The following is a 72,089-nucleotide window of genomic DNA, read 5'->3' as shown; positions in this document are numbered from 1 at the left end:
CAAATCATTAATTTAACAAAAAAACATTGAAACGAGATCGAATTTATTCAAGAACAATTTAGTTGACTTTTATTTCAAAAACCTTTGACTTCGAAATTCGACTTTGATATTGCGAATTAAGAATTGAAACTTTGCAGATAGGATCATGACCTGAATTAGATCACTTCTGTATTTCTACTTTTCTTCAATTTGCTTCGAATCAGATCAAAGATTTAATGGGTTTGAAAGAAGAAAAAAGAAAGAAAAAAATAATAATAAATCGGTTGTGTATATTTTATGGTTCTGTTTTAAATGTCGATTTATAACCCATTTAGTGATAATTATAAGTGCTTAATACAGCTTTGGTAGGAGACAGAGGATCACGAGCAAAAATAAGAAAAGGGAAACAAGATAGTGACTTAAAACATAATACATAATTATTTGTATTAATATTTATATGTATTGGTATTTATATATATGTTATATTAAATCCTATAACATAAATTAATGATATAAATTTATTAAGAGTTAATTACACTGATGGTCTCTGTGGTCTTAGTTAAATTACGTCGCTAGTCCCTAACTCTTAAAAATTATATGCTTCGTCCTTGTGGTTTTAAATCTAAACGGCGGTGGTCCCTGTGGTCTTGGTTAAATTACGTCGCTAGTCCCTAACTTTTGAAAATTATATGCTTCGTCCCTGTGGTATTAAGTCCAAACGGCGGTGGTCCCTGTGGTCTTGGTTAAATTACGTCGCTAGTCTCCAATTCTTAAAAATTATATGCTTCGTCTTTATGGTTTTAAGTCCAAACGGCAAATTAACTCAATTATTAATTATCATTATGATTACAAAATGTTCGTATTCAACACTAAATGTATTTGTGTATTGCGAGCATTAGTCGTCTTATAGTTTAAAATAGGTAATTAAAAAACTCTTTAGTTGACTCTAAGTTTAAAGAATTGCATGCGCACCCAATTTGCATTCATCGTATTGACCTCCTGTTTTGTTTTCAACTTCGCCTTTCCCTACGTCGAACATATCTCATGAACAACAAAGACATTTGATGGAAGTTTAAAAAAAGACCACCGCCGTTTGGACTTAAAACCACAGGGACACGGCATATAATTTTTAAGAGTTAGTGACTAGTGACGTAATTTAACCAAGACCACAGGGACCACCGTCGTTTGGACTTAAAACCACAAGGACGAACCATATAATTTTTGAGAGTTAGGGACCAGCGACGTAATTTGATCAAGATCACAGGGACCATAAGTGTAATTAACTCATTTATTAATAACATCATTAATATTATTAATTTTAATAAGAATACTAATAATAATTATAGAATTAATAATAATAATAATAATAATAATAATAATAATAATAATAATATTAATATTAATATTAATTATCAACATTATACTAATAAGCATAAAAGTAATGATAATAATAATATTATTAATGATAACCATAGTAAACTGTATTATTTTTATTATCATAAAAATATTGATAACTATGATGATTTTTAAAAGTAATAGTAAAAATGATAATAATATTATTAATGATACTAACAATAATACTAGTTACAATAATATTAGTAATAATAACAATATATATATATATATATATATATATACACATATATACATATATTATATATATATAAATACATATATATATACATATATATATATATATATATATATATATATATATATATATATATATATCCATTTTCATAATAATATTTAATAATACTGTTATAGATGTTAACATTGAAAGTAATAATAATATTACTACAACAACTATAATTTAATCTTATGATTAAATTTATTATATTAGGTATTAATTTTACGTATTGTTAATTTTATGATGTATATAATAACATACATTGTATATTCAATATTCAAACACTACAATATGTAGAAATCACATTTTAATAACAACTTAATTATTCTATATATTATGTATTAAGGTAATAATAATAATACTGATATTAATATTGAAAGTAATAATAATATTACTATAACAAATATGTTTTTAACTTATAATTACATTTATTATCTTAATATTATTTATTATTAATTATGTAATATGATATATTACATAATAACATATATTAAATATTTAATATTTACACATATATCTCTATATATATACACACATTTATTTACAAACAATTGTTCGTGAATCGTCGGAAATAGTTGGAGGTTACTTGAGTCCATGTAAACAGTTCAAAAATTTTGAGATTCAACAATACAGACTTTGCTCGTTGTGTCGAAATCAAACTAGAATTAAGTTTAAATTTGGTCAGAAATTCCCGGGTCGTCACATTTTATACGTTCATGGACTAATCGTTTTACATTATTTAGAATAACAACGAGAAACGGGATCAAGGCGAGTGACGATGAGTTTAACACTAGAGTTGCGGCCGCCGTGGCGGAGCAAATGGGTGCGTTTCGAGAAGAAATGGATAGGAAGTATTCCGAATTTTGGAGTAGTGGTGAAATGGAGCGTTGTCTTAAGAGCTTCATGAGGACTAACCTCCGATGTATGATGGGAAACCGGATCCTTTAATAAGCACAACATGGATCTCGGATGATGAATGGTGTTTTCGCACTATTGAATGCCCTCCCGAGAAGAGGACAAGACTCGCTACTAGCTTGTTGCGGGGTAGGGCGAAGGATTGGTTGGATGGTAAAATTGATATTGTTGGTGGTGAATCATTTATGGGGTTATTGTGGGACGATTTTAAGAAGGAATTCTTCGAGGAGTTCCGGACGCAAGCCGATTTGGCGAAATTGCGTGATGAGTTGCGAAATTTGCGACAAGGATCTACGGACTTGAATACTCTCAAGACGACCTTTATGGCGAAGGCTCGTTTTTGCCCGGAGTATACTGGAAATGATCAGGCGTTGATGGGGGATTTCTATCGAACTCTGAATGACGACTTGCAGAATAAAATTAGCCGGGGTCAAGCGAAGTCGTTTGCGGAGTTATTCGTGGTGACTAGGAGTTTTGAATCATATTCGCGATCAAAGATTGGTGAACCTTCAAGTAAGAGAAGGGTTGTTTCGTATGGTGCTCCAAGTAAGAGAATTAAGGGTTCAGGTGTGAGCACGGGTGATATACGGATGAGTATATTGGATTCTAGTGCGTCTAGATGTTACAATTTTGGCGTGAGGGGTCACAAGTCTTGGAAATGTTCGATGCCAAAGGGCGATGGCACGGTGTGCTTCAATTGCCAAGAAAAAGGACATCGTAAGTTGGAGTGTCCCGAGTTAGCGGGGACGAGTATGACGAGAAGACGTTAAGGTACTTTTTGTTTTAATAAATATGTCCTTTGATTATTTATTATGTGCTGATGAATTCGGGTTTGGTAAAATGCATTGTGTTGTGCATATTTTGTTATGGGTGACGTTCCTAATAGAATTACCCTATGGTGAAATTTTGGATTGACGGACGAAGGACGTAAGACTTGGTGCAACCAAGCATTCCTTAGTATTTGGGAAATGTTTCTACCAAGCCATGAGAATGGGCTTTGGTGTTCGGTTGTTAAGTGCATGTCCGCTTTTGTGTTGAGGATGGTGAACCATGAGGTTTATCGGGTGGATGGGACCCGAGAGATTGAATGTTTGATCTCGACGTATGTTGGTAATGGAGTCTATGTGACGCGATGTTAGGTGCCTCTTCCATACCTACTATCGTGGTATTCAACTCTGATGGTATTGCGGTTACATTGAACTTAGGGTACCGGCAAGAAACCCTTAGGTGCTTGAGTGGATAGTGGTTTCGCGAGATACTTTTATCTCGATGATGTGGTTATGGAACGGAGTTCTAAGTGGGGGAGTTTGAACTCTCGCACGAAGATGTTCTAGTGTATTGATATTGGACGATGCTCGTATGGATTCGGAGCTAGAGTTGAGACCTACGTTGGTCGATTGTGGTAAAAGTAGGATGTGGAATAAATTGTACATATGGTTTTGGATTTGAATTATCACCGAGGTGGTAATGAGGTGAATCTCGTTGAGAGATAACGGACGTGTTTGACGAGCAAGATGAGATCCCTCGATTAAGGGATGTGCGTGTTGGATTCTCTTCTAGAGAGTTATTGTTTTGTGCCTATGTGCGATATAGGTGGTTCTTGCCCGATTGTGTTGTCGTTGTGTACGCGTATGTATGATGCGCTTGCAGAGATTCCAGGTGAGTGGAATGTTTCTAAGTATGAGTATATACTTACTGTTTGGGGTGGATGGTTAGTGTATTCCGTTAGGATTCACTATGGTGTAGCAGTGCGCGATGTTACACTACTCGTTGTGATCGAGCCAAAAGAGCGTGTGTTGATGGTCAGTTTATTCCGTTAGGATTCACTATGGTGTAGCAGTGCGTGATGTTACACTACTCATCGATTGAGGCCAAAAGAGCGTGCGTGATTGGTGGGTTATGGCCATCGACTCGGTCCGCTAACTTCACCATGGGAGTAGTGTTATATCGGTATGGTATAACGTTATCGGGAAATGCGAGTACCGATGGGAATGGGAGTACCATTCCCGAGATTTCATTTCGTAGGTGAATCACGTGTGGATGCGGATTCACGATGACACGTGTAGTTCGGTCATCTTATTGAGGAAGTGAGTCTCGTGTAGTCTGGATTCACAATGACACGTGTGGATGTGGTCATTCTATTGGGATAGTGACTCTCGTGTAGTTCGGATTCACTAGGGCGCATGTAGTTCGGCCAATCCCGATTGTTGTTACGGTAAAGGTAGTGAGTCGCGAGTGGTGCGGATTCACTAAGGCACGTGTAGTTTCGATCAGCCTTCATGTTGTTGGATTTGAGAACTATTGGTTGTTTTATACGCCGGTGGTAGGGTCATGAGGACCATGTTGCGTGATTAGTGATGCGATAGCCGTGTTTCGCTCACATGATTGTTGAGGGTGTGACAATAGCAGTTTTTGTACACCTTGAGATTTGCGTTGCCATAGTCATTTGGGGCGCTAGCGGATTTAGTCGTTTTCTTACGATTTTATGATAGTTGCGTATTGTTCGTGTTGCGCACTACAAGGGATGTTAAGTGGTAAGTGTTATCCGTAAGGATTCGCTTTGATTCGGTCTTCATCGGTTTGGTAGTTGACCTTGTTTTGGTATGTGGTTGTTACTAGCGATGTACTTGGTATGGGTACGCTAGGAGTTGATATCTCGGTACGAGATTGGTTGAGTTTTCCCGATGTAAGGAATTGAGCAAGTTTTAGTGCTCGGATTTACGAATTCGATAAATCGCGGGTGACGATTTAGTTGTTAAAGGTGACTCTTTAAGAAGAATTGCCTAGAGTAGTTGGAAGAATACGTGGCGATTCCGCGTATTCTAAGTGATCGTTATAGACTTCGGATGTTGTGTGTATTGCACGCTTCGGAATGCGTGCAAGTGTGTATTTAGTCAATGGAATAATCTTCGAGTTAATGTGTAATGTGGTGGAAGTCGGATTGTAACGTTTGTTTGAGGACCATAGAGTGCGGGTCCGATCGGTTAAGTGACTGGGATCACGAGGACGTGATCGAATCTAAGTGGGGGAGAGTTGTAACACCCTGAATTTTTAATGCATCAGAAAATGTTCCTGAAAGTGTCAGTAAATGTGTACACCAGAAAGCGCCACTAAAAGTCATCGTAACACTTATGCATTTTTAGAATTTACATCAGAATCAGAATCTATCAATTTCATTCCCCGAACTTCTAAAAGCTGGTATTATCGCGTTTCAAGCAAGTATATCGCGTTTCGGGTGGTCGCGATCCGCAACAAACATGATCAAAACGCGACAGCTAATTTATTCGAGATCTGATCACTATATAGCGTTCTTGTAGGTCATGTCGCATCCTGGTGTTGTGACGACCCGGAAATTTCTGACCAAATTTAAACTTAATCGTATAATGATTCCGACACGATAATCAAAGTCTATTAAACCGAGTCTCAATATGTTAGAACTATTTTTCATGAATGCATTTGACCTTTGACTATTCCCGACGATTCACGAACAATGTGTATAAATAAATATGTATATATATATATAAACATAAGTGTATATATATATATATATATATATATATATATTAATATTTATTAAAGTAATGATATTAATATAACAAATATATTTTAATTTGTATTATATATTATTAATTATGTAGTATATATACACTTAATATTTAATATTCAAACATGGAATTTATATATATACTCATTTTGATAACCACTTAATAATTCTATATATTATTTACATTTTTATTTCAAATATTTTAATTTAAAATATTATATATATATATATATATATATATATATATATATATATATATATATACATATTTATTTATACACATTGTTCGTGAATCGTCGGGAATAGTCAAAGGTCAAATGCATTCATGAAAAATAGTTCTAACATATTGAGACTCGGTTTAATAGACTTTGATTATCGTGTCGGAATCATTATACGATTAAGTTTAAATTTGGTCAGAAATTTCCGGGTCGTCACAACACCAGGATACGACATGACCTACAAGAACGCTATATAGTGATCAGATCTCGAATAAATTAGCTGTCGCGTTTTGATCATGTTTGTTGCGGATCGCGACCACCCGAAACGCGATATATATATATATATATATATATATATATATATATATATATATATATATATATATATATATATATATATATATATATATATATATATATATATATATATATATATATATATATATATATATATATATATATATATACATATTTATATATTATTAATATATATACATTTGAATTGTTATATTATTATTATTAATCTTATTGTTATCATTATCATTAGTAATATTATTATTACTATTATATCATTATAAATTTGTATTATTATTATGTATAATATTAAGAGTATTATTATTATAGATAACATTTATATCAGTATTAATAATATTATTTGATACATTTGAATTGTTATATTATTATTATTAATCTTATTGTTATCATTATCATTAGTAATATTATTATTACTATTATATCATTATAAATTTGTATTATTATTATGTATAATATTAAGAGTATTATTATTATAGATGTATTTATTAATAATATTAATTATATTCTATAAAAAAATATATATATAAATATAATAAATATACATATATAGAGAGGGATATATACAGATATATATAAAATATAAATACGCTGTTATATACAGATATATATTCTAGGAAATCAGTATTAATTTTTCTTTTTAATATTATTAATATAATTATAATTATTAATATTAATTATGAATATTTATATATAAAAAAATCGTAAAACTCGAATTGAAATCAGAATTTGTTTCATGTTCCTTTCAACTTTTAAATAATTTTGGATTCTTGTTAAAAATCAACCACAATCAATAGAGTTAAAAGGTATTATTTCTGTTAGCCATCGGTATCAATTTTATTTTTTTATTAGTTTCTGTCCTTGAGAAATAAAAGCTGTCGATCTTCTATCTTTATTTATCAAACGAATTGTTAAATGATATGAGGAAAATCATTCAGCTCCATTATCATCTTTATCAAATAGCAATTACAAGAAACCCAATTTGTTGATTTTAAAACAGAAAAACAAATAAGATAGTTCGTTGTACTCTGTTCTTGAGGATTATTCCAACAGCTCGAATTCAAATTCCATTTTTAAAAGTAAGAATGCAGTTTTGTTAGAATTATATTACTCAAACTTTCTTCAAAACATCAGGTTCCAATCTTTCTTATCAAGTAAGAATTTTCGAGTCAAAGTTCCCATTCTAAAAAGTCAACCCGTCAGTTCATCGAGAAATTTGAATCGATTTTGATATTTCAAGTTAAATTAACAATCTAGAAAGTTTCTAGTAGAGATTTAGAACCGATTTCGTGTAGGAGTCGTGATCTATAATAGTTTAAATTTCAAAATTTAGGTTGGAGTTCTTGAACTCATGGAACGAACACGCTGCTGCTATATTTGTTTTTTTCTTATTTCTGTTTTAATTTAATTCAAACATTTTTTATAGGTCGTGTTTGTTTTCTTGTAGTTTTCATAAAACAAACAATTAATTTGAGGTTAGAAAAGTTTTTAAATCGAAATTGATTGTGAAGAAGATGAAGGTTTTACAGTACGGGTTAAATAGATTTAGGAGGGGAGATATAACAGAAAAATGGGGCAGCTTGGATGGTTTGATGAGTGTGTCGGGTTTCGAGAGGTCTCGAGTTAAATCCTTGTTTGGTGCATATTTTTTTTAAAGGAAGTTCTAAGGTAGTATTTCCTTTGTAATTTCATAATTTCCTTATTATTATTATTATTATTATTCCTAATTATTATTATTGTTATTATTATTATTATCATTATTATTATTATTAGTATTAGTATTATTATCATTAATATTAGTATTATAATTATTATTGTTACTAATATTACTAATATAAGTAGTAATTAACAGTTATTACTATTATTAGGTATTAGTAATATTATGATTATTATGATTATCATTTTACTATTATGTAACATCATTAAGTACTACAAATGTTGTTATTAGTATTATTAATCTCAATATAAGTATTATTATGACTAAGGTTATTATTATTATTGTTATTATGAAAACAATACAAACTATATTTACTATGATTAATATTAGTATCGTAGTAGAATTATTATTATTATTATTAAAATTATTATTTTCATTATTTGTAAACTTTTCATTTCATTAAAAACTAATGTTATTATCATTACTATCATTGTTGTTAATGTAAATGTTATTATAAATATTACAATTATTATTACTAAAATGATTATCAATATCAATGCGGTTATTATTATTATTATTGTTAAGTTAATTATTAGTACAACTATAAAATGAAAATATATATTATTATCATTAAAATGAGTATTACTATTTATATTATCATGTTTATTATTATTATGTAATTATTAAAATCATTATCATAACTATCATTAATAGAAAAATTAATATTTTCTTATTTAATATCATTATTATTATCACTAATAAGAATTATTAACATTATTACCGTTATTAGAAATACTAAATATTATAATCATTTTACCATACTTAATATTATTTTATTATTATTACAATTACTAGTTTCAACAAACAAATGATATTTATAAAAATATATTTAACATACATAACTTAACTATATTAATACTTTTATATATAAATGAATACGTTTAATTAAATAATGAAAAACATATAAGTTAATAATATAAAAATTATATCATTAATAATAATATATATTTACTCGATTACAAGAATATGTTTTAATATATATACACAAATGATATAGGTTCGTGAATCCAAGGCCAACCCTGCATTGTTCAATGTCGTCATATGTATTTTTACTACAAAATACAATATGTGAGTTTCATTTGCTCCCTTTTTAAATGCTTTTGTAATATATATTTTTGGGACTGAGAATAATGCGATGCTTTTATAAATGCTTTACGAAATAGACACAAGTGATCGAAACTACATTCTATGGTTGAATTATCAAATCGAATATGCCCCTTTTAGCTTGGTAGCCTAAGAATTGGTGTTTATGATAATTGCCACCAATTGACGCGAATCCTAAAGATAGATATATGGGCACTAACAAGCCCCAGTCAGAGAATTTGAACTGCTTTAGTACTTCGATTTGTCATGCCCGATGTGAGTCCCGGAATGATGGGGATATTCTATATGCATCCTGTTAAGGTCGGTTACCAGGTGTTCACCATATGAATGAAATTTAATTCGCGAGTTACGCGTGTCAATATATGAAATCTTGTGGTCTATTAAAATGATGGAAATGAATGATTATGATAAACTAATGAACTCACCAACCTTTTGGTTGACACTTTAAAGCATGTTTATTCTCAGGTATGAAAGAAATCTTCCGCTGTGCATTTGCTCAAATTAGAGATATTACTTGGAGTCATTCATGACATATTTTAAAAGACGTTGCATTCGAGTCATCGAGTTCATCAATATTATTACTAAGTCAATTATAGTTGAATATATTATGAAATGGTATGCATGCCGTCAACTTTTGATGTAATGAAAGTTTGTCTTTTAAAAACGAATGCAATGTTTGTAAAATGTATCATATAGAGGTCAAGTACCTCGTGACGTAACCAAATGTAATGTATTCGTCCAGATGAATTAGGACGGGTCGTCTCATGTGGTATCAGAGCGGTGGTCTTAGCGAACCAGGTCTGTATTAGTGTGTCTAACTGATAATCGTTAGGATGCATTAGTAAGTCTGACTTCGACCGTGTCTGCATGTCAAAAGTTTTGCATATCATTTTTGTCAGAAATTACCTGCTTATCATTCTTAGTCTAGAGTCTAGACACATATTATTACATTGATTGCATGAATAGTGTATAGACAAAATTCATATCTTAGCGTATCTGCTAATTCATATCTTAGCGTATCTGTTACTGTAAACTTTGCCTGGCATATTCCGTAAATTCCTCCGTAATCTACGAAATCTTTTGCTATATATATATATATATATATATATATATATATATATATAGATATCCTATGTAATTAGAATACCACCCGATAGCCGAAAAATCATTTCATATCGAAAAATCATTTATTCAATCGTACGAAATGGAATTCGTCATTAGTTCAAGTCCCTCGAATTCCAAAATGGAATCCCACTCAAGCTCCGAAAGCAGTGTGACCGGAATGGATCAACCAATCAGCCATCATCTATTCTGGATGAATTGGGGATAAGTTCGTAGCCTTCTCAATCATTGGAGACAAGAAGAAGGTGATCCCTTCCACCCACCTTACTGCCCTCTCAACGAGGAACCTAAAGCACTTACCGGCGAATCTATCCGAAACACCATTTTCAGTCTCATTTCCAGGGTAGCTCGACACGATTATATTCTATCCACAATTCTAAACCTTATTCATCCACTTGTTCTGACCGACAATCATCCCGGAATAATGGAAGAAGTCAACGAGCTTCGCGCTTGAATAATTAATTTGGAGAAGATGGTGCAAAACTTACCAGCTTCATCAACATCACCAGGACCAACAGCACCACCAACATCCACACCAGTACCACCAACAACCTGAGTTTCAACATCACACGCCTCAACATCACAATCTATACCTCGAACTTAATCATTGCTCTACGAATCGTTCTACATCATTTATCTTCGTTCTACATGACGATTATGTAATCTCTAATGTTTTAGAGATTATATATTCTTGTTCTAACGGTAAATCAGATGAGATTAATATCATATTAACTCATAAATCCATGATTACATCTGAAGAAAATATATATGTATATATGTTTTCATAAGGATTGTAATTAGAAATTCCTTTGTACAAACCGTTAATGGTAAAAATATTTTAACGGGTAGGTAATACCCGAGAAATATTTAGATTTCACATTAATAAGTTACACTGTACATTCTCCCAATCTGATTCAACAGTCATTTACTATCCTACTTACATCCACCAACATACGTATCCATTCACCGTAGAATAACCATTTTTATTCAATTTCATATTTGGATTTTGACCTATCAGAATCCAACAAGTGGCATAATGAAGAAAACAATTGACAAAAATAAAATTTATTAGAAACAAACAAATTAACTATGATAGATCTTGTTAAGAATTCACGCTAACAAAATCCTAGCTAACTGCTCCTAGCTAACTGTTAATCCCTTATTACATTTATTTATCGCAATTTATTTATCGCAATTTAATTATCGCAATTTTAATTCTCGCAATTTTATTTATCGTCATTTAATTTCTGTTATTTATTTTACGCACTTTAAATATAGGGACACGTATACAAGGTTTTGACATATCATATCGACGCATCTATATATATTATTTGGAATAACCATAGACACTCTATATGCAGTAATGTTCGAGTTAGCTATACAGGGTTGAGGTTGATTCTACAATAATATATATACTTTGAGTTGTGATCGATTCTGAGACATGTATATAACGGGTCACGACTTGTATTAATTAATTCGAATATTATATATTAAACTATATATGAATTGTTGAACTACTGATTGTGGACTCCTAACTATGGACTAATGACATTGGATAATTAAAATGAATTAAAATATTGATTATAACATATGAAACTAAACCTTTCTTCAAGTTTGCCACTTGATTTCATCTTAAACCTTATTTGTATCTTGACGTTTATAATCTGCGTTCAAACCTTTCATGAATCTTGAAAACACCTCAATCGAGAGGATGAATTAACCGCATTTCATCTACGAAAGAAAAGATTGATGCATATAGTGATGCACCTGAAAAACACTCGGAAAATGAGTAAACGTTTAACACGTAGCTGTGCTACTTCCTTTAGTGTTATTATTACCCAAAATAACTTGGTAATCCCTTTCAAAGTAGCAAAATTTTGTCACAGCTCCAGCAAGTCAACCTCGACTTTTCGTTCGAAACAACCTTATTATAACTTTGATATATATATACGTGCTCTTTTATTGTTACCGGGAAACCTTTTATATTCCACCATATTACCAGCTGACGTACCAGCAACCTCGTTGCCCTTTGGCTTAAATCTCTCTGAACAAATCACAAAGAATAAACCTGTCTTCAAAGAATCAAAATGATTCAGTATCTGTTGAAGTCATTAACGAAATCATTGCTCCTGACTCTACACTTTTACGGACAAATCTTCATCATCATCCATCGATATTAGAAATTCTAAGATATCATCGAATCTTTCATTATAAATATCCTCGATATTTCTGAAAATATTTTTATAACTATTCTTATCTGAAATCATTTATCTCTTCGCGATATCAGTGTTACATCAGAAAGGAAGCTGTTTTAGTTTCTAAATTCTGACAATTTCGAATTTAAAATATGAATGTTTTTGAAGTAGTGTTGGGAACTGAAGCATGAGTTAGTATAATATAATGACACTTTGTAACATCCCGCCTTTTTCCATTCACTTTTCCGTTTAACTATTTAAGTTCCGTTATATGTTTATAACACATCTCGTTAATACGCGTTTGAATTATCTCGTTTAGGTAATTCCCGTACCCGTTTCCTAAGTTGAGGGACTAAAGTTGCCAAATGGAGAAAGAGATGACTAGGTCAACTAGTCAACTCTTTCCTCTCCATTCATTTTATCACCTCCCAAATAATACTTCACCTTTTTCTCTCAAAACCCTCAAACCTTCAATCATCATCCAAATTCGTTCAAGAAGGATTCGATCAAAACAAATTGCATATTTGAACTCCTCGTGATCTCCTCTTCGTTTCCATACCGATTTCATCAATTTTGGGTAACTTTCTAAAATCACTAATTCTTGTGTTCTTGAGATTTTTAAGTTATAAGGTTGTTAATTAGTGTCTATGGCTCGAGTCTAGTTTGTTTATGTGATTTATATGCTCGATCTCGTTGTTTTAGTGTAACTAGCATGAACTTGAATTTTGTGGTGTTGTTCTTGAATTTAGGATGATCATATGTTGTTAGATGTTAAAAGTTGATGTTTTAATTGTGTTACTAGCATCACTAGCTTCAATTTGATGTGTAGGTTGCCTTAGAAAACTTCATGAACTTGATTATTGATTTTGGTGAATTTGGGTTAGGGTTTGATGAACTTGAAATGGACTTTTGATGCATTGAATGCCATGGATTATTATTGGTAAGTAGTTAGTTGGATTGTATGCTTGATTACCTTCAAAACGGCATATCATATGTATAAATTGGATTCCCGAAACTTAAATTGCAATTGATGAATTTGAAACTTGAAAATAAACCTTTATTGGTCACTTGACGGGATTGTGGTTATTGTATATGATGTTTTTGCTTGATGAAGAGTGGTTAGTTGTGTTCCTTGTCGAAAGAGCTTTCCGGTGATATAAAATACATGTTCTAATTGTTTGCGGATCATAAAATGTGATTGTTTGTGTTTTGGTTCGTGCAATTGAGAAATTCAGCAAACAGGGCCTGGAAGGCATTTGGGACGCCGTCCTGACTTTTGGGACGCCGTCCCACTCTTCAATTTGGGACGCCGTCTTGACGTTTGGGATGCCGTCCCACACTTCATTGTGGGACGCCGTCTAGCCACTTGGGACGCCGTCCCATTTGGCTAAAACTGGCTGTTCGTTTTAGTCATTTGACGTGAAAATGTTTGCTATGCTACGGACCTCCGATTAACATGAAACTTGGCCAACATGCTCATATATGATTATATAACTTAGAAAAATTGTCGGACATCCAACCCGACCCCGTTGACTTTTCTGTTGACTTTGACCCGACCAAGTTGACTTTTAATCAAACTCAACCAAATAATTGTGCAATCGTTCTAACATGTTTTTATACTTGTACCTTGCATGAAACATGACAACTTGACTCACATGCTACATTATTGAGTCGTAACGAGCCATAGGACTAATTGAACATCTTTGACCTATCGTGTTTACCGTTATTGATACGACCTATTTGTTTAGGTCAAGACTAGCATTGTTCTTTGCACACGTTTACTTGTCGAAGTACTTTACTACTCGTGCACTCAAGGTGAGATCATAGTCCCACTTTTACTCTTTTTGAACTTATATTTGGGCTGAGAAAACATAAACGATTCTTTTGAACTAAGTGAACACAAGTACAGGAAAACAAACATTCTACATACGAGTTTAGAACAAAATCCTCAATTCGATTATCATTAGTTACACTTGCCGGGTGTAAGCGAGAACTTATGTTGTATGGATCCATATGGGTTTGACAAACCCTCATTCAAACGGTTCGCTACCGTTTACGAATGAAATATATTTTCGAGAAACAGTGTATGTTCTAGCACTAAATGATGGGGTTCAATGGAAGGAAATGTTAAGCATTGATAATTGGGTGCTCGTGAAACAAACTTTTGGAATGTATTACTATTATTTCATTGATGCAAATCTTGTGGTTCACTTGTACTTACTTACTTAAACCTATGATTTCACCAACGTTTTCGTTGACAGATTTCTATGTTTTTCTCAGGTCCTTGAACGATACATGATACATGCTTCCGCTCATTATTTGATACTTGCATTGGATGTCGAGTATACGTGCATTTCATGGAGCGTCTTTTGACTTTACTTTAAACCGTGTCGCCTAGATTTCATTCGTATTATAACGTTGTAACTTAACTATTGGTTGAACAATTCTTGTAAACTTTGAAACAATCTTTATTTTGAAATGAAGGCGACATATCTTTTGGTCAAACGTTGTTTTAAAGACTTATGACCACGTAACGGGACCTAAGTAGACGACGCCGTCAATGACGATTTGGTCGGGTCGCTACAGATGGTATCAGAGCGTTGGTTGTAGGGATTTAGAGTTCATTGGTGTCAACCTCGAGTCATAGGGTACATTGGTGAGTCTAGACTACAACCGGCATATAGACTTGAAGTAGGAATTACTTGACTACTTGTGCATTTATACTCGAACGCTTCTACTCATATCTACTCTTAGCTCATCTTAACCTCACGTTGTTTAATTTGATTGACGCGCCACCTTGACTATATGAAATGATGTCGAATGCACATATGAATCAGGGTAATATAATTTCCGGGATTATATTACGGTGACTCATATGAACGTTCCGACATTATGACATAAAGAATTTAAGGCGAGTCGAGGAAAAACTTCTCTTTATCTTTATTCTATATCACGGTTAGTATTATTGAGAATACTAATCAATGATATTCTTGTGTCTTGAAGGAACAATGGCCCCTCGTCGTGTACGCCGCAATGAAACTCCCGAACAATCTCTCGAACGGATGATAGCTACCGCCGTAGATGCGGCCATGGCCGGTCACTCATCCAACAACAATAATAATAACAACCACAACAACAACAACAACAACAACAACAATGGAGCCGGAAACTCAAACGAGGGATGCTCCTATAAAGCTTTCATGGGGTGCAAACCTCACACTTTTGATGGAACCGGGGGACCGGTCGTGCTCACCCGATGGTTTGAGCAAACGGAAGCCGTCTTTAGCATAAGCGGTTGTCGGGACCAAGATAAGGTCAAATACTCCACTCACACTTTCTCCGGAATTGCTCTAACATGGTGGAATACCTATGTTCAATCGGTGGGTACCGATGAAGCTCATGCCCTCTCTTGGGCCGATCTAAAGGAAAAGATGATTGTTGAATATTTTCCGCGCGAAGAAACCCGAAAACTTGAGGAAGAACTAAGAGCTTTGAAAGCGGTCGGAAACGATCTTAAAGCTTATAATCAACGCTTCGCCGAACTATCCTTGATGTGTCCTAATCTTGTTAACCCCGAATCTCAAAGGATTGAGCTCTACATGCTCGGTCTTCCAAAAAGCATCAAACAAGGGGTGATGTCATCCAAACCCACTACTCATCAAGCCGCTATGAACATGGCTCGCCAACTAATTGAAACGGTTGACGAAATCGTAGTTCCGGCACCTAAGGCCGAGGATAAATCGGGCGGCAACAAAAGAAAGTGGGAACCCTCCCAATCAAGCAACAACAACTTTGCCAAGAAATCTTTCACTTCCGACGGCAAGAAGGGTTATGCCGGGAATCTACCTCTTTGCAACAAATGCAACAAACATCACTTTGGTGAATGTGGCAAGTTAATTTGCCACCGGTGCCAAGGAGTTGGTCATAAGGCCAACGATTGTAAAAGTGCCACTCCCGTTGCTCGAAAGTGGCCCAATGCACCAAAGACGGGCACTTGTTACGAATGTGGTCAAACGGGTCATTATAGAAATGCATGCCCGAAAAGGAAAGATAACACCAATACGCGCGGCCGAGCTTTCAACATCAACACCGAGGAAGCCCGGGATGACACTGAACTAGTCACGGGTACGTTTCTTCTCAACAATTCTTATGTCTCCTGTTTATTCGATTTGGGTGCCGATAAATGCTTTGTATCCAAGACTTTGACTCATTCTTTTAGCACTCCACCTCTTCCATTAGATACCACTTATACCATTGAAGTGGCTAACGGGAAACTATTAAGTGCCGACACATATTACCGGGGGTGTACGATAAACATTTTGGGTAAGGAATTTGAAATTGATTTGATACCCATGGAACTAGGAAGCTTTGATGTAATAATCGGTATGAATTGGTTAGTCAAAACGAAATCTCACATTCTTTGTGATCTTAACGCAATCCGAATTCCTATCGAGAATGGTGAACCTTTGATCGTCTATGGCGATAAGAGTTGCACCGGACTCAACCTCGTTTCGTGTGTTAAAGTTAGAAAACTACTCCGTAAGGGTTGTTTTGCGATCCTTGCTCACGTTAAGAAAGTCGAGTCCGATGAGAAGCACATCGATGATGTGCCAATTGTTAGTGACTATTCCGATGTATTTCCCGACGAATTGCCGGGTCTTCCGCCTCATCGACCGGTTGAATTCCAAATCGATCTTATTCCGGGAGCCGCACCCGTAGCACGTGCACCGTATAGACTTGCTCCATCCGAAATGCAAGAATTGCAAAGTCAAATCCAAGAACTACTTGATCGTGGTTTTATCCAACCTAGCCATTCACCTTGGGGCGCTCCGATTTTGTTTGTTAAAAAGAAAGACGGATCCCTACGAATGTGCATTGATTATCGTGAACTAAATAAATTGACGGTTAAGAACCGATATCCTCTTCCTCGCATCGATGACCTCTTTGATCAACTACAAGGGTCTTGTGTATATTCGAAAATCGATCTCCGCTCGGGTTATCATCAATTGAGGGTTAAAGGGGAAGATGTCTCCAAAACCGCTTTCCGAACTCGTTATGGTAGTTATGAATTCCTTGTCATGCCATTTGGTCTCACTAACGCACCGGCGGTGTTCATGGATCTTATGAACCGCGTGTGCAAACCGTATCTCGATAAATTCGTTATTGTGTTCATCGATGACATATTGATCTATTCTAAAAATGAAGAAGAGCACGAACAACATCTCCGACTTGTGCTTGAACTTTTAAGACAAGAACAACTCTATGCCAAATTCTCCAAGTGTGAATTTTGGTTAAAGGAAGTTCAATTTCTTGGTCATGTTGTAAGTGACCAAGGTATTAAAGTCGATCCAACGAAAATCGAAGCCATTAGCAAATGGGAGACTCCTACTACTCCTACTCACATTCGTCAATTTTTGGGTCTCGCCGGGTACTATCGTAGATTCATCGAAAATTTCTCTTTGGTTGCACGTCCTCTAACCGCATTGACTCACAAGGGAAAGAAATTCATTTGGGCGACCGAACATGAATCCGCATTCCAAATCTTGAAAACGAAGCTAACCACCGCTCCTATCTTGTCACTTCCCGAAGGCAATGATGACTTTGTTGTATATTGCGATGCCTCAAAACATGGTTTTGGGTGTGTATTGATGCAACGAACGAAAGTCATTGCTTATGCTTCTCGACAACTCAAAATTCATGAACGAAATTACACGACGCATGATCTCGAACTCGGAGCCGTTGTCTTTGCACTTAAAATGTGGAGACACTATCTTTATGGAACCAAGAGTACTATCTTTACCGACCACAAAAGTCTTCAACACATTTTCGATCAAAAGCAACTAAACATGAGACAACGAAGGTGGATTGAAACCTTAAACGATTACGATTGCGAGCTTCGTTACCATCCCGGGAAGGCAAATGTAGTAGCCGATGCCTTAAGTCGAAAAGAAAGAGCGGTGCCTCTCCGTGTCCGAGCTTTAAACATCACCATTCACACCAACCTTAATAGCCAAATTCGGGTAGCCCAAGATGAGGCTCTCAAGGATGAAAACATCTCTCTCGAACACTTGAACGTCCTCACCTCTCGATTCGAAGTTAAAGAAACCGGACTCCGATATTTCGCCGGAAGAATTTGGGTGCCTAATTATGGGGATCTACGAAGCCTTATTTTAGATGAAGCCCATAAGTCACGATACTCGATTCACCCCGGTGCCAATAAGATGTACCACGACCTTAAACAACTATATTGGTGGCCGAACATCAAAAGGGACGTAGCTACTTATGTTTCCAAGTGTTTGACATGTTCCAAAGTCAAAGCCGAACACCAAAGACCGTCCGGACTACTTCGACAACCCGAGATCCCGCAATGGAAGTGGGAAGGGATAACGATGGATTTTATCACCAAGCTACCAAAAACGACGGGCGGTTATGATACCATTTGGGTTATTGTTGACCGTCTCACCAAATCCGCACACTTCCTTGCCATGAAAGAAACGGACAAAATGGAGAAACTTGCACAACTTTACATTAAGGAGATCGTAGCCCGACACGGTGTACCTTTATCGATTATCTCCGACCGAGATGGCCGTTTCGTTTCTAGATTTTGGCGTACATTGCAAGAAGCGTTGGGAACGCGTTTAGACATGAGCACCGCATATCATCCTCAAACCGATGGACAAAGCGAACGCACAATTCAAACCTTAGAGGACATGTTACGAGCTTGCGTGGTTGATTTCGGAAAAGCTTGGGACAAGCACTTACCTCTCGCCGAGTTCTCTTACAACAATAGTTATCACGCGAGTATTAAAGCCGCACCTTTTGAAGCGCTATATGGCCGCAAATGTCGTTCACCTCTTTGTTGGGCCGAGGTAGGCGACGTGCAAATCACCGGACCCGAACTCATTCACGAAACCACCGAGAAAATCGTTCAAATCCGAGATAGGCTTAGGACGGCCCGGAGTCGTCAAAAGTGCTATACCGACAAAAGACGCAACGACCTTGAATTTCAAGTCGGTGACCGCGTCATGTTAAAAGTCGCACCTTGGAAGGGTGTAATCCGTTTTGGGAAACGCGGGAAGCTAAATCCGCGGTATATTGGTCCTTTCGAAATCTTGGAGCGTATTGGAACCGTTGCTTATCGTTTAGATCTTCCGCCTCAATTGAACTCCGTTCATCCTACTTTCCATGTATCCAACTTGAAAAAGTGTCTTGCCGAACCCGATATCGTCATTCCTCTCGAGGAGCTTACCATTGATGACAAACTTCATTTCGTGGAGGAACCGGTTGAAATTGTGGACACCTCCGTCAAGACTTTGAAACAAAGCCAAATCCCGATTGTTAAAGTCCGTTGGAACGCCAAAAGGGGACCCGAGTTTACTTGGGAAAGACAAGACCAAATGCAAAGGAAGTATCCTCATCTATTCGTGAATTCGGAAACGCAAGATCTCGAGGAAGAAACAACGACTACTGCGCCTACTTAAATTTCGGGACGAAATTTCTTTTAAGGTGTAGGTAATGTAACATCCCGCCTTTTTCCATTCACTTTTCCGTTTAACTATTTAAGTTCCGTTATATGTTTATAACACATCTCGTTAATACGCGTTTGAATTATCTCGTTTAGGTAATTCCCGTACCCGTTTCCTAAGTTGAGGGACTAAAGTTGCCAAATGGAGAAAGAGATGACTAGGTCAACTAGTCAACTCTTTCCTCTCCATTCATTTTATCACCTCCCAAATAATACTTCACCTTTTTCTCTCAAAACCCTCAAACCTTCAATCATCATCCAAATTCGTTCAAGAAGGATTCGATCAAAACAAATTGCATATTTGAACTCCTCGTGATCTCCTCTTCGTTTCCATACCGATTTCATCAATTTTGGGTAACTTTCTAAAATCACTAATTCTTGTGTTCTTGAGATTTTTAAGTTATAAGGTTGTTAATTAGTGTCTATGGCTCGAGTCTAGTTTGTTTATGTGATTTATATGCTCGATCTCGTTGTTTTAGTGTAACTAGCATGAACTTGAATTTTGTGGTGTTGTTCTTGAATTTAGGATGATCATATGTTGTTAGATGTTAAAAGTTGATGTTTTAATTGTGTTACTAGCATCACTAGCTTCAATTTGATGTGTAGGTTGCCTTAGAAAACTTCATGAACTTGATTATTGATTTTGGTGAATTTGGGTTAGGGTTTGATGAACTTGAAATGGACTTTTGATGCATTGAATGCCATGGATTATTATTGGTAAGTAGTTAGTTGGATTGTATGCTTGATTACCTTCAAAACGGCATATCATATGTATAAATTGGATTCCCGAAACTTAAATTGCAATTGATGAATTTGAAACTTGAAAATAAACCTTTATTGGTCACTTGACGGGATTGTGGTTATTGTATATGATGTTTTTGCTTGATGAAGAGTGGTTAGTTGTGTTCCTTGTCGAAAGAGCTTTCCGGTGATATAAAATACATGTTCTAATTGTTTGCGGATCATAAAATGTGATTGTTTGTGTTTTGGTTCGTGCAATTGAGAAATTCAGCAAACAGGGCCTGGAAGGCATTTGGGACGCCGTCCTGACTTTTGGGACGCCGTCCCACTCTTCAATTTGGGACACCGTCTTGACGTTTGGGACGCCGTCCCACACTTCATTGTGGGACGCCGTCTAGCCACTTGGGACGCCGTCCCATTTGGCTAAAACTGGCTGTTCGTTTTAGTCATTTGACGTGAAAATGTTTGCTATGCTACGGACCTCCGATTAACATGAAACTTGGCCAACATGCTCATATATGATTATATAACTTAGAAAAATTTTCGGACATCCAACCCGACCCCGTTGACTTTTCTGTTGACTTTGACCCGACCAAGTTGACTTTTAATCAAACTCAACCAAATAATTGTGCAATCGTTCTAACATGTTTTTATACTTGTACCTTGCATGAAACATGACAACTTGACTCACATGCTACATTATTGAGTCGTAACGAGCCATAGGACTAATTGAACATCTTTGACCTATCGTGTTTACCGTTATTGATACGACCTATTTGTTTAGGTCAAGACTAGCATTGTTCTTTGCACACGTTTACTTGTCGAAGTACTTTACTACTCGTGCACTCAAGGTGAGATCATAGTCCCACTTTTACTCTTTTTGAACTTATATTTGGGCTGAGAAAACATAAACGATTCTTTTGAACTAAGTGAACACAAGTACAGGAAAACAAACATTCTACATACGAGTTTAGAACAAAATCCTCAATTCGATTATCATTAGTTACACTTGCCGGGTGTAAGCGAGAACTTATGTTGTATGGATCCATATGGGTTTGACAAACCCTCATTCAAACGGTTCGCTACCGTTTACGAATGAAATATATTTTCGAGAAACAGTGTATGTTCTAGCACTAAATGATGGGGTTCAATGGAAGGAAATGTTAAGCATTGATAATTGGGTGCTCGTGAAACAAACTTTTGGAATGTATTACTATTATTTCATTGATGCAAATCTTGTGGTTCACTTGTACTTACTTACTTAAACCTATGATTTCACCAACGTTTTCGTTGACAGATTTCTATGTTTTTCTCAGGTCCTTGAACGATACATGATACATGCTTCCGCTCATTATTTGATACTTGCATTGGATGTCGAGTATACGTGCATTTCATGGAGCGTCTTTTGACTTTACTTTAAACCGTGTCGCCTAGATTTCATTCGTATTATAACGTTGTAACTTAACTATTGGTTGAACAATTCTTGTAAACTTTGAAACAATCTTTATTTTGAAATGAAGGCGACATATCTTTTGGTCAAACGTTGTTTTAAAGACTTATGACCACGTAACGGGACCTAAGTAGACGACGCCGTCAATGACGATTTGGTCGGGTCGCTACACACTTGATCAACGTGATTATATTATAGTAAGTCATGCTGAGTTTCTAATGAAACATGATGATTTACAGACTATAACGTCATCATGTGTCATGTTACATAACTCTTTCATTCTATTTAACTTCTGAACATATCAAGAAAATATATTCTTGATAGTTCTATTCTCAGTGATTCTGGTAATTTGACAAATCAAGATCGTGCTATTACCGTTTCCTTCTTAGAACATTAACTATATTCATTCTAAAATTCATATCTATGAATTCTGGACCATTACTCGTTTTACTAGAGGCCGAGAAGAGAATAAAAAAGCAAAGAGCTCTAAAATATAAGAGAAAATATAAAGCCCAATAACAACGCGGAGGTTACAAACCGTGGATATTAATACGAATAGCAATATAAAGACACGGTAGAATTAAGAATAGTATCACCCCAATGTAATAGTAAAAGTAAACAGATTTTTCTGATGGAAGACTTAAAAGAAGGATGACAGAAATGATAATTAGGAAAATATCAAGGATTAGAACTGGATTAAGCATTTTCACAATCTTTTGGATGTATGAACTAAGAAAGAAAGTATATGAATGGTGAAAATAATGGAACATAAAAAGTTTAATTTATAATGAAAATATCAGACAGAGTAATCGAGGCAGATCACCGTATTTAATTATAGAGATCTTAATTTTCTTATTCGCCGAAAAATCAAATCTTTTAGATTTCGAAGATTTTCTTTAAATCCCTTAAATGCTGGAAAATCAACAGTGACTACGTCACCGGTTAAGACGAACTTTCATTTACTCATCTCAATCTTTTGTGATAGCTTCACTCAATCGCAACAAGTAACCGAATTGTTTTAACTATATTATTCACTGATGATAAAACCCTAATTCCCAACTCATATGAGTCATAAAAACATACTATTTGTCAGTTATGACAATCCCACTCAAATTTCGGGACAAATTTTTTTTTTAATGGGTAGGTACTGTGAGGACCCGGAAATTTCTGATCAAATTTAAACTTAATCTTATAATGATTCCGACACGATAAGCAAAGTCTATTAAACCGACTCTCAATATGTTAGAACTATTTTTCATGAATGCATTTGACCTTTGACTATTCCCGATGATTCAAGAACAATGTATATAAATAAATATGTGTGTATATATATATATATATATATATATATATATATATATATATATAAACATAAGTGTATATATATATATATATATATATATATATATATATATATATATATATATATATATATATATATATATATATATATATATATATGTATATAATATTTTAAATAAAAATATTTGAAATAAAAATGTAAATAATATATAGAATTATTAAGTGGTTATCAAAATGAGTATATATATAAATTCCATGTTTAAATATTAAATATTAAGTGTATATATACTACATAATTAATAATATATAATACAAATTAAAATATAGTTGTTATATTAATATCATTACTTTAATAAATATTAATATTAACATTTATATCAGTATTAATAATATTATTTGATACATTTGAATTGTTATATTATTATTATTAATTTTATTGTTATAATTATCATTAGTAATATTATTATTACTATTATATCATTATAAATTTGTATTATTATTATTATGTATAATATTAAGAGTATTATTATTATAGATATATTTATTAATAATATTAATTATATTCTATAAAAAAATATAAATATAATAAATATACATATATAGAGAGGGATATATATAGATATATATAATATATAAATACGTTGTTATATACAGATATATATATTCTAGGAAATCGGTATTAATTTTTCTTTTTAATATTATTAATATAATTATAATTATTAATATTAATTATGAATATTTATTTAAAAAAATCGTAAAACTCGAATTGAAATCAGAATTTGTTTCATGTTCCTTTCAACTTTAAAATAATTTTGGATTCTTGTTAAAAATCAATCACAATCAATACAGTTAAAAGGTATTATTTCTGTTAGCCATCGGTATCAATTTTATTTTTTTATTAGTTAATGTCCTTGAGAAATAAAAGTTGTCGATCTTCTATCTAAATGAATTGTTAAATGATATGAGGAAAATCATTCAGCTCCATTATCATCTTTCTTAAATAGCAATTACAAGAAACCCAATTTTTTGATTTTAAAACAGAAAAACAAATAAGATAGTTCGATGTACTCTGTTCTTGAGGATTATTCCAACAGCTCGAATTCAAATTCCATTTTTAAAAGTAAGAATGCAGTTTTGTTAGAATTATATTACTCGAACTTTCTTCAAAACATCAGGTTCCAATCTTTCTTATCAAGTAAGAATTTTCGAGTCAAAGTTCCTATTCTAAAAAGTCAAACCGTCAGTTCATCGAGAAATTTGAATCAATTTTGATATTTCAAGTTAAATTAACAATCTAGAAAGTTTCTAGTAGCGATTTAGAACCGATTTCATGTAGGAGTCGTGATCTATAACAGTTTAAATTTCAAAATTTAGGTTGGAGTTCTTGAACTCATGGAACGAACACGCTGTTGCTATATTTGTTTTTTTCTTATTTCTGTTTTAATTTAATTCAAACATTTTTTATAGGTCGTGTCTATTTTCTTGTAGTTTTCATAAAACAAACAATTAATTTGAGGTTAGAAAAGTTTTTAAATCGAAATTGATTGTGAAGAAGATGAAGGTTTTACAGTACGGGTTAAATAGATTTAGGAGGGGAGATATAATAGAAAAATGGGGCAGCTTGGATGGTTTGATGAGTGTGTCGGGTTTCGAGAGGTCTCGGGTTAAATCCTTGTTTGGTGCATATTTTTTTAAAGGAAGTTCTAAGGTAGTATTTCCTTTGTAATTTCATAATTTCCTTATTATTATTATTATTATTATTATTATTATTATTATTATTATTATTATTATTATTATTATTATTATTATTATTATTATTATTATTATTATTATTATTATTAGTATTATTGTCATTAATATTAGTATTATAATTATTATTGTTACTAATATTACTAATATAAGTAATAATTAACAGTTATTACTATTATTAGGTATTAGTAATATTATGACTATTATGATTATCATTTTACTATTATGTAACATCATTAAGTACTACAAATGTTATTATTAGTATTATTAATCTCAATATAAGTATTATTATGACTAAGGTTATTATTATTATTGTTATTATGAAAACAATACAAACTATATTTACTATGATTAATATTAGTATCGTAGTAGACTCATTATTATTATTATTAAAATTATTATTTTCATTATTTGTAAACTTTTCATTTCATTAAAAACTAATGTTATTATCATTACTATCATTGTTGTTAATGTAAATGTTATTATAAATATTACAATTATTATTACTAAAATGATTATCAATATCAATGCGGTTATTATTATTATTATGGTTAAGTTAATTATTAGTAAAACTATAAAATGCAAATATATATTATTATCATTAAAATGAGTATTACTATTTATATTATCATGTTTATTATTATTATGTAATTATTAAAATCATTATCATAACTATCATTAATAGAAAAATTAATATTTTCTTATTTAATATCATTATTATTATCACTAATAAGAATTATTAACATTATTACCGTTATTAGAAATACTAAATATTATAATCATTTTACCATACTTAATATTATTTTATTATTATTACAATTACTAGTTTCAATAAACAAATGATATTTATAAAAATATATTTAACATACATAACTTAACTATATTAATACTTTTATATATAAATGAATACGTTTAATTAAATAATGAAAAACATATAAGTTAATAATATAAAAATTATATCATTAATAATAATATATATTTACTCGATTACAAGAATATTTTTTAATATATACACACAAATGATATAGGTTCGTGAATCCAAGGCCAACCCTGCATTGTTCAATGTCGTCATATGTATTTTTACTACAAAATACAATATGTGAGTTTCATTTGCTCCCTTTTTAAATGCTTTTGCAATATATATTTTTGGGACTGAGAATACATGCGCTGCTTTTATAAATGCTTTACAAAATAGATACAAGCGATCGAAACTACATTCTATGGTTGAATTATCAAACCGAATATGCCCCTTTTAGCTTGGTAGCCTAAGAATTGGTGTTTATGATAATTGCCACCAATTGACGCGAATCCTAAAGATAGATCTATGGGCACTAACAAGCCACAGTCTGAGAATTTGAACTGCTTTAGTATTTTGATTTATCATGTCCGATGTGAGTCCCGGAATGATGGGGATATTCTATATGCATCATGTTAAGGTTGGTTACCAGGTGTTCACCATATGAATGAAATTTAATTCGCGGGTTACGCGTGTCAATATATGAAATCTTGTGGTCTATTAAAATGATGGAAATGAATGACTATGATAAACTAATGAACTCACCAACCTTTTGGTTGACACTTTAAAGCATGTTTATTCTCAGGTATGAAAGAAATCTTCCGCTGTGCATTTGCTCATATTAGATATATTACTTGGAGTCATTCATGACATATTTCAAAAGACGTTGCATTCGAGTCTTCGAGATCATCAAGATTATTACTAAGTCAATTATCGTTGGATATATTATGAAATGGTATGCATGCCGTCAACTTTCGATGTAATGAAAGTTTGTCTTTTAAAAACGAATGCAATGTTTGTAAGATGTATCATATAGAGGTCAAGTACCTAGCGATGTAACCAAATGTAATGTATTCATCCAGATGAATTAGGACTGGTCTTCTCAGGTGTCGCGAAACGCGACATGGTGTCGTTGTGTTGTCAGTTTTAACCCATTTTAATGGAATCTTTTGGGGGTGTTTTAGTAATTTCACCTATAGCCAATTTTAGAGCCATAAGACTGATTCAAGGCTTATCTTATCCCCATTTTCACCCACCAACACTCTCACCTTGAAACCCTAGAGAGAGAGGAGAGAGTTTAGAAAGAGAGAGCTCCATTTGGAGGAGAAGAATGGCATTTCGGGTTAAACCTCAAGTGTTAAAGTTGTTCCACTCGTCAATGGCATCATTTTGGTGGTATCGGTAAGTTCTAACTTCGAGTTTCATTGTTTGATTTGAGATTCAATGTTAGGGTTTTGAGCTTGTTAGTTGTAAAACCCGTTTAGATGATGAAGAGGGTTTATGGAAACTTGTTATTTTTGATACTTGGCGGGTTTTGGGTTAGTTATTGATTTAACCATGTTTAAGGCTTGTAATTGATATATAATCACTAGTTTTAGTGATTATGGAAGTATTGGAAACCATTTGGGTGTATTTGGGTTGACTAATTTTGAAATGGGTCAAAAATAGGGTTTATGTGTCATTTTGGGCGAAATAGGTGTTTAACACTTATAAATGGGTTTGATTGGTGTATTAGGACCATTCTCACTTGTGTTAGTGATTATTGGTTAGTTTGGGCGTGGTTTGAGCTTGGAAGTGCATTTGGGTCGAATTTGCACTAGTTGTCAATATGGGTTGATATGTAATCCACCCTAATTATGTTATTTGTTATGTGATAATGGAATAAGTACGTTCCATTGGCGTTGCAGATTTTGGTTGTGCATCCATCAAGACTTCAAGGTGAGTGTTAATATACTATGTGCATATGTATGTATAGGATGGGTGCGGGTCGAGTGAAGTGATTCTCGGCTATAGAGCTCACTTCACATATAGGTGGATTTGATGGACTTGTGTATAGGTCCAATGGGCATGGTTGTGCGTTTTGGTTGACCACCTTTGGCGAGGTGCACACTTCGTGTGTACGTTATCACATGGACTTGTGATGTGGAGTTATATAATCCCGATGTAGTGGGATTGGTATTGAGTTGCGGTTGAGTAACCCCGATGATGTGGGTTTTGATTTGGGAAGTGAATCACGTGTGGATGCGGATTCACGATGACACTTGTAGTTTCGGTCATCTTATTGAGGTAGTGGTCTCGTGTGGTGCGGATTCACTAAGGCTCGTGTAGTTCGGCCAACCTCGATGTTGTGGTGGTAATGAAGATAGTAGTCTCGTATGGTGCGGATTTACTAAGGCTCGTGTAGTTCGGACAATCTTCATTTGGTATTGGGTTAAGGGGTTAACCTTGTCGGTTTACGCTTTGTTATATATATATATATATATATATATATATATATATATATATATATATATATATATGTATATATATATATATATGTATATATATATATGTATATATTGATGTATTGTGGTGATGTAGCTAACCCTCCGGGTGTAGCTTATTGGCGTTGTACACGTCGTCGTTGGTGTACTTATATTGTTGATGTTATTAGCTTGTTGAATAACGATCGTACGGTATGCTTAGATTAGCTTGCCCTTATGCTTCGATGCTCCGGTATATGCTATTTGTTTATTATCGTGTGGTGTGTCCATTTTATGCATATTTATGTATGTATTATACTTTCACTCACTAAGCGTTAGCTTACTCTCTCGTTGTTTACATTTTTATAGATTTGCAAGGCGGACGTGGCAAGGGTAAGCGTGGGGACTAGTGAGCTAGCTTGTGATGCTTAGAAGACTTGGATTTTGATTTATATAGGATTGGGTAGTTCGTTCCTAATCACCATGCTTGGTCTTTTATCGGAAATTGATTAGTGTCTTTTGGATAAGTCAAACGGGTCTTGGGTGTATGCTCGTTTTGTATCGAAACTTATGTCATGTATGTTTTAAAGTTTATTAAACTACTATTGTATTAAAGATGTTTTTGAAAACATAATTGGGACCAATGTTAATGATATTAATGTATTAAAAAAATCAGGGCCGGTTTAAATACGGGTTGGGTTGTTTCAATTTCGTTTTGGAACGATATTTGGGTGGGTGATTCTACACTAAAAGATCGCTTCCCTTTTTTGTGTTTTTTGAAAGAAGATTCAGTGAAAAATATTCGATTCCTTTCTTCTACTGATTTTGTACAGCAGGGGTGGAATTTACACTTAAAATTGCCCCTGCCCGAGTATGACAATTGAAAAGCTTCTTAACTGATGTCATTGTTAGCTTGTGTGAAAAGTAATGATGAGGCTCATGTAGTGACCCGAACTTTTCCATGTTTATATATATTAAAAGAAATTATTATTTACATGATTGAGTATTCCCAACATGTTAAGCAATCAAACTTGTTAAGACTCAATTAATTGAAATAGGTTTCATATAGACAATTGACCACCCAAGTTGACCGGTGATTCACGAACGTTAAAAACTTGTAAAAACTATATGATGACATATATATATAGTTAACATGATATTATGATAAGTAAGTATCTCATTAGGTATTTTAACAATGAGTTATATACATAAAAATGAGACTATTGAATTAAGAAACACGAAAACGATATATATAACGATTATCGTTATAACAACGTCTTACTAAGTACATATGAATCATATTAAGATATTGATACACTTGGTTAATTATGTTAAATGATAAGTAAATATATCATTAAGTGTATTAACAATGAACTACATATAAAAAAATAAGACTACTAACTTAATAATTTCGAAACGAGACATATATGTAACGATTATCGTTGTAACGATATTTAACTGTATATATATCATACTAAGATATATTATATATCATAATATCATGATAATGAAATAATTTAACATCTCTTTAGATATAATAAATAATGGGTTAACAACATTTAACAAGACCGTTAACCTAAAGGTTTCAAAACAACATATACATGTAACGACTAACGAGGACTTAACGAATCAGTTAAAATGTATTTACATGTAGTGTTTTAATATGTATTTATACACTTTTTAAAGACTTCAAGACACTTATCAAAATACTTCTACTTAACAAAAATGCTTACAATTACATCCTCGTTCAGTTTCATCAACAATTCTACTCGTATGCACCCGTATTCGTACTCGTACAATACACAGCTTTTAGATGCATGTACTATTGGTATATACACTCTAATGATCAGCTCTTAGCAGCCCATGTGATTCACCTAACACATTTGGGAACCATCATTTGGCAACTAGCATGAAATATCTCATAAAATTACAAAAATATTAGTAATCATTCATGACTTATTTACATGTAAACAAAATTACACATCCTTTATATCTAAACCATATACCAATGACCAAAAACACCTACAAACACTTTCATTCTTCAATTTTCTTCATCTAATTGATCTCTCTCAAGTTCTATCTTCAAGTTCTAAGTGTTCTTCATAAATTCTATAAGTTCTAGTTTCATAAAATCAAGAATACTTCCAAGTTTGCTAGCTTACTTCCAATCTTGTAAAGTGATCATCCAACCTCAAGAAATCTTTCTTATTTACAGTAAGATATCTTTCTAATACAAGGTAATACTCATATTCAAACTTTGATTCAATTTCTATAACTATAACAATCTTAATTCGAGTGAAAATCTTACTTGAACTTGTTTTCGTGTCATGATTCTGCTTCAAGAACTTTCAAGCCATCCAAGGATCCTTTGAAGCTAGATCTATTTTTATCATTTCCAGTAGATTTATCCACAAAACCTGAGGTAGTAATGATGTTCATAACATCATTCGATTCATATATATAAAACTACCTTATTCGAAGGTTTACACTTGAAATCACTAGAACATAGTTTAGTTAATTCTAAACTTGTTCGCAAACAAAAGTTAATCCTTCTAACTTGACTTTTAAAATCAACTAAATACATTTTCTATATCTATATTATATGCTAACTTAATGATTTAAAACCTGGAAACACGAAAAATACCGTAAAACCGGACATACGCCGTCGTAGTAACACCGCGGGCTGTTTTGGGTTTGATATTTAAAAACTATGATAAACTTTGATTTAAAGGTTGTTCTTCTGGAAAAATGATTTTTCTCATGAACATGAAACTATATCCAAAAATCATGGTTAAACTCAAAGTGGGAGTATGTTTTTCAAAATGGTCATCAAGACGTCGTTCTTTCGACTGAAATGACTACCTCTTAAAAAAATGACTTGTAACTTATATTTCCGGCTATAAACCTATACTTTTTCTATTTAGATTCATAAAATAGAGTTCAATATGAAACCATAGCAATTTGATTCACTCAAAACGGATTTAAAATGAAGAAGTTATGGGTAAAACAAGATTGGATATTTTTTTATTGTTGTAGCTACGGGAAATATTGTAACAAATCTATATTAATCATATCCTAGCTAACTCATATTGTATTATACATGTATTCTAATATATTATGTAATCTTGGGATACCATAGACACGTATGCAAATGTTTTGACATATCATAACGACCCATGTATATATATCATTTGGAACAACCATAGACACTCTATATGCAGTAATGTTGGAGTTAGCTATACATGGTTGAGGTTGATTCCAAAAATATATATATACTTTGAGTCTTGATCTAGCCTGAGACGTGTATACACTGGGTCGTGGATTGATTCAAGATGATATATATCAATTTATTTCTGTACATCTAACTTTGGACAACTAGTTGTAGGTTACTAACGAGGACAGCTGACTTAATAAACTTAAAACATCAAAATGTATTAAAAATATTGTAATTATATTTTGAACATACTTTGATATATATGTACATATTTGTTATAGGTTCGTGAATCGACCAGTGGCCAAGTCTTACTTCCCGACGAAGTAAAAATCTGTGAAAGTGAGTTATAGTCCCACTTTTAAAATCTAATATTTTTGAGATGAGAATACATGCAGCTTTATAAATGTTTTACAAAATAGACACAAGTACATGAAACTACTTTATATGGTTGAATGATCGAAGCCGAATATGCCCCTTTTGCTTGGTAGCCTAAGAATTAGGGAACATCACTAATTTTGAGAATTAGTGCACGCCTAATTGACGTGAATCCTAAAGATAGATCTATTGGGCCTAACAAACTCCATCCAAAGCACCGGATTCTTTAGTACTTCGAGTTTTAATATCATGTCCGATGGATGTCCCGGAATGATGGGGATATTCTTATATGCATCTTGTTAATGTCGGTTACCAGGTGTTCACCATATGAATGATTTTTATCTCTATGTATGGGATGTATATTGAAATATGAAATCTTGTGGTCTATTATTACGATTTGATAAATATATAGGTTAAACCTATAACTCACCAACATTTTTGTTGACGTTTAAAGCGTGTTTATTCTCAGGTGATTATTAAGAGCTTCCGCTGTTGCATGCTAATATATGGACAAGATTTGGAGTCAGCATGCTTGTATAATATTGTTTAAAACTACATTCAAAATTTACTTTGTTGTAACATATTAATATTGTAAACCAATATGTATTGGTAGTGTGTAAGTGTGATATTTTAGATTATCATTTCTGATAATCTAGGTGGTGTCCTTTTAACCTTGTCGATAAAATAAAGGTTATGGTTTGTTTTTAAAACGAATGCAGTCTTTGAAAAACGTCTCATATAGAGGTCAAAACCTCGCAATGAAATCAATTAATATGGAACGTTTATAATCAATATGAACGGGACATTTCAGTTGGTATCAGAGCATTGGTATTAGAGAACCAGAAATTTGCATTAGTGTGTCTTATCGAGTTTGTTAGGATACATTAGTGAGTCTGGACTTCGACCGTGTTTTCTTTAAAAATGATTGCTTAACACTTTTGTTGGAAATTATATATTATTAACATGTAAATATTATGTGATATATATTAACCTCTTAATGTGTTTGATATTGTATGATAGATGTCTACCACTAGTACAAATCCCATCGACTCACCTAATAACAATGAAGAGTCGAATATACTTTGGGAAGATTCACAAATTCCCAAAGAGGAACCGGAAGAGGAGGAACCGGAAGAAGAGGAACCGGAAGAAGAAGAGGTTTCGGAGGAAGAAATATTGATACCTACTATAAATCGATTAAATAAAATAAAATCCTCAACCAACGGACCAAAGTCAATAATGGTCAATGGTGTTTCCGCCGAGGAAGCAAAATATTGGGAAGATTACCAATTTTCCGATGAATCGGATCCCGATGAGGATTCCGATGATGTTATAGAAATTACCTCTACCCAATTTAATATAGCAAAAGAAAATAATAAGGGAAAAGGTATAAAAATAGAGAAACCTGATTCCAACCCCGATGAACTTTATATGTATCGGCAACGTCCGTATTTCCTAAATTGTAACAATAACCCGGGAACCTCTAAACCACCAGGTTTTTCTAAATCATTGTGAAAAACGATGGCTCGTATTAGAGGAGCACCATATATCCCTAGAAAATTAGGAAAACGAACCAAGTCCGAAGAAGAAGAAACCAGTGATTCAGATTAGAGGGTTGTAATCATGTTGTATATTATATGTATTGTAGTGTGCTTGTACTTTTATGTTCTATGTAAAAATTGCTTGTATTATTTGTTAATTATCTTTTACGAATCTAATCCTTGTCTATTTTACAGTATAAAAACACAAAATGAACGTTAAGGGTAGACAACCGAATATTTTAGAAGACCTACCAGAGGATATGATTGATGAAATCTTGTCTAGAGTCGGTCAGGATTCATCAGCACAATTAGTTATGGCAAAATTAACTTGTCAAACGTTTGAAATACATTCCAGGCATGCCTTAGTATATAAAAGGCTTTCCTTTGAAAGATGGGGTATATCACATTGGGGAGACTTTAAGTTACACCAAGTTTTCTTTAAGGCATTTAGTGCGGGAAACCCAAATGCAATTTTACGCTACGGGTTACGAACCTATTTTGACTCAACATATCCCAATATAGGACTCCGATCTTTAGAAAGAGCTTCTAACCTGCAACATAAAGAAGCATGTTATGCTTATGGGTTAATAATGTTCGCTTCTCATCAAATTGAGAAAAAAAACATTGAGTTGCAACTTTTAAATAAAACGTTTCCACAAGTGACGGACTCGGTAGTTGAGATGAGAAACAAGGTTTTTAGATTGTTGCGGGGCTGTTAGGCATTACGAAACCCTCGTCCTTTTGACGACATTACAACATGCTGCCTAGCCAATGGTCATAATGGTTACTTTTCACAAAACCAAGGATGGGAAGTCATCTTAGTAAAACCAGAATGCATGACTTGTTTCTGGACTTATGAATTATGTGTCTTTATTTCTTTTGCTGAACAACTTGCGTATTAACTAGAATTACCTTTATAGCTGCCGAGTAGCAATGTTATTATGTGCTATATTTCATCCTAAATGTATAATAGCGGTATTATAAGTTGTAAATATTATATAAAGTGTAAACGCGGAATTTTATTGTAATAAGTTTTTCATATAGAAGCGTAGTAGTGAGTTGTATAGTAGCTAGTAAGTATGAACTTAACGTGTAGGTACTACCCGAATTAAAACTATAAAATGCTAATATGAAGAAAAAGCTTTTATAAATAAGTTCATATAATGCTACGAAATACTATTGACTACTCTTAAATTCTATATGATTAACTCAATTCTTTTGGCTATTTTTGAAGGAAATGGCACCGGCAACTCGTCAGAACTTGAACATGAGTGAGGAAGACTTTCGTATTTTCCTTGCTGCGAACATAGCCGTAGTGCAGGCTGCGATGCAAAATAACAATAACTCTGGATCTAGCAGTGGAACTAATTTCGCAAGAAATCGTGTAGGATGCTCCTACAAAGAATTCACTGCCTGCAAACCTTTGGAATTTGATGGAACCGAAGGACCAATTGGATTGAAACGGTGGACCGAGAAGGTCGAATCGGCGTTTGCCATAAGTAAGTGTACCGAAGAGGACAAAGTTAAGTACGCTACGCATACCTTCACATGTACGGCATTAACATGGTGGAATACCTATCTCGAGCAGGTAGGACAAGATGCTTCTTACGAACTACCATGGTCAGCATTCAAGCAATTGATGAACAAGCAGTATCGTCCCAGAAATGAGGTCAATAAGCTCAAGGTAGAGCTTAGAGGATTACGAATGCAAGGTTTCGATATCACCAAGTACGAACGACGATTCACAGAATTGTGCCTATTGTGTCCCAGAACGTTCGAAGATGAAGAAGAGAAGATCGACACATTTGTAAAAGGGTTACCGGAAAGAATTCAAGAAGATGTGAGTTCACACGAGCCTGCCTCCATACAAAAGGCAAGTCGAATGGCTCACAAATTAGTGAACCAGATCGAAGGAAGGATTAAGGAGCAGGTGACCGAAGAGGCTAACATGAAACAAGTCAAGAGAAAGTGGGAGGAAAACAGTGACAAGAGTCACCAGTACAACAACAACAACAACAACAACAATTACAACCACAATCGCAACAACTATCCCAACAACCGCAACATAAATCGCAACAACAACAATCGTAATCCCAACAACAATAACTACAACAAACATCCCAACAACAATAACAACCGCAACAACAACAATAATCAGAAACAGCAATGCCAAAGGAGTGAAGAGAATCACCCGGGGTTCTGCACAACATTTTGCAATAGGTGTAAAATAAATGGTCATAGTGCGACAAAGTGTGAGGTCTACGGACCAATGTATAACAGAACTAAAGGAACAAATAATGCCGGAACGAGTAATGTCGGAACAAGTAGTGTCGGAGCAAGTACTGCCAACGTAGTCTGTTATAAATGTGGAAAACCGGGCCACATTATTAAAAATTTTCCTAGTCAGGGGAATACTAATGGGCAGGGCCGCGGAAGAGTTTTCAATGTTAATACGGCAGAAGCGCAGGAAGATCCGAAGCTTGTTACGGGTACATTTCTCATTGATAATAAATCTGCTTATGTTTTATTTGATTCGGGTGCGGATAGAAGCTATATGAGTAGAGATTTTTGTGCTAAACTAAGTTGCTCACCGACGCCCTTGGATAATAAATTTTTACTCGAATTAGCAAATGGTAAATTAATTACAGCAGATAATATATGTCGGAATCGAGAAATTAAACTGGTTAGCGAAACATGTAAGATTGACTTGATACCAGTAGAGTTAGGGAGTTTTGATGTGATAATCGGTATGGACTGGTTGAAAGAAGTGAAAGCAGAGATCGTTTGTTACAAAAATGCAATTCGCATTATACGAGAAAAAGGAAAACCCTTAATGGTGTACGGAGAAAAGAGCAACGAAAAGTTAAATCTTATTAATAACCTGAAGGCACAAAAACTAATAAGAAAAGGTTGCTATGCTGTGCTAGCACACGTCGAGAAAGTCAATTCCGAAGAAAAGAACATCAATGATGTTCCCGTCGCAAAAGAATTTCCCGATGTATTTCCGAAAGAATTACCGGGACTACCTCCACACCGATCCATTGAATTTCAAATAGACCTTGTACCGGGAGTTGCACCAATAGCTCGTGCTCCATACAGACTCGCACCCAGCGAAATGAAAGAATTACAAAGTCAGTTACATGAACTTTTAGAGCGTGGTTTCATTCGACCAAGCACATCACCGTGGGGAGCTCCTGTTTTATTTGTCAAGAAGGGAGATGGTACATTTAGGCTGTGTATCGACTACCGAGAGTTGAACAAACTTACCATCAAGAATCGTTATCCACTACCAAGAATCGATGACTTATTTGATCAACTACAAGGCTCGTCAGTTTATTCGAAGATTGATTTACGTTCTGGGTATCATCAAATGCGGGTAAAGGAGGATGATATTCCGAAGACTGCTTTCAGAATGCATTACGGTCATTACGAGTTTATGGTTATGCCGTTTGGGTTGACTAACGCACCAGCTGTGTTCATGGATCTCATGAACCGAGTGTGTGGACCATACCTTGACAAGTTTGTCATTGTTTTTATCGATGACATACTTATTTACTCAAAGAATGATCAAGAGCACGAAGAACATTTGAGAAAAGTGCTAGAGTTGTTGAGGAAAGAAAAACTGTACGCTAAGTTTTCAAAGTGTGCATTTTGGCTGGAAGAAGTTCAATTCCTCGGTCACATAGTGAACAAAGAAGGTATTCAAGTGGATCCGGCAAAGATTGAAACCGTTGAAAAGTGGGAAACCCCGAAAACTCCAAAGCACAGACGCCTATTTTTAGGGCTGGCTGGTTATTACAGGAGATTCATCCAAGATTTTTCTAAAATAGCAAAATCCTTGACTGCATTAACGCATAAAGGGAAGAAATTTGAATGGAAGGATAAACAAGAGAAAGCATTTCAATTGTTGAAGAAGAAGTTAACTACGGCACCTATATTGTCATTACCTGAAGGGAATGATGATTTTGTGATATATTGTGACGCCTCAAAGAAAGGTCTCGGTTGTGTATTAATGCAACGAACGAAAGTAATTGCTAATGCATCTAGACAATTGAAGATTCACGAGCAGAATTATACGACGCATGATTTGGAATTAGGCGCTGTTGTTTTTGCATTAAAGACTTGGAGGCACTACTTATATGGGGTCAAAAGTATTATATATACCAACCACAAAAGTCTTCAACACATATTTAATCAGAAACAACTGAACATGAGGCAGCGCATATGGATTGAATTGTTGAATGATTACGACTTTGAGATTCGTTATCACCCGGGGAAGGCAAATGTGGTAGCCGACGCCTTGAGCAGAAAGGACAGAGAACCCATTCGAGTAAAAGCTATGAATATAATGATTCACACTAACCTTACTACTCAAATAAAGGAGGCGCAACAAGGAGTATTAAAAGAGGGAAATTTAAAGGATGAAATACCCAAAGGATCGGAGAAGCATCTTAATATTCGGGAAGACGAAACCCGGTATAGGGCTGAAAGGATTTGGGTACCAAAATTTGGAGATATGAGAGAAATGGTACTTAGAGAAGCTCATAAAACCAGATACTCAATACATCCTGGGACGGGGAAGATGTACAAGGATCTCAAGAAACATTTTTGGTGGCCGGGTATGAAAGCCGATGTTGCTAAATACATAGGAGAATGTTTGACGTGTTCTAAGGTCAAAGCTGAGCATCAGAAACTATCAGGTCTACTTCAACAACCCGAAATCCCGGAATGGAAATGGGAAAACATTATCATGGATTTCATCACTAAGTTACCAAGGACTACAAGTGGTTTTGATACTATTTGGGTAATAGTTGATCGTCTCACCAAATCAGCACACTTCCTGCCAATAAGAGAAGATGACAAGATAGAGAAGTTAGCACGACTGTATTTGAAAGAAGTCGTCTCCAGACATGGAATACCAATCTCTATTATCTCTGATAGGGATGACAGATTTATTTCAAGATTCTGGCAGACATTACAGCAAGCATTAAGAACTCGTCTAGACATGAGTACTGCCTATCATCCACAAACTAATGGGCAGAGCGAAAGGACGATACAAACGCTTGAAGACATGCTACGAGCATGTGTTATTGATTTCAGAAACAGTTGGGATCGACATCTACCGTTAGCAGAATTTTCCTACAACAACAGCTACCATTCAAGCATTGAGATGGCGCCGTTTGAAGCACTTTATGGTAGAAAGTGCAGGTCTCCGATTTGTTGGAGTGAAGTGAGGGATAGACAGATTACGGGTCCGGAGATAATACAAGAAACTACCGAGAAGATCATCCAAATTCAACAACGGTTGAAAATTGCCCAAAGTTGACAAAAGAGCTACACTGACATTAAAAGAAAAGATATAGAATTTGAAATTGGAGAGATGGTCATGCTTAAAGTTGCACCTTGAAAAGGCGTTGTTCGATTTGGTAAACGAGGGAAATTAAACCCAAGGTATATTGGACCATTCAAGATTATTGATCGTGTCAGACCAGTAGCTTACCGACTTGAGTTACCTCAACAACTCGCAGCTATACATAACACTTTCCACGTCTCGAATTTGAAGAAATGTTTTGCTAAAGAAGATCTCACTATTCCGTTAGACGAAATCCAAATCAACAAAAAACTTCAATTCATCGAAGAACCTGTCGAAATAATGGATCGTGAGGTTAAAAGACTTAAGCAAAACAAAATACTAATTGTTAAGGTTCGATGAAATGCCCGTAGAGGACCCGAGTTCACCTGGGAACGAGAAGATCAGATGAAGAAGAAATACCCGCACTTATTTCCAGAAGATACGTCAACACCTCCAACTGCTTAAAATTTCGGGACGAAATTTATTTAACGGGTAGGTACTGTAGTGACCCGAACTTTTCCATATTTATATATATTAAAAGAAATTATTATTTACATGATTGAGTATTCCCAACATGTTAAGCAATCAAACTTGTTAAGACTTGATTAATTGAAATAGGTTTCATATAGACAATTGACCACCCAAGTTGACCGGTGATTCACGAACGTTAAAAACTTGTAAAAACTATATGATGACATATATATGGTTATATATATAGTTAACATGATATTATGATAAGTAAGTATCTCATTAGGTATTTTAACAATGAGTTATATACATAAAAATGAGACTATTGAATTAAGAAACACGAAAAAGATATATATAACGATTATCGTTATAACAACGTCTTACTAAGTACATATGAATCATATTAAGATATTGATACACTTGGTTAATTATATTAAATGATAAGTAAATATATCATTAAGTGTATTAACAATGAACTACATATATAAAAATAAGACTACTAACTTAATGATTTCGAAACGAGACATATATGTAACGATTATCGTTGTAACGACATTTAACTGTATATATATCATACTAAGATATATTATATATCATAATATCATGATAATGGAATAATTTAACATCTATTTAGATATAATAAACAATGGGTTAACAACATTTAACAAGACCGTTAACCTAAAGGTTTCAAAACAACATATACATGTAACGAATAACGTTGACTTAACGACTCAGTTAAAATGTATTTACATGTAGTGTTTTAATATGTATTTATACACTTTTGAAAGACTTCAAGACACTTATCAAAATACTTCTACTTAACAAAAATGCTTACAATTACATCCTCGTTCAGTTTCATCAACAATTCTACTCGTATGCACCCGTCTTCATACTCGTACAATACACAGCTTTTAGATGTATGTACTATTGGTATATACACTCCAATGATCAGCTCTTAGCAGCCCATGTGAGTCACCTAACATATGTGGGAACCATCATTTGGCAACTAGCATGAAATATCTCATAAAATTACAAAAATATTAGTAATCATTCATGACTTATTTACATGTAAACAAAATTACACATCCTTTATATCTAATCCATATACCAATGACCAAAAATACCTAAAAACACTTTCATTCTTCAATTTTATTCATCTAATTAATCTCTCTCAAGTTCTATCTTCAAATTCTAAGTGTTCTTCATAAATTCAATAAGTTCTAGTTTCATAAAATCAAGAATACTTCCAAGTTTGCTAGCTTACTTCCAATCTTGTAAAGTGATCATCCAACCTCAAGAAATCTTTCTTATTTACAGTAAGATATCTTTCTAATACAAGGTAATAATCATATTCAAACTTTGATTCAATTTCTATAACTATAACAATCTTAATTCGAGTGGAAATCTTACTTGAACTTGTTTTTGTGTCATTATTCTGCTTCAAGAACTTTCAAGCCATCCAAGGATCCTTTGAAGCTAGATCTATTTTTCTCATTTCCAGTAGGTTTATCCACAAAACCTGAGGTAGTAATGATGTTCATAACATTATTCGATTCATATATATAAAACTACCTTATTCGAATATTTAAACTTGAAATCACTAGAACATAGTTTAGTTAATTCTAAACTTGTTCGCAAACAAAAGTTAATCCTTCTAACTTGATTTTTAAAATCAACTAAATACATGTTCTATATCTATATGATATGCTAACTTAATGATTTAAAACCTGGAAACACGAAAAACACCGTAAAACAGGACATACGCCGCCTTAGTAATACCGCGGGCTGTTTTGGGTTTGATATTTAAAAACTATGATAAACTTTGATTTAAAGGTTGTTCTTCTAGAAAAATAATTTTTCTCATGAACATGAAACTATATCCAAAAATTATGGTTAAACTCAAAGTGGAAGTATGTTTTTCAAAATGGTCATCAAGACGTCATTCTTTCGACTGAAATGACTACCTCTTACAAAAATAACTTGTAACTTATATTTCTGACTATAAACCTATACTTTTTCTGTTTAGATTCATAAAATAGAGTTCAATATGAAACCATGGCAATTTGATTCACTCAAAACGGATTTAAAATGAAGAAGTTATGGGTAAAACAAGATTGGATATTTTTTTTATTGTTGTAGCTACGGGAAATATTGTAACAAATCTATATTAATCATATCCTAGCTAACTTATATTGTATTATACATGTATTCTAATATATTATGTAATCTTGGGATACCATAGACACGTATACAAATGTTTTGACATATCATATCGACCCATGTATATATATTATTTGGAACAACCATAGACACTCTATATGCAATGATGTTGGAGTTAGCTATACAGGGTTGAGGTTGATTCCAAAAATATATATACTTTGAGTTGTGATCTAGCCTGAGACGTGTATACACTGGGTTGTGGATTGATTCAAGATAATATATATCAATTTATTTCTGTACATCTAACTTTGGACAACTAGTTGTAGGTTACTAACGAGGACAGCTGACTTAATAAACTTAAAACATCAAAATGTATTAAAAATATTGTAATTATATTTTGAACATACTTTGATATATATGTACATATTTGTTATAGGTTCGTGAATCGACCAGTGGTCAAGTCTTACTTCCCGACGAAGTAAAAATCTGTGAAAGTGAGTTATAGTCCCACTTTTAAAATCTAATATTTTTGGGATGAGAATACATACAGCTTTATAAATGTTTTACAAAATAGACACAAGTACATGAAACTACTTTCTATGGTTGAATGATCGAAGCCGAATATGCCCCTTTTGCTTGGTTTAGGGAACATCACTAATTTTGAGAATTAGTGCACGCCTAATTGACGTGAATCCTAAAGATAGATCTATTGGGCCTAACAAACCCCATCCAAAGTACCGGATGCTTTAGTACTTCGAGTTTTAATATCATGTCCGATGGATGTCCCGGAATAATGGGGATATTCTTATATGCATCTTGTTAATGTCGGTTACCAGGTGTTCACCATATGAATGATTTTTATCTCTATGTATGGGATGTATATTGAAATATGAAATCTTGTAGTCTATTATTACGATTTGATAAATATATAGGTTAAACCTATAACTCACCAACATTTTTGTTGACGTTTAAAGCATGTTTATTCTCAGGTGATTATTAAGAGCTTCCGCTGTTGCATGCTAATATATGGACAAGATTTGGAGTCAGCATGCTTGTATAATATTGTTTACAACTGCATTCAAAATTTACTTTGTTGTAACATATTAATATTGTAAACCAATATGTATTGGTAGTGTGTAAGTGTGATATTTTAGATTATCATTTCTGATAATCTAGGTGGTGTCCTTTTAACCTTGTCGATAAAATAAAGGTTATGGTTTGTTTTTAAAACGAATGCAGTCTTTGAAAAACGTCTCATATAGAGGTCAAAACCTCGCAACGAAATCAATTAATATGGAACGTTTATAATCAATATGAACGGGACATTTTCGCTCATGATCAGGTTATTTGGTCGGCTTCTAACACTTGTGCGTATTCTGTAGCTGGCGCTATTAGAATTATTATTAGTATGGGTTAAAATGCTTTAGAATAATTTTGTACATTCATAGATTTTACTTTTTCATTTGCTCGCAATCATTAGTAGTATTCCCATGAGGGGTGTTCTTAGGAGAAGACACATTCTAAGCCCAGAACAACCCTCTTTATGTGTTTGGTGTTCGAAATATGAAGAGTCTATCAAGCGCCTTTTATTGCATTGCCCGTAAATATTTAATATTTGGTCGGCTCTTTTCACTTGGTGGAATATTCATTGGGTGATCCCCGACACTATTGTTCAATTTACTTATGTTTCGTTCTTCGGTATGAGGCTTAAAGGCAACAAGTTTTAGAGGTTGATCGGTCCGGCCACCCTTTGGGCAATATGGCTAACAAGAAATGAATTAATCTTCAATGGAAAGATCACTTGTTGGGCTCAAATTTTTCGGAAAAATCAAGTTAAAAGTCTTTTTGTGGGAAAGTTCCTTTAAACTTTGTTCTAGTCATCAATATTATGTTTGGGAGTGCAATCCTTGGCTCTTATTTCTTTCGGCTTAGTTAGATTGTTGTTCGCAGATAAGCCGCTTGTGTACGTTTTGGTTGTAACCATTATGAAGCTTTCATCACTTTGATGAATTGCTTCTTCCATTTCAATATATTGTTCTTTTGCCAAAAAAAAAAAAATGTATTGCAATTTGCAAACATGCAATAACAATAACAATGTTATGCGTGTACGAATAATTATTAGTTTTTTTTTTAATTAGCGAGAAAACTCCCTATGAACGAGCACATATGCTCATCCATAGAGGGTAAATCTCGGGTAATCAAGCCCTCCGAGCGCGAGATTTTGTAGCGTGTGAATTGCACATTACGCGCACCCTTTAATCAGACTCCCTTTTAACACAATTTGGCATAGTCGGAAATTGAACTCGGGTGGTGTGCTTCATTTGACAACTCGGTGACCACTCAGACAAACCTGCATGGTTAATTATTAGTCTTAAATATCACTTATATTCTTTTTTGAAACATCAAAATTTTATTAACCAACATGGACCCCTAGCGAGTAACTAGGGGGTCCACTAAAGCATACAACTTACAACGAGACCATTACAATGGCTTCAATAGCCAAGAATTCCAGTTTAGATCTATGTTGCCTCTATTTTGAATCCATTTAAAAGACATATCATGTCGATTTGTTAAAAAAAAGGGTTTAATAGTTTCAAGCGTGACATGCTCAATTGCTCATAGCTTTACAAAGTTATGCTAATTTTAGGTTTAGTTTGATAGTTAACGTCAAAGTGTTAGTGTATTAGTAGTGACCTGACTTCCTTTAATGGTGGCCAGAGGTTCAACCTCCTATGAGCTGCAAAATTATTTCCCTTGAGGTTACCCGCCCATTCAATGGCCTCGGAGGTCTCAGACGTCTTGCGTTCGAGCCTCACCCGAAGGAGTTTTACCACACGCAATGTTCATATGGATTCGTCATAGGGGTTTCCTTTTAAGGGGCGGTAAGACTATAATCTTCTTCCTAGGAAATGATCGAGTGGGTGGTTTCCGACGTCATGCTCAGACCCTGTCAATGACTCTTAACCGTCGTTAAAAATTGTTCGTTTGGTCGACAAACTTTCACGAGACATGCTCAACCTCAACTCTATTTCGGCTAAAATGTTTGGAATATGCAATGAAAATTATTACTGATTACTAATGTAGTTTGGTATGCAAGTTTTGGTCCCGATTTAACAACATAAAGTTTGTAGAGGGGGTGAATACAATTCTTTTTGTTAATTAGGTTAATTAATCAATTTAAGTATATAATTAACAAACAATTAAATCAGAGTCATTTGTAATTTTCAACGATATTCTTTTATTGAAATAATCTCAAAGAATCACGGTTATCCTTTGGCGGGATAGATAACCGGTTGATATAGATTACACCTATATAGATTTCGAACGAATGAAGCTTATATAATGTCTGGACTCTATTGTTTTAATACCCACACCACTAATTTATATAATTGTGGTTTCAATTATTTATAGGAGCCCTAATAACCATGTAATTGATCTATTATCCACTGGTACAAAGGATGTTTGTACTCAGCCGAAAACTGTGGCAGGAATCACATGACTCCCCTTTCCTTCTTCGGTAGCTAATTGCAGGAACACCCCTTTGGACATTCGAATTGATTAAACAAATAGAATGTTGGGTTCCCTAGGCGTTGATAAAGCAATAATAATGAACTGTTCATGGCTTACGCTTCTGCATTCCATTGAGGTCTTATAAGGTCACTTGTCAGCCGCCGACACATGTCCTTCTCTGTTCAACTTCGTCTTCGATGTCAGTTGAATAGTGCTATTTGAAGTAGACAACACAAGAAACCATCATGCTTTAATGGAGCATGATTTGCCTAAGTGTTGTGTGCTGCTCCAGCCTCTCCTGGTTCTTCAGTTACTGGTTCTTCACTTAATCTTCTTGATGGTTCTGCATGCATCCTATGATTGTCATGAAGTAACCTTGAATCTTAAACTATCATGTGCTGATAGTAAAGGCAGTACACTAAACACTTAAACATAGCATACAAGCTGTTTTAAATAAATAAACTTAGCTGACATGCACATTACAACTAGTGTTTATACTTGTGTTTTGTCATAATTAAATCCTTAATTCTGTAGGGGACTCAACAATCTCACCATATTTGATGATAACAAAACATATAGCATGAAAAGAAAAACACTAAGGCCCAGCTCTAAAGGACTTAAGATATATAAGCAGTAGTTCGTCCCTTAAGTTTATTTTTGATGGGATCTTTTGATGATTTATCTATATCTTATAAATTGATATGCTTTTGAAGATAACTCATTAGTAATATCCATTAATAATTTTCACAGTACATTACAACACAATGAATATTACAAAATTATAATTACATATTACTAGAAGAACACAAAAATAAAGTCATTCTTCATCATCATCTGATTCTTCTTTAATCTTCACTCATGAGAAGAATTCTGGGAGATCTTCTATTCTGAGCATGAGAATTACCGGAGGTAGAATGGTTGGTTCACGTCTGAATGTGCATGCACCAGTTTTTTTTTTATTCTCCTACTTTTTGGCATCATCAGGGTTTGAAAGTGGAAGGAGCAATGATTTCACAATCACTATCACTGTCACAATCACTTCTTTTACATTTATTTATTTTTTAACATTTGATTGCCCTACACCTTTTCTTTTACCATTCAATTAGTCGACCCGTTAAATGTTTTTTTAGCGTTCAACTAATTGAGTGTTAACCGACCAAAATCACCCTGTAATGAAGAGCAGACTTTTTATCCTTGTTATAAACTATTGTACATTATAACCATATATTATTGAATAATTATAATTAGTAAGATAATCATAAACGCTAAACTGGGTTATTAAAGTGGCTATTGTATGTTGAACTTGAGTCATTATACAATTTTTTTTTATTGGATTCAATACAAACTCAAGTATAACTAAATACAAACATCTTTAAGATCTCTGATCCAATCACCATTTTTTAATCTTGTATATAAATAAATATATTTATAAAATTAACTATCTATGAATTAATTGAACAATTAACACCAAAGAATCACTAAATTAAATTAGCAATGGTCCAAAAAGGATTCAGTTATCACGTGTCAATGATTCATTTGCCCAATGGGCAATGGCCATGTGATCTTGAATCACCACATATCACTTCACTTTTTTGCCTATAAAATAAATACACACCCATACCCACTTTCCAAAATCACCCAAACACACAATTCAAACCCATTTGCATTTCGCATTCCTTGATCCAATTTCTATGCAGCAGAAAGGGAGATCATTCAATAGCCGATCAAGATCATTCAGCAGAGCTCGTCTTGCAATCGAAGGCTCATAATCACAATCACTCGATTAATTAAATACAACCCATTTCCTATTTTTTCTCACTATTCTTATTTCTTGTTCAAAGTTTGCATCTTTTTTATTTTTCAATAATTCCCATTTACTCCAAACATCTCTGCAATGGCTGCTGCTGTTGTCAATGGTGATTACTTACATTCTTTTGATCTTTTTCTTACACCCTTTTAATTTCGAATGACATTTTATTTGATTATATTTTGTTTTATTGAAATATGTAGGTGAAGAACGTGAGATTCAAAAGAATTACTGGGTGGAACACTCTGTTGATCTTACTGTTGAAGCAATGATGCTTGATTCAATGGCATCTGATCTTGACAAAGAAGAAAGGCCTGAGGTACAATTATAAAAGCATGCATATAAATATATTGTTTTTATTGTTATTGATTGCTTGATTCGATCTTTATGTTGCTTATCTATTTTTTAGGGTTATTTTGTTTGTTATTGATTGTGATGTGTCATGTGGTCATGTCACATGTGGGTGTTTCTAATCAGCAAATAATACAGTACATATTTATTTCAAAAAATTATGGAGTCACTGCACAGTAGAAACATCATCCAACTTTTTACAACTTTTGATGTTCTTTGATTGGTTTTGTTATGGGAGTTGATTCGTACACCACCTTGTTTTTGACATACACCACCAAAACAATTATTTAGACAGTTTTAACCCTTCATTTGAGAAGTTAAGTGGAGTTGGTGGTGAATATAAGGAAGGGTAAAAATGTTTAAAAAATTTATTTAGTGGTGTATGGCAAAATAGAGGTGTGTACGGATCACCTCCATTTTGTTATTGATTTGTATGTAATGTGTTTAATGTATAGAACCAAATTTACATAAGTTGATAGCTGAAATGACAGTTATTGTTGATTTTTGTCCTAATCTGTTCTTAAGTAAATGAGTTTCCTTTTTCTATTTTTGTTCTCTTAATAAGTAAGATTAAAGGAAGCCTTAATAACTGAATACAATCAACACGTTAATAATGAATATACTTTTGGGGGGCAAAAACTGCTTTGTTTATGATCTTATAGTAATAGTTAATAAACACTTTAATGTGAAATTTTGTTTGGTGGTTGCCATTTATTTTACCGTTTCGGCGTTTCTACAAGATTGAAGATTATAAGCTAGATGAAATGTCCAAACATCAAATTGATGTTAATTATATGTATATCTCACCTCCCCCATACACCACTCATGTGGTATTGGGTTTTGTTGTTGTTGTTGTTGGTGTTGTTAAGTTTTTCATCAACAAACAAAATAGAGACATTCTACAAACTGAAATCTGTTGCTATGCAAAACACCTTTATTTATAAAAATGCTATTTTCATCATATTGCATTTTGTTTTGTTATATGCTCACCGGTTTCATCTTTCTCACAAGTTTTGAAATCCATTTATACTGATCTAGAAAATTGTTAGCATTTACTATCTGATATTGATTGATGATTGAACTTGTTATAATCATATGATTAATTGTTTGAATGCTTTGTAATTTCTAATTATTTTAGGAATAGCAGATTAAATCTATGAAATGGAAATTTGTGAGATCGAAATGTGGTAAATAAGTAGTGTTAAATGTTAGTAAAAGCCTCATAATAAGGTATGTAATATAAAAGTGAATACTGAATACTAAATAAATACAAAATTAACAAGTGTATTACATTTGTAATATTAAAATAAGCAAATGAGAAATGCAGTGGATCGTTCGGAGATCAAGTTGGAAAGGAAATAACCCAAAGAGAGTTTTTAAAGGGATATTATAGCCTATAAATAGATGGCTGGTGAAAGATAGAAAGAACAAGAAATAAATATAACTCATACTATATCTTACTCTCACAAATGAGATAGCAATATGAGAATACATCAAATGGGTGTCTCATAAAAATGCCAAAGATCAACACATACACATGTCTTTTTCAACCACACTCATTTGATTACTACTATGTGTAAGTGGCGTAAAACGATTACACTTGATGTGTAATACGAGTTACCATATAGGGAATCGCCACCCGCCACGATTAATATTTTTTCTTAACATCCGTATTAATCTAAACAACATAACCTCTCTTGTGAGTGATACCGTCAATCAAGTCACCGAATAAGGTCATTACGAGCCATATTCTTGTCTTGTAATTTGTCGTATCACCACCTCACTAATTACGTATAAGAATCGGGGAATGAGTAATTTTTGCTTACCCTTAATTAATTAATCAGTTTGTTCTACTGTTTTGTTAGGTATTGTCCCTCCTACCATCATATGAGGGGAAAACGGTCCTGGAACTAGGAGCTGGTATTGGTCGTTTTACTGGTGAACTGGCTAAAAAGGCGGGCACGGTTATAGCCCTTGATTTCATTGAAAATGTGATCAAAAAGGTATGCATATCTCATCTTGGAGAATAAGTATTTTTTTTTTCTTTATATATGATATGTAAGTTTTGTCATTTATAACTAGTTATTCATGCAGAATGAGAGCATCAACGGGCACTTTGAAAATGTCAAATTTATGTGTGCTGATGTTACATCATCAGAACTAAACTTTCCACCTGAATCCCTCGATTTGATTTTCTCAAACTGGTTATTGATGTACCTTTCCGATAAGGAGGTGAACCTTGAACCCATTACACATTTAAAGATATGCTTTTGTAGTTATGTTTCAATTTTATGTATTTAAATTTGTTGATCCAGATCATATTAATGGCCACACAAATAGATGTACTGATAGAATTAATATTTGGTGACAATCTTGTTCTTGTGATCAAACGAATATTGATTTAAACATGACTAACATGCTTAAGTTGTTCCTTTTCAATAAGTGTTGACACGTTTAACCGAAGTATTTAAAGTAAATTGAAAAGGATTAAAAATTCCTCATACGGACTATGACATGATTTCAAAATAACATTATGGTGTTAGTCTTTCGATCAGAGGGTTAGTTTTGTCTTTTCACACTTTGTTTTCTTATACTAATTGGATAAATGTTGTTTCTTTTGATTTGATGTGATAACAGGTTGAATATGTTGCTGAGAGACTTTTAAAATGGGTGAAGGTGGGAGGATATATTTTCTTCCGGGAATCATGCTTTCACCAATCTGGAGACCATAAACGAAAGCACAACCCAACACACTACCGTGAACCTAGATTTTACACAAAGGTACCCATATATTGACATCATAACCATGAAATATTTTTACACCTTGTGCTGGATCACAGATATCAGTATCTAGTTGAGTTGTCAAGATGGACACGTTGGGGAAAATGGGTAACGGGTCAAAAATAGGTTTCGGTTGAAACTATGACCGGAAAACGGGTCAGCTTGGGTAACGGGTCAAAACGGTTTTGGGTTGAAATGGGTCATGGGTCAAACCGGTCAAAATTTTAAACGGGTCCATATGGGTCAAACTGGTCAATATTTTAAACGGGTCAATGGTCAAATGGGTCCAAATATGTTATATACTTTTACTTTTGATTTTTTACATTCAAGAAATTATTTTAATTATAATTATAATCATTATTATTTATTATTTAAATTTATTATATATTATATATTATATATATAATATAATAAAATATTATTATACATAATAAATTAGATAACCTTTAATGCTTTTACAAGTGTTTGACAAATGAAACTTGTTATGCTTGACCCTATTACAAGACCCATTAGACATATCTCTATTTATTGAACATTAGACGTGTACCTTTTTGTGTAAGACTCATTAGGTTGGAGGGAAACACATTGGACCTTTTTTAAGTTTTAGTTTTCGTTGCCGGGCCTAATTTTTCTCAAAACCCAATTGACCCAGAAGCTTGACCCAGTTGACCCAAATTTGAGAATATGGGTCTCAATTGCCAGGTGTAGTTGAAACGGGCCGTTTTTAGCTGTGGTTGACCTCTTGCCGAAGTTTATTGGCCCTCAAAAATCATTGTTCCATCTTTCATGATTTAATAAATATTAACTTGTTAACTAAAATTATGTAGCAGTATTATTAGATTCATAGTCTAAATCTTTGAATAAAAATGCTTAAGGAGTTTCTAACATCATATCCATTAAAAATTGAATTGGGCGATGTTTGATCCGTTTGACCCATTCAACAAGCATTCTTTTAGCTACATTATGTCTTAGGGCATCTGACCTGTTTGAGATAGAGCACACCCCATTATCATAAAGATGGACTTTTTGCAGTTTTCGTGGCACTATAAATGTTACAGACCCTTTCATATATTTCTTCTCATATCTGGCTATAATGTGAATGTATAGATATTTTATAGTTTTTCTTATTTGGTATGGTTGTTTAGGTTTTCAAGGAATGTCGCACATCTGATGAATCTGGTAATTCATATGAGCTCTCTCTAATTGGATCGAAATGCATTGGAGCTTATGTACGCAGTAAGAAAAATCAAAATCAGGTACTTAATTTACTATTTTCTAATTTTCTTTTGTTGTGGTCTACTGATTTACTCATTGTTGTTGAATGAACTCATCATGTTGGTGTTTGTTGCAGATATGTTGGATATGGCAAAAGGTGGAGAATAAAGATGGTGATAGGGGCTTCCAACAGTTTTTGGATAATGTCCAGTATAAAACCAGTGGCATACTACGTTACGAACGAATATTTGGACCCGGTTTTGTAAGCACGGGAGGATTAGGTATGCCGAATTTACCTAAAGTGGGTCCGGGTCAAATTATATAATTGTTAACGTTTGCTTGTTAATATTGAGTAACTTTCACTCCCATTAGTCTCTCACAAACTTCTAAATTTCTATCTTCATGCGATACTCTAATAATAGCCTTCTGATATTATATAAAAGTTTGAAAAATGGAAAAAACAATGTTGGCAGGTCAACGCAACCTTTTGACCCATTTATTCACTTAACTATTTACCCAATCAGCCAGCCCATTTTGCCACCTATAATCAAAGATAATGACCGCAAAGAAGAATTTTGCATCTTTTTTCGTTTGAGTTCTTCTGTAAATCTATGATTATCAAATCATTGCCAATATATGATTGTTGCAATGTTGTATTTTGACCAGACACCACAAAGGAATTTGTTGCAATGTTGGATCTGAAACCGGGCCAGAAAGTTTTAGATGTTGGATGCGGTATCGGGGGAGGCGACTTTTATATGGCTGAAAACTTTGATGTTGATGTTGTTGGCATTGATCTTTCTGTAAATATGATATCGTTTGCTCTTGAACGAGCCATTGGTCTTAAATGTTCAGTTGAGTTCGAGGTTGCTGACTGCACCAAGAAATCGTATCCAGATAATACATTTGATGTCATCTACAGCCGTGACACCATCCTCCATATTCAAGTAAGATTCTACATAATCATAAAGTGCATTTCTAATTCCTTAAACCTATTAAAATCCCTTTTAATTAATAATAAAGTTTTTGTAATCATATTTGTTATTTTTTTTAAAAGGATCAATTTTTTGGGACAAGAATGGTATATGGGGTCATTTTGCAACCTCCATATGATTATTAGATACACAGAAAGTACTAGTACATATATAGGGTTTAAATTTGATTATAATCATGTTTATCGAATTGTTTCCATTATATTATAGGATAAACCTGCATTGTTCCGCACCTTCTATAAGTGGTTGAAACCGGGGGGTAAAGTTCTCATCAGTGATTACTGTCGAAAATCTGGAAAACCGTCTCAAGATTTTGCAGAATACATCAAACAAAGAGGATATGATCTCCATGATGTGGAAACTTACGGCCAGGTGAATAAATAAATCATTAAAAAATTTATAATATCAAGTCGACAATTTCGGGTTTGAACTGTATGAATTGACTTATCTACTTCAATCTATTTAGATGCTTAGAGATGCAGGGTTCGGAGAGGTGACAGCAGAGGATCGTACCGAACAGGTTCTCGCATACTCTTTACCCTTTTTTTTTTTTTTTTTGTATATATATATATATATATATTGCTTAAATTCATTTTGTGGTTCAAAATAAAAAGAAAAGTTGTTATCTTTGTAGGTAAGAATTTGAATCTTTTACTTCGATTTGGGTTATTATTTATCTCTGATAGTCATTATTGAAATATGACAGCTTAAAAGGAAATGGGTCAAACATGTCAAAAGTGACCCAAAGTGTATCTATAATACATAAGACCTAATACATCACTACAATGCTATATTACATATCATTCAGTAACTCACTTATTGTAATTTCTTTTTACTGGGCCGTTTTTCTACAATGTGTAATCGGTAATATTTTTTTTCAGTTCAAGGAAGTCCTTACAAGGGAGCTAGAAAGGGTCGAAAAGGAGAAGGACCAATTCATCCAAGACTTCACTGAAGTGAGTATTTTATGTAACTTTTTGCACACTTTTATATTCTTGCAAGAATTGGCGATAGAATAATTTCGTTAACGATTTGTGTTATGTACGATATTAATATCTGCAGGAAGACTACAACGATATTGTTGGCGGTTGGAAGTCAAAGCTGGTGAGGGTTGGTCAAGGGGAGCAGAAATGGGGTCTGTTTTATGCTAAAAAGAACTAGTGATTCCGTTACGGACGAGTCTTTATTCTCTAGTGTTTTGAAGTTATCAACGTTGTGTCAAAATAAAGACCGGTGCTGAGGCTCAGATCGTGTCATGTGGTGTGTGTCATTTTAGTACTTTGTGTGTGGTAGTTATTGTCATAAGTTGTTGATGTTTAATGCATTATTTGTGATTTCTAAAGTTTGAATCCAGTTCCATAAGATGATGCATCAGTTTGCTTAAAATATATATATATATATATATATATATATATATATATATATATATATATATATATATATATATTTATATATATATATATATATATATATTTTTTTTTTTTTTTTTCAATGTTAAAGCTTACCACTTTTTAATCAACCATGAGTAGTCAAGGACTTGAGATTTATACATCATTTAACCAATCCAGATCTTAACTTAATCAGGGCTTTAAACCGTATTCAAATTAAAGCCATATCAATGAGCGTATGCATGGCAGTGTTTATGAGGTTTCTAATTGTGCTTATGCATAATCGAGCTGCACATTAGCGACGATTGTTCTGTAGTCATATGATGCTGTTTGATGAGCGTTTTCACTAGCCTCTGCATAATAAGTTAAATAATGGGACCAACAAAAAAAAAAATATACATATGAAGTTGTATTAGACATCTAACTAAAGATTATAAACGCAACATAAATACACCAACTACATTAACCATAGCGAGCGGGTTTATATTGTTACTTGTAGTACTATAACATAACATCAACTCGACTAAACAATGTGAATCGAACCCAAATAAGCAATTACCATATTTTTCTATTTCTAGCAACTAATAACTTGAAAACTACATTTAGGGACTTGTTTGAAGCATCGTTGTTGAAGTATTTTCCACCATATCATGATGATGTCAGCATCGCATATTACTGTAGCCCAAGCAAAATATAGTACACAAGTGTGATGGGTAGTGCTATCAGCATCCCAAATATAACACTGCAGATATATACATTACATTAAAAATGGAAATAAATAAATGTAGGTGAATTATTTATGAATCAAATCAAAGAGGATATGAATTCACGTAACTAAAGTAACCTTTAAAGCATAAAAATGTTTTATTTATGTTTATGTACAATTTTAATTAAAGAGAATATTTTTTAATGGACCAAATGCAAAAAACCAAATTACTAAGAAAACAAGTAAATGTAAAAGTAAAATGGTAAAAAAGACATAATAGTTACGGAGTACAAAAAAGGAATCTATTTTGGGGCAAAAAGGTAAAGAATAAAAGTGAAAGTAAAAAGCAGTAAGAGAAGCATACCCAGTGCTAAGGATATCAGGATGGACGTTGTATTCCTTTGCAAAGACAAAGGGGACAATACCCTGTGGTAAAGCAGCCTGTTTGTTTTTTTACAAAATTTTATCATAACAAGCAAACAAACTTCATTAGTTGAAGGACTAAACTTGTACACTCTCCAAACTTATCAACACATAGAAAAATCATATAAAGCCATATAAATTTTCTATTATTATACATTGAGTTTGGAATTATTATACATGGATATGGATTAATGACATATGCAGCAGTAAAAAGACAAACATTAAAGTTGATGAAAGAATAATAATACGATATCTTAAAAAAAATACTCAATTATATTGGATATTTATTTATGCTTTTAAGGTTGTATAGATAGAAATGAAAATGGAAAGAGTGGCAGACAAAATGGGAGTGTCGGATGTAGTGTGCAATATAATAAACTGAATGCACGCTTTGTTTTGCTTTGATCAAGGCATGGACATGCCCCCCACGTGACTCTCACATGACACTCATTATCATTTCCTTTTTATAGTTACATAATTTATAATTTATTTTTATTATAATAAATAAAAATGAAGATGGGTAATTAAGGGTATTATACCTGAACAATAGCAATGCGTAGAAGAACACCACGAAGACCAACAGCAATGGAAACAGCTGCCATGACAGCTGGACCTGTAACGAATCTGATGGCCATTGAAAAAGCTGCTACAGAATTCCCACATGCTATCATTCGGGGTTGCAATGCCATAAACAATCCTACATTTCATTTCTTACATCATTAAATAAATTATTATACTACGATGATCTATCATGTCATTCATAAACAACAATAATTATTTTTTATTGTATTACTCCGAAATCTTAGTTGGAAAGAAAACAATATATACATGTCCGCTAAATAAAGTACTCCGTATCATTTGAGTCGGAAAAGACTCTATTCATCATCTCAAATCACCATTTAAGAGTATCTAGATAAAATTACAAAATTTAAAAAATACTATTATTATTATTATACTTATTTTGTACTTTACCTTTTTATATGTATGTACATTAAGAGTATATTGTAATTTTATCTTCTTACTTCTATTTATGTATTCAAGTGAACTATTAAACTTAGAGAACTCAAAAAATAATAATACAAGACTCTAGAACTGGAAAGTGAAAAGCATGCAACATCACAATAAATGAGACGTTTAATGTTCAACCTTGTTTTGGAATCCCAAAATTTACCTAACTATTAACATATAATAAGATGTGAATGTGATTGTGAAACTGATCAATAAAATTCAAAAGGTAAGATTCTCTTCATCTTTTAATAAAAACTGTAGAATTTTAGTATGTTATTTTAGATAAAAAAATTCATATTATCGTTATGAATTAGAAATAGGATTACATTTATCGATATATCTTTATTTTTGTGTACATATCAATAAAATGATATGTGAACAGAAAAGTGATAAGTATATTTATAATTTTATAAATGAGATTGGAACCATATGAATTTTAAGAAGTACGGAGTACAAAGTTTTAGTATCAAGAAGTGTCATTTTACAAAATTACCCTTTAAAGGCTTGTGGTAGACTAGTTAGAGTAGTTTAAAGTGGATTCGTATTTGATACCGAATGTAAATGAATAAAGTTATTTTGCTTTAGTTTCCGACAATTAAAAACACCTTTTTCCATGATGATCCCCACCAGACCACTAGTGCTTGCTAGTAATCATCCTCATCATCACCCTGCCTAACCTGATTCTTTCCAATATATTTCTTTCTTTTTCATTATTGCAAATTTAAACAAGAAAATGAATTATGATTTAACACGAAATTGTTTCTTGAATTGATTTTAAGTTTTTTTTTTTTTTTTTTTTTTCTAATTAGATAGTTTATCAGTAGTGTCAAATTTATTTGCATTAGACCACTCCCAACCATGACGCCGTCATGGGCACCTCCTCAGCGTCACATCAGCTTTCTCTCTCCTCCTTTCTCACCACTTCCTCCCATAACACTCCCATAACACACCATTGCCAACCATGACATACTCTCTCCTCATTACATACCCCACAAAATTAATTAAATAAATTAAGGTACAAATTTATTTGCTTATGTACAACTAATTATTGCACATATACATGAAGAAAGAGAAAGAATCCGTCCTGGGAGATGCTTGGGGAAGAAATGAATGAGGACGAAGTGGTTGAGGGTGGATGAGGGCTTGTGAGGGCGGGGACAATGCCAATGGAGCCCTCGAGGAAATGGGTTGAAGACATGGGTGAGGGCGTACCATTGGGAGTGGTCTTATAAAACATGTTTAATAATTTATAAAATTTCTCTTATTAGACTATGAACGTGACTACTTCTACTCATATGTTTGTGACTTAATCGGCTTATCATATAACCACTTTTAACTTTTTTTGTCACTATGTTATATATTGATAGTAACATTTATATATGAAGTACACGAGTCATTAAACTATCTTATCATGTTTTAATTAAAAGCTTATTAAATTTAAAAAAATATCTTAAAATAACCCAAACCCTAAAGCCTAAAGCGGGTTCAGAAGAGTTCGATGGCGCAAGATATTGGTGCCGGTGCTGCTGCTCATATTTTTACTAGGATAGGTTTTGCTATTGCTAGAGGTGTGGGGGCCCAGATTGTCTCTAGGCTTCCCACTAATTTTTTGTAAGTTTTAAAACTTTTAAGTTTATTATAATAATAATAATAATAATAATAATGATAATAATAATTAATAATAATAATAATAATAATAATACGGAGTAATAATAATAATAATAATAATAATAATAATAATAATAATAATAAGCCTGATAATAATAATAATAATAATGATGATAATAATGATGATAATATAATAATAATAATAATAATAATAATAATAATAATAATATATAAATAAATAAATAAATAAATAATAATAATAATAATAATAACCAGAGCGTCATTGGTCCAGCGGTATCGAGGTGACCCTTCCAATTAAGAGGTTGAGGGTTTGAGTTCTGTTTGAGACAATTTTTGTATATATTTCGTGGTTAATTTGTGAATGGTGTATGTGAAGATGAAGTCTTTATAATTTTAAGAGTACAAGAAAGTAGTATGAATGCTTAAAAGAAGCAGGCAACATAGACTTCACCTAATTACTTCCCATTTCTATTTCAAATGGTCAACATATTGCAAGACATGTGATATTTGATTTAAACCGATTTGCATACTTACACAATAAATATGAACTATAAAGGTTAAAAAAAAACTTGTACTACTATATTAAATTATTAAATCAAACCACCCAATGCAAATAAATAATACTTAGAACTAATGCTTATTAAATTAAACTTTAAAGATACTTCATCTATTCAAGAAATATATATATACGAGTACAATAATTTTCTATGTCAAATGGTCCCAAAAAACAGAAAGCTTCTTTTTCCGGAAAGATTCCTTTTCAAATACACATAATTTCCACTATTTATAATTACAAACTCATAAACTATTACAATCATTTTATTTTAGAAGTAATGCTTATTAAATAAAATTAAACTTCAAAGTATCATCTATAAAAATCATTTACTATAAAGAAAAACGTGTTGTATATACTGTAATACACTAAAATATCTTATCAAATCAAATATAGTACTCCGTAGCATGTTTCATGTTAGTATAGCAAGACATGAAATATTGATAGAGAGAATGTTTTTGGTAACTAACCAAGACTGAACATGGCCATGCCAAGTCCTGCATCAGACAGTATTGATATAGACTTTGCTATGATTGCTGGCATGTTGACATTCCACCTACACACATTTAAGTGTAAATCCAAATTAATATTGAAATATGTCATCAAATTAAACTAGTTAGAAAAACTATCTATTTTGTACCTGAATGATACAAGAGACCAAGTTAGTCCGATCAAGCTCGAATATGTGTTCGGGTTCCTAATCAGTTTTCGCCACACCATGATCAGTATAAGCCTAGTCATAACGCTCGTTGGTGGCATTGCGTTGCAAACTCCGCCTTTCCCTACTCCTTCGATGTTTATGTTGTTATTTCCGTAACTCTCTAAGTACCCTTCTCCGTTACCTAAAATGTATGACGCATTACATCATTTTTATAACGTTGGTATGAAAAACGCGACGAAAATAATTTTGAGACTAGGAAAGAACCTTTAATCGGCGATATTGGTACTTTTAGGTCTTTTGTGGTAGGTTGGTCGACTCCTCAGTATTGATATAGACTTTGCTATGATTGCTGGCATGTTGACATTCCACCTACACACATTTAAGTGTAAATCCAAATTAATATTGAAATATGTCATCAAATTAAACTAGTTAGAAAAACTATCTATTTTGTACCTGAATGATACAAGAGACCAAGTTAGTCCGATCAAGCTCGAATATGTGTTCGGGTTCCTAATCAGTTTTCGCCACACCATGATCAGTATAAGCCTAGTCATAACGCTCGTTGGTGGCATTGCGTTGCAAACTCCGCCTTTCCCTACTCCTTCGATGTTTATGTTGTTATTTCCGTAACTCTCTAAGTACCCTTCTCCGTTACCTAAAATGTATGACGCATTACATCATTTTTATAACGTTGGTATGAAAAACGCGACGAAAATAATTTTGAGACTAGGAAAGAACCTTTAATCGGCGATATTGGTACTTTTAGGTCTTTTGTGGTAGGTTGGTCGACTCCTCCGTATTCACGTGCCGCAAATACATCAGATACCGGGGAAGGGGTTGAGCTCCAAACAAACATGTGTAGATCGTTTGACCCTTCGTCTGCTTTTTGCCCGTTGGCCTTTTTGGTCAACGGTGCACTTGGTTTCCCTGTTGATGGGGAAAACATACCAGGATTGGGTGCCGGATAATTACCACCCGGCACCTCATGATGAAACCGAGGTTTATTGTTAGTATTTCCACCACTGCCTTCCTCTTCATAGTTGGAAGGACGGGGTGTGGGCCCTCTTGAAACAGGAGGCCCATAAACATCGGAAGTCCCAAAATTCGAATTCCTTCCTCCACCGGCCATTGAATAAAAATCGGTATGATTAAAACTCGACCCTCTTGGGGTCGGGTTTCTAGACGACTGCAAAGAATAAATCTCTGCATTCGTTAGATTAGACGGACGAGGCGTTGTAGCACCATACCCCTGCGAACGCCTCGAGAATACATCTGATCTAGAGGCGTTTGATTTCCTAACAGTAACATGAAGTTTTCCGTCCTCTTTAATCTCGGCTTCGGTCTCCAACATGTGTCGTCCATCCAACGACGTAACATCCGAATCAACATGAATTGTAGCAATCGAACCAGCAGTACCTGGAAACTGTTCATTAATCAACAACCTCGCACCACGAAACTCGAACAAAAACAACATCAAAGTATACCAAATAATACATTGAAGAACCACAACTTGAACCATTAAACTCCCAGATTCACCACCATACATTCCTTTAAGTAAAGGGATCCCCATAACAAGTGTATTGGGTAGGGTCGATAACGAAAAAAACGTTATCGACCTTTCTAAACTACCCCTTTTACTGAGGTTGCTCCATAATGCGAGCAACCCCAAAACCACTAGTTTTTGTAAAGTATCAGCTGCAATGAACCTAAGGTTCATTTTGTACGGATTGTTGCTTGAAATGAAATGGAAAGATAGTAACGGGACGGCGAAAAGTGCCACAAAACGGTTGATACCGGAGCATTGATCAGGGGTGAAAATCTTCCACCATTTGACTGAACCATAGGCTAAGATCATGGCAACATAAAGAGGGACAACTGCTGTCATGACATGGTAGAAATCTGAGAGTGTGATCATGGTACAAGTGTGTTTGTAGATTGAGGGAATGAAAAAAATGTGAAAGTGTTCAGAAGTGGGAAGTGATATCAAGAAACTGTGAAGTGTTTGGAGTGTTTAAAGGGGTGGGGTTAAAGGTAAATGGGGGTGGTTTTAGTAAAATCTTTTGGTTTGTTTTTTTCTTGGTTTCTGTTTGAGGGTTTTATATATAACTTTAGTGGAATTAAACGTTAAGTATTGATAAAGTAGCTTTTTTTAGGATAAACATTTGTGTATATATAAATTTAAAATGATGGAATGTGATGGTATGGTTTAAGATGGATTTACCTACCTGCAAATATTTTCTTATATTTCTATATCTATCTATCTATATCTATCTATACTATATGAATAACATGATAAAATATGACACTTTAATTTGTACGATTATACACAGGCAGAATCTTTGTCGAGGACAAACGAACTTTACAACTACACGACCAATATTTTGGTAGTTGCTTTTCAGATTAGTTTAGTTTAAGCATCTTTTGAGTTTGAAGGCGGTCGTTTTGCACCTTATGAAGTCTCTTATAAGTTAGTACTCCGTAGTAAAATAGTACTGTATATTCTGTTGATGTACATCAATGATGACACATGGTTGAATCAGCCAAAGGAGGTACTTGTTTCCAATGGCCAAAACTAAAGTTATTAGTCAGATCAAAAACTTTACATAGATAAGTGTACCAAAGCACGAGCATGGAACTACTGTCTTGGTTCAATGTCATTCAACATTCAAAATGGGAATTTCAATATCAATAAAAGGTTACTACTTTGTGGCTTATGTCGGCTCACTTTGTTTACATGAATTTAGAATGCACATCATGCGAAAAGATAAGTTCGTTTTTAGTGCCTCAACATTTCGTATCGGAACGAACATTATTGTTTGCATTTGTGATCTAAACAAAAAATTTGCACCATCTCCAGCTCACGCACTATTTCAACATAAACATTAGCAAAACCTCTGATAAATATGATGTAAAAGTTGGATTTGTAAAACTAAAACGAGAAAGATTTTGAAGGTGAAGACGTTCATGAGGGTTTCCTCGCTTACTCAAAAAAAAAAAATTTATGAAAAGATTAACTTAACGGTTTGCTAATCAACGAACTCAAATAAGTAAAACCAACTTATTTGTATACTGGTTTTGTTCCAATAAAGCAATCCAAAAATAGAAACCATACAAGAAAGGTTGCAAGAAAGGTTGAGACTAAATTATATAGATTTGGTGACATTTTTGATAATGGATCACCATTCACCAACAACCCATTTCAGAATACAGTTTACAAGTTTCTGAGTGTATACGAGATGTTATTTCAAAAAAAAAATAATTTTAAAGCGACAAAAACCATGAGAGACCATTTCAACCGCAAACTATACATTTATTCTGTACAAAACAACACACCTAGCAATACTAACATTTTTACAAGAAAAGGCTATTCCAAATCACGAAAACTATAACGGAGCACAAAAATACAAAATGGAATGAACGAATAAATTGAATGTTTCAAAACCTGTAAAATCTAACTCATACTCTACAAACACGTAAAAGTAGCAGATTTAAGATGCGTATCTTATGTTTAAAGGAGATATGGGTCCAGCTTCGTTATGTAGTGCTTTCACAAGAGAAACGAACTTGAATAAGCTGATTTCACTGAACCACTTTAACTTCCACGTAATGGGGTCCGAAGCTACACCCCCGGTACTAAAATGTTCATTTTCTGATTTCTTGACCAATTCCCGACAAAAAAATTCTGTTGTCACAGATTTTAGTGATAACGTCACACAATAGCTCTCTTTGGTGTCTATAACCTGAAAACAGATCATGTGGTATTCAAATGGGGCTGAGTTGTTAACATTTACAATTACAACACATGTTCTATTTTTGCATATGTTGTGTGTTGTTGATTGCTAAAGACTCCAGATTTAGGCATCACGTAACAAAAAAAGAAACTGAAGTGATGATTTACCATTTCTAATGCATTCACGATAGAACAGCAGGTATCAAGCGAGAAGTAAGGAGCGAAGTTATCCTGGGAATCAAACCCGAACTGCGAGATATCTTCGATGCACACTAGCATATGTCCTCCAAGAACAAACAACGATCTCGAAAACCATTGATCATCTGATAAGAACAAGTAATGTTTGAAAAACAGCCTATGAATATAAATTAGCTAAAAGTGAGCAGACATACAACCTAAGTATTTATTTAATTCATAGAATTAGATGCTTATCATTTTCCAAAATTAACACATTTAATAGTTATCAAAACTTCTAACTTTTACGGATCAAAAAGTGTGTGAGGATCAACCCAACACAAGGCAGCCCATTTCATTCAGTACTACATATGAGACGTATCAACCCAACCCATATTTAGCCCGTTACCCATCCAGCCTGACCTACACATCTTTCCAACTCTAATATTTTTTGCAAACGTTACCAAACAGATAACAAAATTGATTTCCTCTAATGTTTTTGGGCATATAATAAGGTATACTTCAAATACTCTATCAATGAATCTACAAGAGTCTAGAACATAATACCTTCAAAACTGTTGTTCCAAAAAAGCACCATGGAATATTGAAGCATGTTTGTTTTTAACCCCCCACAAACATCTCTTTCAAACAAAGCAACCTGGATTTTATCCAAACTGGCATACAATACAAAGCCAGGTCATCAAACAGAATAAACCGAAACAAACTCACAAAAAACAGAAAAGCGGAGTACTCATTTTCAACAGCCATCATTATAGGGGGTCGTAGGGATTGTTTTTATAATCAGTTTTTCTTAATTGTAATTATCTAATTAGATAAAGGTCAAAAAATAACTTTAATAATAAGTTCCGTACCATTTGCAACAAAACTATCTACCTACCTTGAACTTCATTTGTGGAACTTCCATTCCTACTTAGCAAAACTTCTCTGCGTTTTTAACAGATTGCCCTATTCAGTCATTTTATCTATTGATTTCTTAAAAAAGTTTAATTAGCTCATGCACTAAAACATATGATTATCTAGTTATTACAACATAAGCAACATAATACTATCCAAGCATTAATTTTAGAGCCTGTTTATTTAAGCTGATTCTCTGATTCTGATTGTTCTCCATCACATAATCATGATAACAATACATGTCCATACACATCCTTATTAAAACAAAGTCCAACTTTAAAGTTGGTAATTACCTTATTAAAGGAAAGCCTTTCTTCTTGGCATTTGAATGAAAGAATTCCAAGATAGATATAAGCAGCCTTGATTTCTCTATACTCCTAGTTATGAACATATACCTAGCCCCTCGTTTAGCATACACCCTGTTAAATCAATAATGGTAAGATTAAAATTTTTGGCCAAATTGGACAAAAAATATAGGTTGAAAAATTTGTAATAACGACATCACACACAAGCACACATATTATATTTGCAAATACAGGATAATAGGAGTAGAAGTAACAATAAAAATAAAAGATTAAAAAACAGAATCACAAAAGTAAACAGTACTTGAAGCGAGTATTGAACTGTTGACTCGTTACCTCACTGCCTGAAGTCCTAAGCCTACCAACACCTCTTTGACATCTCCGGTCCCGAGGCAACCAACTAAACTGGGACTAAATCCTACAAGATGGCAACAAAAGAAACTGAGTAAAAAGAAGATGCATTTGCATAGGTAGTACTACAAAATTATAACTAATTTCAGATTTTCAATTTACACAATGCTCATACCGCAACAAACCTAACCTGAGGAATCATGTCGGCCATTGAGAAGCACAACATACAACTTCTGTTCACAACTCATCAATAACGCCATTCCACTATCCATCCACGCAAAAAACAAAAAATAAAAAAAATAAGAAACTGCAGTGAAAATAACTACTCTAAAGGTATTTAACCGAATGTAATAAAGAGTGTTTTTGACATGCATGGCAAACATAATATATTGCTATTAGGATATGGAGAGTATAGGCTATCAGCTTATTCGTACTCCTTTACAGTCTAACTTCGATTTAGCTGTCATCAAAGATCGGAATGGTTATCAAGAATTCCCTGTAGACTCCAACGCCACATTTATTTTATCTTATTCCTCATATCTTTATCAAGAACTATTAGTTTGTAAGTACTGGTACTAAGAGTATTACAGCATAAAACGTACAATATATAGATTAAATCATCAAAATTTAAGGCATTTACCTTCTATTGCAGCCAGATGGATCCTCTACCAAACAACTGCAACACAGATATTGCCTACATGTTTCTTGAACCCCAAAATCTGCAAGATCTACTTTAAAGTTATTTGAAATGAACTCTTCAGTCCCCAGGCCTGATACACTTTTTTCAAGAATAATCTCTCCCCCTGTGTGAATAGAGTGGGTCCCATCGACCAACATCTGGTAATTGTAAGAGTCATCAATGAATTGTGCACTGCTGTTCAATACACGTGAATCATTAGCATCATTTATTTGTCCTGTATTCTCAGAAAGTGATACAACTCTTGGCTTCGGTTTTCTTTTGCACATTTTCTTCTCCAACCAATTTGCTTCTTGCTTAACAAGACCTACTATTTCACCATCAATGCCTAATTGTTCAGAATCCCTACACTCTGTATTGATGGTGTTCATAGAACATGAACCATTTTCCATCATTTTTTGCAGATCTTCACAAGGGAAATAAGATTGGCTATCCATACTTAATGAAAGATCATCAGTTGTTGATCCATTATACATATAAGATCCCATTCCAACATAATCATCTCCACTATCACTGGTATCACTATCTGAAGATGCTACTGAGTATGACTCAGCAGAAAGCTGCAAAATTTCTTCCTCCAAATTATGGCGACGATGCAAAATGTCTTCTTGATAATGAGGCGGTGATCTTGCATATACTGATGGAGAATGAGCATCGATGACATCATCAAGAGTATCCAAAACTGTCATTTCAGGTCCTTCAACTTTGGTACCATTGTTTAAATGTAACCCCTGATCTCCTATTGGTTTAATATTATAGGACTTCAGTTTCATATGATTTGATATGGACCCATCTTCAGTTTCATGAGATATGGTATTGATGGACAAATCATCATATGGGTAATAAGATTCTTGAAGTTCCATTTGATGTTCATCTTCAAAAACTTCAGCAGAACCCGATATATATCTTGATTTTTTACCAAAATGCTTTAGCCTCCTTTTATTTCTAGAATCTTTCCCTTTGTTAGGAACTAAGGTGGGGCTACTTTCCATATCACCCTTCTCGTGATCATCTGACATCATCCACCGTTGAAACTCTTCTAGCCATAAAGCAGAACGTTCTTTTTTCAAAAATTCAATTTTTTTCATAAAATCGACAACTTCAGCTTCCTTATTTAAATCAGCATTCTCCTGCTTTCCCCGATCATCATCATCACATGTAACTGAATCATTATCAGAATATACAATTGGGCTCCCGATTTCACTTTCAATGCTGGCAACACGAGATAGTTTCTTCTGAAAAACAGGTCAAAAACTAATCATGGTCAAGTAAATTCTATAAAGAATGTAACAGGTCAAAAACTAATCATGGTCGATTAAATTCTATAAAAAAAATAACAACATTGACCAACCATTTTTGCGTTAACGCTCCCTTCTCTTTCAGCCTCATCTTTGGCTGGAGAATAAAATCCAAAGCTAGAAAGTTGCTTATGCCTACTAGCAATTATAATCTGACGCTTCCATCCCTCTCTCGTTGAAATTTTTTTGTCATCCAATATCAGCTGCAATATCACAACATCAAACATTACACCAAATACGTTGTCAATAACTAATTAACAAAAGAAAAATTATACAATATACATATCAATACCATGGTTGTAGAAATCCCAATTAATACCTGATTAATCATTTTTCAGATACAGGCCGATTAGATTTTAGAAAATCTATTTAATTAATCGGTCAACACCGTCCAATGGGTCAAAATCGGATTCAGTTGGTCAAAGTCGGATTTACTCGGTCAAAGTTGGTCAACACTTTAGTATGGATTTATATTAAAATTGGCTGGTTAATCCCGATTAGTGATTTTTCCAACCTTGAACAATACTAACCTTATCTGGATCAGAGAAGAAGCTGTAGACTTGCGCTCTGTACCAGTTGGCAGAACATACTGGATTTCCTTCTAACCACAACGCCTTTAATGACGGAATGCCAGCTAGGATTTCCAGCTCAGAAAAGTTTGAAATAATATTGTATGATAAATCGAGCCCCTCAAGTAACTTAAGATTCTCCATCCCACGTATTGAAGTAAGAGCATTATTCCTCAATACTAATTTCACAATTTGACATGAGACCTGAATACAAAAACATTGCATGTAGATTATTTAATTTAATTTTAATAGCTGATTATACCAAACTCATAGCTTCAAAATAAATTAAATTCGATTCATAAAAAGAAATACTATGTCTTCATGTAAAACAAACAGAAGCTCAGAGAACATATGCTTGCAGAATTTTACATTTAACTTTACCTTACTAAACGATGAAATTGTTCTCAACTGATTAAAACCGAGATCTAGGTGCTTCAACTTGCTACATCTCCCAAGATTATCAACTTTAGAAAATTTGTTCCTACTTAAATCAAGAGTCTCGACAACAGGCAATAGTCTCAAAGAATCATCCATCAAAACCAAGCCATTATGAGCACAAGATACAAATGACAATCGCTTCCATTGAGGCGAAGTTTCTATGTCAGCAATTCTACTAGCAAAAACATGCCGAAGCGCATCCTATTTCACCTCAACAAGAAACAAAAACCAACATTATCAAAACAGTAAGTATAAGTAATCCAATCAATATTATCGATCCATCTCATACCCTTAAATTGAGCAACTAAGTTTCGGAAAACCATTAATCATCAACTAGAAGTATAGATAGATCCAATTAAATCCAATTATTATTAAGACTAATCCATTACATCACATAATCATTAATTAACTTCATAAAAAACAAAAGCAATCCAGTTAATAGCTTTAGAACAAACTATTATTATTAATATTGAAATCTATGCATCTTGTACTCAGAAAATAAAACAATAAGATCATGTGAATTAACAATTAACGACTACAAGTAGAACTAAATCTCTAATTACTAAATATCCATCTCATATTGCAAAATTTGAACAACTTAATTCATAAAACCAGCAATTACTAACTACATGTAGAATCATTATCTGAACAATTATGATCATGAAAATCAACATTTATCAACAATTAATAGTGTCAAATCTTTAACTACCAAAATAGTTGCATCTCATACAGTAAAAACCATATAATGAAGCTCACAAAAGGACATGCAAGATCAATCTTACAGTTGAATTATGACATATTATCTTCTCAAGAGTATGTCTAAGTTCTAAAAGTCCTCGAGCAGCAGACGTAGACAAATCACATCCACGAAGCTCCAAAACCTTCAATCTACCAAACGGCAACAAACACAATGGTGTAGGATCTCTACACGATTCCAAAGGAAGCACGGATATAACTTTAAGTGACGTAAGTATTCGTAAAATTCGCCGGAGCTGTTCAAGCGCACGGTGATCGCCTAGGTCAGAAACATAAGCACGAAGGTAATCGACCGGAGTTCCGGCGAGAAGACGTTCAAGTTCCGATAACGATTCGAGTCTAGATTGTACATAATGAAGCCCTACCGGATTCAACTTCAAAATTAGGGTTCCTTCGATTAACGGACCTGCTTGTTTCTCGACGAATTTGACTAGTGACTCGAGATACCGATCGCCGGTGACGATTGCGGCCATGTTGACTTGAAATTAGGAAATTGAAAATTATTATGAGGTCTTGTGAAGGTGATGTGAAATTGAAGCGTGTTAAATGTTCAAGCATCTTGATTTGGTAAATCAAAGTGTAGATTTCGCATAACGATTTGATTTTGATATGTGTGATGAGATGGTTTTGAGTCGGTAAAAACTATATAGTGTATGTGTATATATTCTTGTAGCTACGTTTTAGAAAGATGAATTCTTACGAAGAGACAGATCACCAAATATGGAATCTAAACGCTAATGACGCATTTAAAAGGTTACATGGTATTTACAAGTACATTTTAGTACTACACTGGTGCTTAATAATAATGAGGGGATGATTCTCACACACCTATTTTGACCTTTTACTCTTCTAATAATACTCAATTGGTGTGTGAGGATCAAAAAAGTGTGTGTGAGAATCATCCCCCTAATAATAATAATTGGTATTATTATATGTCAATATTTTTTATTTTTTTTACATAAGCAACCACGCGATTATCTCATGTAATTACATAATCCGTATCCAACTTACTGCTCTGAAGAAAATCCGGACCAATCCAAGAGCATAACCGGTAAAACCTCCCTCCCCGCTGCCCCCGCACTAAGCGAAATGTGACATGAGTGAATACTTCAGGTCAGGAATAACATTGAGTGCAATGTTGCAGTCAACTCCTGACCTCTCGCTAACAGAGGCAGCCACTACCAAATATTAATATATTAATTTATTTTTTTGAAAGCAAAATTTTATTAATATTAACATGATATATACAATACGTGAGCGATTAGAGCTGCCAAGAGTTGGCAAGCTCAAAGACACTCAGAAGATATACATATGACACGATACATATGGTTTGCGAAGACTGCAAACCCACGACATTACATTGCAATTATGATATTCTAAGATAAACACTAGGGTTGTTCAACCAAATTATCCACTTGAATCGCCTTCCACTCAATCTCTTTAAAATCCATTCAAAAGATATTTTGAATTTCATTCAAAGACATCGGTGTATTCTACTTTTTTCCTCGAAAGACCATGTTATTTCTATTCTTTCAAATTAGATATATGCACACTCACTCGACCGCTTGCCAAACTTTCTACCCAAACATGACATAGAAACCAAACTGTTGCCTCGACCTAATTCATTTATACTAAGGTTGTTCATATTGTCAAGACCCCACCACGCGTGCACACGATCCCAAACATTTGTGAGGACCCGTCCTTATCCACCTGGACGAAGCCATCAACATTTGGTCCCATTGCGATGATCGACTCCAAGTAATGTCCTTAAATTGAGCAAATGCACAGCGGAAGACTTAATTCGTACCTGAGAATAAACATGCTTAAAAGTGTCAACCAAAAGGTTGGTGAGTTCATAGGTTTATCATAATAATCATTTCAGTATGTTAATAGACCACAAGATTTCCATTTATAAATATATGTACACTCGCAAGTGTATAAAAGTATTCTATAAGTTGTTGAGCACTTGATAACCATACTTAACTATTAATCAACGTCGCATATTCCCTTTATTATGAAATCTCACTACACTGTACCAAGTGTAGCCTACAAAACGAAGTACTGTGCAACCGTTGAATACTGGTCGTCCAGTCCGGTTGGGGTTGTCAGGCCCGATAGATCTATCAACAGGATTCGCGTTTACAATACCCATGTAAATATTAGTTACCAAGCTACAGGGAAATATGCCAGTGGTACAACTCAACGTAGAATATATTTTTAAGTACTTGTGTCTATTTCGTAAACATTTATAAAAGCAGCGCATGTATTCTCAGCCCAAAAATATATATTGCAAAAGCAATTAAAAAGGGAGCAAATGAAACTCACCATACTGTATTTTGTAGTAAAAATACATATGACGACATTGAACAAGTATAGGGTTGGTCTTGGATTCACGAACCTATTTCAGTAATATATATATTAAAACACATAATGAGCATGTAATGGTATTCAATCCAGTTTTAAAAAAATATGTTACTTGTTAAAAATATTAATGTATTTATTATTTCCAATGTTATATATACATCTACATATGTTATTTTTATATTAAAATAGTAAATTAGATATACTTATGATATATGTAATAAATATATTTTTATATAAATATCTTTTGTTTGTAAAAATAATAATTTTAATGATACTACAATAATTTGTATTAATAATAATAATAATTTTGATAAAAGTGATAAGTTTAATAATAATGAATACTAATAATAATAACTCTAAAATTTTTAATAATAATAATAATAATAAAAATAAAAATAATAATAGTAATAATAACAATAGAAATAATAAAATAGCTACCTCAATGTAACAAGCCTTAAAAAAATAAACGCCTCTGCCAGGGTTTAAACCCGCAACCTCTCGAAATCCAACAACACACCCAGACCACTCGTCCAATACTGCTTTTCTGAATTAATTGTAACCCAAATAAATAAAACCCGTTTACTGTTCTCCCTTCTTCTTTAAATGAATTGGGCTTGTTCTGGCCCAAGAGATGATATAACATGGATCCCGGCCCAAAATAAATTCGATTATCAGTTTAAATAGTCTGTTGAACTAATCGATCCATAAGAAGGGTTTCGTTCTTCTTGCTAATTCGATTAGGGTTTTTCAATATATATATATATATACCGAACGTAACTTCATCTTAATCATAGCTCACATCATTATCAGTCTCATAATCATCACAATTTCGCTACAAACAATTACATGTACCAGTAGTTTTAATCTTCCGGATTATTTATATGTATTTTTCACTTTACTCTCGGGTCCAGACCAAAGAGGGTCCATCAACACACTCACCCTTATAATTTATGTGTAAAGTGATTGCAACTTCTTTTGGACAGGTCTTTCTTCTTTTTTTTTTTTTTTTTATAATCGTCCTAATCATCTTTAGTTCACCATTAAAGTCACACCACTATAAGCTTTTAACATCGCTATCATTATACTCACATCTTCACTTGAACAGGAGCATCAAAAAAAAAAATAAACGTAGCAAGATGGTAGCCATAGCTGCTACCTTCGACAAAATAGAAGTAATCGTAGCAGCTGTTTACGTTGGGTTTGATGATTGACACTCCGTAGCACAGCAGAAAATTCGATGGTTTTCTTTTCTTGACTTCGAACAGAATTAGCTAATCAGAAACAAACATAGCTGTAGTTTATGAGGGTGTTAATGATGGAGGTGGTGGTACGGTTATAGTGTTGCATGACAGAAACAGGAAAACTGGAATATTTGATGGTGGATGGCGGTTTAGGATGGTAACAAGTGGTGTTTTAGATGGTTGAATAGTGAAAAGAAACAGAAGGACGTACAGCAGGAGCTAATAGTAGTTGTTTGGTCGCGGTTGGTGATGGTTGATCATTGTTTTTGATGACGATAACAAAAGAAGTGGTGTTGGGTGTTGAAGGATCGAACAGAAATATAGAAGGATGGTGGTTTTGAATTAAAGGGATGAAGTA

General features: G+C 33.6%; 3 protein-coding genes across 4 annotated transcripts; 1 reads left to right on the top strand and 2 right to left on the bottom strand.

Moving 5' to 3' along the window:
• The first annotated feature begins 47,033 nt into the window (after positions 1-47,033).
• Positions 47,034-53,892, top strand: LOC139857689 (phosphoethanolamine N-methyltransferase 3-like). The gene is made up of 12 exons (XM_071846517.1): positions 47,034-47,298; positions 47,393-47,508; positions 49,406-49,543; positions 49,635-49,772; positions 50,178-50,321; positions 51,467-51,577; positions 51,673-51,817; positions 52,203-52,483; positions 52,739-52,900; positions 52,995-53,048; positions 53,410-53,484; positions 53,591-53,892. The coding sequence occupies exons 1-12, from the start codon at positions 47,277-47,279 to the stop codon at positions 53,687-53,689; spliced, it is 1,485 nt and encodes a 494-aa protein (XP_071702618.1). The 5' UTR covers positions 47,034-47,276; the 3' UTR covers positions 53,690-53,892.
• Positions 53,893-54,382: 490 nt separating this feature from the next.
• Positions 54,383-60,822, bottom strand: LOC139857680 (probable auxin efflux carrier component 1c). Its single transcript, XM_071846506.1, has 6 exons — positions 59,566-60,822; positions 58,876-59,065; positions 58,706-58,791; positions 55,585-55,742; positions 54,987-55,063; positions 54,383-54,658 (listed from the first exon to the last, which is right to left on the bottom strand). Exons 1-6 carry the CDS (start codon positions 60,809-60,811, stop codon positions 54,589-54,591), a joined length of 1,827 nt encoding a protein of 608 aa, XP_071702607.1. The 5' UTR covers positions 60,812-60,822; the 3' UTR covers positions 54,383-54,588.
• Positions 60,823-62,154: 1,332 nt separating this feature from the next.
• On the bottom strand, positions 62,155-68,665 carry LOC139857662 (uncharacterized). Of its 2 annotated transcripts, none has more exons than XM_071846497.1 (11): positions 68,153-68,665; positions 67,314-67,571; positions 66,894-67,136; positions 66,417-66,566; positions 65,009-66,297; positions 64,559-64,632; positions 64,354-64,435; positions 64,009-64,134; positions 63,368-63,474; positions 62,795-62,949; positions 62,155-62,636 (listed from the first exon to the last, which is right to left on the bottom strand). In XM_071846497.1, the coding sequence occupies exons 1-11, from the start codon at positions 68,597-68,599 to the stop codon at positions 62,385-62,387; spliced, it is 3,183 nt and encodes a 1,060-aa protein (XP_071702598.1). In that variant the 5' UTR covers positions 68,600-68,665; the 3' UTR covers positions 62,155-62,384. The 2 variants fall into 2 exon arrangements, with proteins under 2 accessions (XP_071702598.1, XP_071702590.1); XM_071846489.1 differs by having other exon boundaries at positions 62,156-62,636; positions 65,009-66,300.
• Positions 68,666-72,089: the final 3,424 nt, after the last annotated feature.

This window comes from Rutidosis leptorrhynchoides, chromosome 1 (assembly GCF_046630445.1).
Source record: "Rutidosis leptorrhynchoides isolate AG116_Rl617_1_P2 chromosome 1, CSIRO_AGI_Rlap_v1, whole genome shotgun sequence".
Classification (NCBI taxonomy): domain Eukaryota; kingdom Viridiplantae; phylum Streptophyta; class Magnoliopsida; order Asterales; family Asteraceae; genus Rutidosis; species Rutidosis leptorrhynchoides.
This window is presented reverse-complemented; position numbering and strand designations above follow the sequence as displayed.

Excerpts from the sequence above, each read along its gene's own strand:
- LOC139857689 (XM_071846517.1), top strand. The coding sequence starts at position 47,277 with ATGGCTGCTGCTGTTGTCAATG. Across the intron at positions 51,818-52,202 it reads TGTAAGCACGGGAGGATTAG|ACACCACAAAGGAATTTGTT; the intron begins GTATGCCGAATT and ends TATTTTGACCAG. Across the intron at positions 53,049-53,409 it reads CAGAGGATCGTACCGAACAG|TTCAAGGAAGTCCTTACAAG; the intron begins GTTCTCGCATAC and ends ATTTTTTTTCAG.
- LOC139857680 (XM_071846506.1), bottom strand. The coding sequence starts at position 60,811 with ATGATCACACTCTCAGATTTCTACCATGTCATGACAGCAGTTGTCCCT. Across the intron at positions 55,743-58,705 it reads CATGGCCATGTTCAGTCTTG|GATTGTTTATGGCATTGCAA; the intron begins GTTAGTTACCAA and ends AATGAAATGTAG. Across the intron at positions 55,064-55,584 it reads TACGCATTGCTATTGTTCAG|GCTGCTTTACCACAGGGTAT; the intron begins GTATAATACCCT and ends AAAAACAAACAG.
- LOC139857662 (XM_071846489.1), bottom strand. The coding sequence starts at position 68,599 with ATGGCCGCAATCGTCACCGGCGATCGGTATCTCGAGTCACTAGTCAAA. Across the intron at positions 67,137-67,313 it reads CAATTTCATCGTTTAGTAAG|GTCTCATGTCAAATTGTGAA; the intron begins GTAAAGTTAAAT and ends TTTTGTATTCAG. Across the intron at positions 64,135-64,353 it reads TTAGGACTTCAGGCAGTGAG|GGTGTATGCTAAACGAGGGG; the intron begins GTAACGAGTCAA and ends TTGATTTAACAG.